The sequence below is a fragment of the Sceloporus undulatus genome, chromosome 1, assembly GCF_019175285.1.
Source record: "Sceloporus undulatus isolate JIND9_A2432 ecotype Alabama chromosome 1, SceUnd_v1.1, whole genome shotgun sequence".
Classification (NCBI taxonomy): Eukaryota; Metazoa; Chordata; class Lepidosauria; order Squamata; family Phrynosomatidae; genus Sceloporus; species Sceloporus undulatus.
The window spans coordinates 331819050-331891138 of record NC_056522.1 but is presented as its reverse complement, the minus strand read 5'-3'; the positions used below and the strand labels follow the sequence as shown (position 1 = coordinate 331891138).

Here is a 72089-nt window from a genome sequence, read left to right as displayed (position 1 = left end):
AAAAACAGTTTTGCAAGGGACTGCTAGCGTTGCTTCCTCTTCGATTTTTTCCAATGGCAGCCACTATTGGATTGAAAGCCCTTTTTGTAAATGGAAGATGTCCTTCCTGTTTGTAGAAGGGCAGTTTTGGAAGCAGTTCACTGTTGTTGTTGTTGTTGTTGTTTTTTTAAAGAACTTTATTAACTTCATTATAAAATATTTTTGAAAAGGGATTTTTAATGAGAATATTTTAAAAATAAATAATTACAGAGACTAATATGATTTAACAGAAAGATGGTTTAGGGATTAGCGTATTGTGATGTGCAATGGTAGATGCTGTAATTTTCAGACGTTGGACCACAACTCCCATCAACTGTCATCTTTGGCTCTCCTGTCAAGGGTTAATGGGAAATGCAGTCCAACAACATCTGGAGCTACATACTTCAGACATTTTTAATTCCAAACTTTCACTGAACACTAGAATTCAGGGGAAAAGAAAATTGACTATGGAGGATCATTAAGAACAGAAAACTTTACTTGAGCACAGGAAATCTTCTGAGTTATTTCTTATGACAGAAGCATACCTGCTGGAGCCCTGGTGGTGCAGTGGTTAAATGCTGGTACTGCAGCCACAACTTTGTGAGTTCAATCCCAGGGTTCCAAGGTTAACTCAGCCTTCCATCTTTTCGTAGGTCAGTAAAATGAGTACCCAGCTTGTTGGGGGCAATTGGCTTACAGATTGTAAACTGCTTAGAGAGTGTTGAGTTCATTATTAAGCAGTACAGAAATGTAAATACTAAATGTTAAAATACTTGGCATACATTCTCCAAAATTTTCATTGCATTTCATATCCTTAGAAGAAGAAAAAAGAAAAGAAAAAAAATATTGTACTTTGTATCAGTTACATACTAGTAATGAGCCAAAGGGGGAAAGCATATAGTGCTGTGTTTCTCTTACTTATTTTTAACATTATACACTCTTTATTTTAGTTGCCAGCCAATAAAGATGCCTTTCGGAAAACATGGAATCCTAAATATACGCTACGCAGCCATTTTGATGGAGTGCGGGCATTAGCTTTTCATCCTGTAGAGCCTGTGCTGGTTACAGCCTCTGAGGACCATACTTTAAAACTTTGGAACTTGCAGAAAACAGTTCCTGCCAAAAAGCAAGTATATGCTTACATACTTTTAAAGTCCCTCATATTATGAAATCTCCAGCATTTAATGCTTAGGAAGATTGGGCTCAAACATTGCTTTTGGTGTCTTTCTTTCAGGAGTGCCTCTTTAGATGTGGAACCTATCTACACATTTAGAGCCCATATGTAAGTATTTTAATATATTTTAGTATTTCCCCACATACTTGCTCAAGGAGAGTCATGATACTGCAGAATGTTTCAGTTTAATACTTTCAGCTCTGATTTAGGAAACAGTCCTGTAAATCAGTAATGTAGTGGGAGTCAGCCATGCCAACTTGTTTAGAGGAGGCCTGGGTTTATCTAAATAGTATGTGGATTGCTCCTCCATGCTACCAAAGAATGAGGAGTTGTTGCATACCATGAAGTTTCTTCTTGGATGACCCAGTCAAACAATTCACTCCATTCCGATTGTGACTGTATAAAAAATGAGATAAATAAAGTGAAATAAAAATGCAGAAAGGAAAAGAAATAGCATTGTAAACAGGGCCACAAATAGATCTAGTTGTCTAAGGCAGATTTTATAATGACACTGATGCAAGGGGAGAAGGAGCCAATGATTAAAACAGAAAAGAATTTTGGACTACAGGGAACAACCCAATAGCATGTGGATTGTTTCTCTGGGCCAACCGAGAATGAGCCTTCATGATAAGTATCAACTCTTCAATCTGTCATGTTCCAAAAATTTTTACACTATTTCAACACTATTGTGTAAAAATTGTATCATATTTTCTATACAGAAAACCTAATGCCTGTCTGAAAGTTGGACCAACTGTAGCAAAATCCTTATATGTAGGGATAAACATGGTAGGGACTTTTAAAAAATGGTTTACATCAAAAATATTAAATGCTGCATAAGTCCCATTTTCATGTTAGACTAATTGTAAAACAGTAAACAGGTTCACCAGTTCAAAAGTATTCTTTATGTTTTTAAGAAAGATATATAGCAATTTTGATAATTTATCCTGACGTTAACTTGTAATTTTTGATTTCTTTCTCTAAATTTTAATGTGTTGCTTTTGTGTTTCAAAACAGTGGACCTGTTTTGTCCTTGGCAATTAGTTCTAATGGAGAACATTGTTTTAGTGGTGGTATTGATGCAACTATACAGTGGTGGAACATGCCTAGTCCTAATGTGGATCCTTATGATACATATGGTAAGCATTGTCTTGGCTTGTTGTAATGTTCTTCCATCTAGACAGTTCACCTGTGGATGGGGAGGAAATAATTTTACTATGGCCCCATTCCCACTGAGCAATAAAGCGACAAATCTTGCTGCAGGTCAGACTCGGAACGAGTTCCCGAGTCGTATTTGAATCATGTCCATCGTTCCCATTAAAAAAAGGGAGAAAACAGACTCAGTTTTTCTTGACCCGTGTTCTCGTTCCCATTGATATTTCTCAGTTGTATTTTGAAGCAGACTTTTTTGTTCCCCGTTCCCATTGCCTTTCTGGAACTGTTTTTTTTTAAGTTGTCAATCAAGCACTTAGGCGATTAGACGTTACGGTGACATCTAATCCCCCCTTCTTCAAACCATCCCAATATGCAGCAGCCAGCCACCCCTTTTCTGTCTGAAAAAAGGAAGCAAGGCTGGATGCAGGAGCTACATTCAAGGTTTTGGGGTTTTTCTCTCTCTCTTTTTTCCCTTTCCGCTAACAAAAAGTTTTTGCCAGCCTCCCTTTCTCCATATCCCTTCTCCTCTTTCCTTTCTTTTTTCCTCCCTCTCCAAAAAACCCAGTTTAACTTTCTTCTTTAAAAAAAAAGTTTTACACACCACTGAGGAAAGGCTATGCGAACAAGGGAAAATGGCGCTGGGAATGCCAGGAAAGAGAACAAAGCTGGTGACACCCCTGGGACAGCCCCTTGAACATTGCTCCTCCCCTGATTCGGACACTGTTGTAGTTCCCGTTAATTTGCCGCGCATCCAACATGGCAGCTGCAAAAAAAATTGCTAGAAAAGTGGTGTCAGTTATCCACCACTGATTCGGGTTTTAGCTAGAGAAATCGATCAAAGTTGGATCAACCGCGGATTCAAATGGGAACGATTTTCCTTAAACAAGGATTGAACGCGAGTTCAAATGGGAATGATGTTCCTATAATCCAATTCTTGATTTGATTTATAGACCAGTGGGAATGGGGCCTATGCCTCCTGGCCTGTTTTAGTCTCAGAAGAAATATTTATTTACTCAAAAGATGAACTGGAACACTACTGCTATTTTGCTTCCGTATTATTTAAAGGCATCTCCTGATTTAAAACATCTGGAGGGGGTGGAGTATCAAAACAGCCTCTTATACAGCAAAGTGGAGATTTTTTTCAGTGAAAAAAATAGAAAAATAATTTAGGGGGAGTAATGGGATGGATCTATGAGCTGCACTTTTAATCTCCTGGTTTAATCTTAGTCAGGTAAAATGTTTGTCACACTACAAACTGAATGATAGTTTATTGAAAATAATGGAAGCATTTTTGCCAGTAGCTAAGTTTATACTAATTATTATGAGCAATAATAAGCTTAAGACTGACTGACTTTTCACATTATTTTTCTTTGTAGAGCCAAACGTTCTAGCTGGCACATTAATTGCTCACACAGATGCTGTCTGGGGTCTTGCTTACAGTGGGATCAAGAATCACTTACTATCTTGCTCAGCAGATGGCAGTGTTAGATTGTGGAGTCCGCCTGAAAAAGTGCCCTGCATTTGCACATACAACGGAAATAGGGGTGAGTTACAAAATAAAAGTTAAGGAAGTGATTTTAGAAAGATTTATTCAAAGGACAGGTATTACCCAATAAAAACAGTTTTAAAAATAGACAGATAAGCTGAGGTAAATAATCAACTTAAGAGATCAAATGATTGCCAGAATGAAATCATTTCAGTGATGTGTTTAAAAAACAACAGTAAGTGAGAGGATTCCATGATATTCACAAGGAAAGGAAGATGTTTTACAGGCCAAGGCACAGCCACAGAGGGAATGCACTCCATCCAACTATATCTTGGCTACAGGTGGCACATGAGGAGGAGTCTCCCCAGTTGATAAAGGACTTTGTTCTGGTCATCACTCTCCAAACATTGGCCAATATCAGGGAGGAGTACTTGTTCACTAAGCCTTTTAGTGCTTTGTTGGTCAACATTAGAATCTTGAAACAGACTCAGAAGCACATGGGCGGCCAGTATAGTTCAAATAATAGGTGCAGTATCTATCTACTGGCTCTACAACTCCAAACCTTCTCCAAAAACCACCCACAGAAGATGCATTACATACTCCAGGTGTGAGGTTATTGTGGTGTTTGTCATTTCCACCAGCCTGTTCCAGATTATTTCTGCAAATAAATTTTTGTTATTTAAAGGTTTGATGAAATAATGAATGCTCTGAACACAACACATGTTATTTCTTTCCTGTCTACTCCAGAATATGGAATACCTACATCCGTTGACTTTATAGGTTGTGATCCAGCACATATGGTGACAACATTTAGCACTGGCAACACTGTCATTTATGATTTGGAAACATCCCAGTCACTGGTAATGCTTTCCTCACAGACTGATTCTGGTAAGATTAAGTTATTCTTTACAGCTTTTGATCCACCTTTGAGCTGGAACATGATCTTACAAAGAGTTTCCAACAACTTGTAAAGTTACCAAATTGTAGTCTAAGTAAAAGAATTTATTTATCTTTAAATGGCTTTTTAAAAATCTTTGAATTATGAGATATAAATATTTCACAGTACTATGTAGTGTTTCAGCTGAGAGTATTGAATTTAGTTTTTGCTCAGATATGAACTCACTGTGAGTTCTTGACAATATCTCTGTCTCAGCTTGAATTCCTTGTGCTAAAGCTGAAATATTAAAACAAACCATTAAAAAATTACAGTGAGATGAATCATGATAAAGGATACACTATACATAAAATCAATTATGTGTTTTTGTAGACAGGTTCACACTGTTGTACTTTGTTATACCACCTGCGTGAAACATTTCCTCCCCCACCTCCCACTTGCAGTTATTGATGTTAGCTGAAAACCAGCTCTGGAGAGTTTTCCAGTTTTTCAGAGCATGTTTGGGGCAATTAGTGGACTTCAGTGGAATGAGAAGATGACCCCTTACTGAATTCCTCTGTTCTGCTAGTGGAAATCCTGCATTGGATCCTATCCCAATTTTCATCAAGTGAAGAGATGTAGAATTTGGCTTCAAGGGGGGCTTTCATTTCTTCAAGCTGTTAGACATGACAGTGTTGTTTCTCTTAAGATGCCAGCCACAGATGCTGACGAAATGTCAGGAATAAACTCTTCTAGAACATAGCCACATAGCCTGAAAACCCCACAAAAAACTATGGATGCCGGCCATGAAAGCTTTCGACTTCTCAATGTTGTTCTTTCCTTGACCACATGTACGTCACTGGCTTATACGTATCTAAAATATTCTTGGAACAAAGCAATATTTAACGATAATAAATCAAAGGAGTTATTTGCCTGTATGCTTCAATTGAAGATCTGTGTTCGTGTAATAATGATTTAAAACAATGGTACACCATGTTTTATTCCTGGGCTCATTGATCTTCCTCATATTTTGCTCTTGAGGGGAAAAGATGGAAAGCTTCTATTTCAGTTTACATCAAAGCATCATTTGCCACAATCTAAATTACGTGTCCCCCTGGAAACTAGAATTGGAAGATTCCTTTCTCTTCCCCTTGTGCTCAAAGAAAGGGAAGTATGAGAACCCAAGAACCTGCTGTGAAGTATGCTAATGCTCATTTTCATAAGAGTGAGTTACATTTGTCTATTATCCCTGAAATGAGCCAGTTTGTTTTGGGCTGAAAGTTAGTTCAGACCTTGGCCAAGCTCCTGTATGTAGTTATAATACAGATATTCCATATTGTACTAGTAGTTCAGTAATCATTCTGTCATTTTTCAGCGTTAAAGATGAAACTTGTTATTAGTGGTATGAGTGCATCCTTAGCTCATTGTTGCATTTATTTTATTTTCAGGTTTACAGGTAAATAATCACATCAACAGGGTAGTAAGTCATCCAACTCTTCCTGTAACAATAACAGCTCATGAAGATAGACACATCAAGTTTTTCGACAATAAAACGGGTAAGAAAATGAACATGGGCTTTCTTGGTTTCCCACATTTCCTTCCCTTTTCTTGAATTTTCCCTTATTCCTTTGCTTTTTTCATAGCTCCTATTTCAGGTCTCTTCCCCTTCTGTCTTTTACAAACATTGTGTTTTCTTTTTTGTGAATGATATTCAAATCTCACTTCTGCCTTCCCCCTCCCCTACTTCTCAGTTTCTGTATGCTTCCATCTATTTCACTGGCCTAGTATTTTATTAGCGCCATGCATATCAGGAAGCGTATTGACCGAGGAATAATGGTCAGCCTATGTTTATTTTCCAATCCTCCTCTAAAGGATGGTTACCATGTGAGGAATTTTTCAAAGCCATAATAAGAATTAGTTGGGAGTCATGGTTGGCACTAAAGCTAGGAGCAGTCTGTTACCTACATAATCTTTTACTGTCATCTTGCTCCCCACTCCCCAATTTCCCACTCATCCTTCATGGATGGTCTGGAAATTTGTTTTCAAGGAGTTACTGACATAGTTACTGTTTTTCATACTTGTGTTCTGCAAATGCCATGTTTAGAACTCCTAGCTGTCAACTTGGTAGGTGTCTCAACAAGGCATCCAAAAAAAACATGAGAGAACAACAACAACAACAAAAAAGACAACCCAAAAGCCATATAATGAGCTAGGTCTTTACAGTACTCTTTAAATGCTGTTGATTTAAGGACAAATGGACAAAGCAAGACATTTTTGCTCTGCTTGTAGGCTTCATGGAACTTATGGCAAGCTATTGTGGAAAACAGAAAGCTAGAGTAGACAGTCCTTAGAGTGACCCATCAAGGAAGTTTATTTGGTTTTTACAGTATACCCATCAAATATTGCTTTGAATCCCTCCCATCTGTAAAAAATATGAATTGTTGATACATTTTCTGCATTTGTTGTTAGGTAAAATGATCCATTCTATGGTTGCTCACTTGGATGCTGTCACAAGTTTAGCTGTGGACCCTAATGGAATCTACTTGATGTCTGGAAGTAAGTTAACAACTACTTTTATTAACAACAGAATTTGTTGTAATGTGTTTTTGTTAAGTCTGCAAGTCTAACTGTGTTTTTCACTTCATTCAGGCCATGACTGTTCTATTAGATTATGGAATTTGGACAGCAAAACGTGTGTGCAAGAAATAACAGCCCATAGGAAAAAGTTGGATGAATCAATTTATGATGTAGCTTTTCATCCATCGAAAGCATATATCGCCAGTGCAGGAGCCGATGCCCTTGCCAAAGTATTTGTGTGACATAACAAAGCAAACCTGTGTCCTGTGTAGCAGGCTTGCCTGGACAAGGAGAGGGAAAGTGTCACTGCCATTATGGAAAAGGTTACTGATGAGACACTACATGTGGCCAGCCTCAACCGAGACTGTATGTGGGTCAGTGTAAATTGGTCAAATCACGATCTCATGAATAACATTGGGCTGATTCATTTAACTGTAATTACTGTATTTTTTGGGGGGGAAGCAAACCAGTATTTGTAGCCTTGACTGGATATGAACTGAGCGTTTGTCTGTTCTTTAGATGTGTCTTTAAACGAACGTGGAGTCAGATCTTATTAAAGACTTTTATTTTGGACTCTGTGTGCTGCCTTAGGGTTAGGAATGTGGTGCTCTTGTGGGGGGGGGGGGGTAAGTGAGCTCCAAGAGTAGGTTTCTTTGCATCTCTTAGTATCTTCTTGTCTATCAGTTAAATGCCACAGATTCCCCTTTTCAGCTTTTATTTTGCTTTAAAGAAAAAGGAATTAACTTAAAATATTTAGCATTAGTTGCACAAAATATTTGGATAAAATTCTAGTTTTTATATGTCTTTTATATATTTAGCCTGTCACAGCAGTGCTCAAGATTGTATGGATGATGTTTTTTCTGCATTATAGTACCCTAACCACAAAGATCTCGCTGCCCTGTAATCACACAGTTCCTTTTGTTGCCTAACAAAGTTCAGTTTAGTCCTTTTTTCAGGATGATAATTCATCACCTTTGAATTACTGGCGTCCTAAAGGACTGTAGAGAAGTGCAAAAAAGAAATGCAAAGGAACTAACCACCCCCAGCCTTCCCAATGAACTTTTAAAATTAATCTTGGCATCCTATCACTATGTGATATTTTGTACATCTTACTGTATTTACGAGATTATTTATCAAGGATTACCCATCTGGCTAATGGCCTATTATTTATTTCACTTTTTGTTGGACTTTATATTCTTTTTATGTAGCGTGTTAAGGGGCCCTTGTATATCTATCTATTATAGCACTCTTTGAACAGTCTAAAATAGACTAAAAATGGGACATGGAATAGTTTTTAAAGTTACAGACAGACTTTTTTCCAGTTACATGTCTGGAGTTAAGTTGATTCCAGAAAGTCATTTCAGAACTTAAGGAGTGAAAATGTTTTTTATTTGCGGTTCAAATAGAATGAGAAAGTAGTTGAATCAAGAGTCAGAAATTGGCTGTGTTTGGAATAGTTATTCCCTGCTTTGATTTGTTTTTTTTTCAGATGTGCTTCAGTTTATGGTGTAACTAAAAGGTTTCGTTTATGTAACTGCATGATTAAGACAATAAAAGTATTTTTTCTAGTCTTCCACAAAACTTTCTGATCAGTTTGCGAGTTTTGATGAGTTTTGTAAGTTTTCTGTTTTACAAACTATGAATCAGCAAATTTTTAAGATTGTACAACATAGCAAAAGTACAGTTCTTTAAAAAAATGTATATAAAATGCATATAATAAATACTAAATGGTGTACCTGTATGTTACTGTTGGTTATATTTTGTGTTGCAAAGTTTTAAAAGTGTCATTTCATTCTCAGACAACTCCATTAGGAAATGAAGGTTTAATTCAGCAAAACAGTTTTATACATTTGAAATAAACTGTTGCTTGTAATATCAAAAATTTCTGACAGGACCACTCTATTATAAGAACTTGTTTCAAGAAAACACTACATTACTCCCCTTTTATTGATGATAAGTATTTTTGAAACAGGAAACACTGTGGCAAGCCAGTTTTTTTTCCAAATAAATAATTATCCAGTGCTTTCAAATTAGAATCAAGCCTGATTGTTTTTGATGAAATTCACTTGCAGGTAAGTTTTTATAGGATAGCAGCCTAAATGGTATTTGATTGTTTAGCCTTAAGAAAATGGAACTCATTATCATTTAGTATACCTTTTGCACTGAAAGCTGGATTAAGTAAGTTATACTTTTAAGTATAAGGTTTGCTAATTAATGATTAAAAAATGCTGGCTTCTGACTAGTTTTGGCACAGAGTTTATGGAATCCACGCATATCATATACTTCATGTTCTGGAATTTTTATTCCATGAATAATCCTACAAATGCCCCCATTATTTCTGGAGATAATCAGCACAGTACAAAGTAAGAATGGATTTTTCTTGAAACAATAGCACAGTGACTGACTGAGCACATTACTGGATCTTGGAAGACGTTCTTATAAAGGGTGGCAACTGTTTCCATGTTTTAAATCTAGATTAGCAAAGAGAATGTATCTCAGAACAAACAGGAAGAAAACAACAAGGTAGTAATGTATCCTTGACAGAATAATGTAACCATATATTGCATATAACTTTGTTTTTTAAAAGCAGCATCATTGTTTGCAGTGGGATGCATTAAATTTATATTGTAAATAAAAGGGAATATGCCACAGTTGACTACTGAGATCAAAGTGAGGCTTTTAAGAGGTGTATCTGCGTAAGATTTTTTAAAAGCTTCTACTGATTCTTGAGTTTGTCCCTGTTTAAAAGCATTCAGTAACTAAAAGGCAGAGTGGTTTGTTTGTTTTTAAATTTTATTGGAAGTAATTTCATAATAGCCTTTTCTTAAGTCAAACTTTGTTTTTGGCAGCTTTTTCAGACTGCTGCGATCTAATGCTTAATGAAATGTGACTCTTTAATAAATATTGCCAAACATAAACTTTGTTTTTCTTTTAAATTGTATTAAAGTGGATAAAGAGGCATACATGTATGTTTTTTAAAAGATCTTATTTATTTCTAGTTTCTGAACCATTGTATCCCTTCTACTGAAGGTACCTGAATAAATGTGTAAAACCTATTAGATTGAATCTAAATGTGCCATTCCATTGGTAAAAGACTTTTGATCCATCAGAAGATCTTATTAAAGACAGGAATTGATTTTCCCAGTTCCCACCATATCTGTCCAGCTCACCACCATGTCTGCTGCTTGGAGATATACCAGAGCAATCTGGAAGGTGTGGAGAAAGAAGGGAATCATGAAAATGCCCTCATCGCCTGTTAGTGGAGGGATCTGCTATGTCAAAGATTCTTCCACAAATCGCAAAGGAACCATTGCATAAAACTCGGTTTAAGGTTTGTGTAGTAAAATAATTTCATTCTTGTCTCCTGCCAAATAATGCTAGAATAAGGAAAAAATGTGCCCATTTCTTTAACTATGTATTTTATTCTTTTGATTGTAATGCTTTCTGTCCACTAGTGGAATGGAAACTGATGGAAAAGAGGAGTCAACTCTGGTGCTAGCTTTAAAAATAAAATGCTTAAAAGTAATGTATTTCCTATGCAATATTGTGTAATGGAAGTATCTAAAACTGGTAGATAAAGTGCAAGGCCGTCTTGAACTCCCCCAAGAAAATTATTGCCACAAAATAGCCAGCTGTTTTGTCTGCAGTGATTTTCCCCTCACTTCAGACTTGTTTTTAGGATCATGGGTTCTTTTTTCAAACTAGATGTGACCTTCTAGTTTCCTTAAATTGGTCATGGCAAAGATAGCGAGCCCCGGTAGTGCAGTGGTTAAATATCAGTACTATAGTCAATCACAGCCACAAGGTTGTGAGTTTGATCCTGCAGGGCTCCTGGGTCCACTCACCCTTGCAGCCATCCATAGGTCACTGAAATGAGCTTGTTGGGGCAATTAGCATACACATTGTAAACTGCTTAGGGAGTGCTAGATAAGCGGTATAGAAATGTACTTGCCGTTGTTATTGCTATGGAGGACACTGCCATTTTGAGCAAAAATTCTTGGAGAGATTAAGTGTCCATCCCTCCACCCCCTCAACTTTTTGAAAAGGGTATAAATAGAATTGGTAATACCCACCTCTTAAGGGCTGAAGTTGAGATGTGAAGTTGAAGGCTTTCATGGCCGGCATCCATATTTTTTTGTGGGTTTTTCAGGCTCTACAGTACTTTAGACTTCAGTAAAGGGCGAAGGGACCAGCTGCAGAAGATACGGGTAAAGTGTTCCTTTGTGCAGTATTGATGCCTATATTGCTGTACACCAGATCATACAGTCAACAATAATTTCCTCTGTTATAGAGAGTTTAAAGTAAGAAATGGCTTTTAAGCAGTAGATGAATTTGTCTTGATGGCAGGAAGAGATGACCTGTAATAGTTTGGGGAATGATCAAAATAGTACAGGTATACCTTAGTTTAAAAAGTAGTTGAGAAAGACTTTGGTACAAGAAGGAAGAATTAAAAAAGAAAAAGTAGCTTAACAAGTTTCAGCAAACTGACATGCACACGTAAAATGAAACAATCAAGTCAGGTAAGCCTTGTGGAAGTAAACAAAAACATTTTGAAACTTCTAAAGTCCATTTAAAAGCTTGTTGGAAAATGCCTCCTGAAGTGACTCTCATTTCAGTGGCTAAACTTTTCAGCATGCCACAGTGTGGGTTGCACCCCTAACAGGTCATCAAGTGATACAGCCAACTAACCCTGTATAGCTCTGCCTTTCTCCACGCACCCAAAGTATATTAAAACTGTTACACTGGTGACATAATTCCAATAAAACAGCAACAATGGCTTTCGGGCATAAAAAGGGATCCATATTGCCCCCCCCCCAAAAAAAAAGCCTGAAAAGATTTTTAGATGCCATATTGACCATGATTTCCAGCACTCACACAGGAAGCTGTGAGCCTCAAAATAGCTCTCACCTCTACAAAGCCTCTAAAGGAAACAGAACAGAAGTGGGTAGCCCTAACTGAAAACTGCTGTGAAACGGTGCTACAGCAAAGGTGGGCAAAATTTCAAGAAGATTTAAATACTTCACTGGCTAAGCACCACTAGAGCTGAAACTGCAGTACCATCTAAACTAAATGCAGTTGCTACCACAGCACATGAAGCTCTTGATGCAAGCCTCCAAAATAAACAGGATCTCATGGACATGCACACTATAATAGTCTCAATACAGCTCATGGTTGAAAACTTTCAAAATAGATCCCAATGGGATAACTTGACATCTCAGGAATGGTCCTGAGTCCCTGGAAGGCAATGACATGATTTAATCAGTCTTATGGTTTTCTCAACTGCTCCACTGTACAGGGCAAAAAGATTGCTCATAACACTATTTTCTACTGAACTTACTGTACTTATTGATCCACCTTTATTGAGGAGGTATTTAGATATAAGGCTCATCCGAGGGCAGGGAATCGTCTAACTAAAAAGATTGTATGTACAGAGCTGTGTAAATTTACAGCGCTTCATAAATAAAGGTTAATAATAATAATAATAATAAGTGGTTTCTTATTTTACTTTTTTTTTCTTTTATGTTAAATCAATTGTAGCTTTCTACTGTAATGTGAGTCTTATAAATACCTCCTCAATTAAGGTACGTGCCAAGGTAGCTGGTGAGTTGCTTTTCTCTTTTTTTCTGTTTTGCTTATCATGCATTCTCATTAAGTGATTTGGTAAATTTCCAGATACCTCTTTCCCATCACTGACCTCCCAATTGATTTACACTTCAAAGAATGCATCTCTGTGTCTACGTGCTTGCAATGCTCCCTGGCTAAATCCTCCAGATCTCTGTGAGAGCCTACTGTCTTGCCTGGGAAGCATCTTGAAGCTATATGACAGGCTTGCCTTTCAATATGGAGGTTTGATATTAAGGTCAATTGGGGGCTAGACAGGGGCAGTACAACTCAACACTGGGAGTTTTGTCCCCAGGCTCTCACCTGGCCAGAAGAAGATTCAGGTGGTTCTTCTGCTACTGATGTTTCATCACATTCACTACAGCTTTTAGTGTGTTTGGCTTCTGGCTTATGATCCAGTTGTGGGGTAGCAGGAGGTAATACTGTAATGTTTTGTTCCAGTATGACTAATTCCACTATCTGCTTAGCTGTCCATACCATTAGCTTTAATCACTGATACCTATGTCCCCTGACTTGCTGCCTGAAACTTTGAGGATGTATTCTAGCCCCATATGTCACTGCTCAAAGGTGATGGATGGTGGATTCTTCAGTTGTACCTACTATTCCCAGAATAGCAGCTTTCCTTTTATAATATTGCTGCAGTTTGGGCTGGGCCAATGAAACAGGGTGTCAAGATCAAGGCCCAGTGGGCTTCAGGCCATCCAGCTGCTGTAGCTACCTGTCCAAAGGTATGAAAAAAAGGCTTCAGGATCTCCTTGATGACCCATCTTGAATATGTGAATGGGGGCTTCTTTGTGCTCCATCCAGCTGTATACATATGTATTTCCGCCATATCAAGGCAGCAATCTCATGAAAACATTTAATTTATGAAATCATGTATTCTATATTGCTTAAGAGCCCTGACCTGTCCCCAGATATTTGTACAATGCAAAACTGTTCAGGCTTAAATGGATACTAGGAGCTTTTTTACCCTCTTGAAAGGATGTGACCTTCCCAAATTTTTTCTCCCTTGCTGCATAAAAGAGAAATATTTGGCTAATTTTTATAATTTAAGCAGACTGTTTATTGCACATTTCCTTACCAAATGTCTTCTTAATTTGTAAGCATGAGTTTGTTTTATTTGTAGCTACATATTAATGGTTTCACAAACTGAAGCTAAGAACAGAGTGCTTTAGTACCAATATATGTGCAAGGGGAGATTCCTCATAGGGCCTTAAGATTTATTTTCTCTATAGAATGCAGCGAGATGGTTGATCTCTAGTTTGCAAACATTGGACTATTTCCAAAATTCCTAAAACAGCATTACCAAAAAAAGTAACTCCTCAAAGTAACTTCTCCAAGCTCTGGACAAAATGAAGATATTTGATCATACAGCCTATAATTTGTGCTAACAAAAACTGAAACTTTTGAGCTACTCCAGATTTAAAACAATTTCTCTTTGTACCGCTTCAGTGTTGCTAAATATAAGGGAGGAGCTATTGTGGTGTACTAGTTTGAGCTTTGGAGAACAGGATTTGAATCCCCGCTTAGCAATGGAAACCCACTGGTTGACTGCCTCTGAACAAATCTTGCCAAGAAATCCCCACGATAGATTAACCTTAGGGTTGCTATAAATTGGAAATTACTTGAAGGCATACAACAGCAAGGGTTACCATAAATCAGAGTCAACTTGATGGCATGTAACAACAAAAATGTAAAGGAGGGTGATGAGTCACAGAGAACTACTAACTATTCATGTTCAACAACCTATGGCTTCTGAGATTCATAGTCAATGGCCTCCATACTTTCAAATATATGTTCAGAGGCATGACATCTCAAAATTTTTATTTAAAAAAACACCTTGAGAAATGCAGTTCAGTTTCAATCAGAAATATCAATTCTGCATCTAGTGCCAGCATTTGCATTTCTCAGTTGGAGTATACATGCAATTCTGATTTTTGTTGCCCTGTCCTATTCCTACTTTTTCTTCCAGATAAAACAAATGTTAAGTGGGGAAAGCAAGAGAAAACCTGGTAACCAGCATATTCTTCCAGAATAGCCCTTTGCTATAAAATATAAATGTGTTTACCAAGGCAGTGTAGCTGAGAAGTAACAATATGCATTTTGCCTTATGTTAAACCTCTTTCTACAAATCAGTTTATTTTCTTTGAGACGTTTTGTCAGATAATGTTTGACATTTCGAAAACAACAGTCCGAATGCACATGTGTGCTAATGAAAAACTCAGAAGCAACATGATCCTTCATGTTATGTGGTTGAGCTGGGCACCATCTCCTTCAGTGAACATTTTAAAAAAACCTGATAAGCCCAACCAAGGCGCCTAAAGTATCACTGGCATTTATTATGGAATAAGTTTTTTTGGCTTAGGATATCACTATGTGTGGTTTTTAAACATAGATTACACAGAAAATAAAGCGGCTTTGGCGATACTCATCACATAACAATGCTTTCAACCTGTAGCTGTCTTGTTCTCTTTCGGCCTGTGAGGGAGAGAACAGGCTGGCCCAGCGTCATCAGGGGCTAGCCTGAAGATAGAGCGCCCTCCCTCCATAACTGTCATCTTTCAGCCGGTGAGGGAGAGAACAGGCTGGCTCAGTGTCATGAGGAGCTAGCCTGAAGAAAGAGGCTCCTCCCTCCATAACTGTCATCTTTTGGCATGTGAGGGAGAGAATAGGCTGGCCCAGTTCCATCAGGGCTAGCCTGAAGAAGAAGAGCCCTCCCTCCGGTCCATCTGCCTTGGTCCAGGCCTCAGAGGGAGAGAAGAATGCTGGACCTGATCCCCTCCCGCCCTCACCATTCCCTTCTCCTTTTGTGTCGTGTCTTTTAGATTGTAAGCCTGAGGGCAGGGAACCGTCTATTGTCCCCTCTGTTGTAAACTGCTCGGATTCCCAGCCATTGGGTGGTATATAAATAAAACCTATTATTATTGTTATTATTGTTCTCAACCTGTCCCTTTTAACTGATAGTGGAAACCTGTTAATGACATGGAAACTATGCAGGTCTCCAAGTGTGAAATGTCATTCCCAGGATAGTTGCACAATTGCCATCATATGGTGTCAGTGTCTGCATTTCTCCCTGTCCCCCCCCCCCCACTACTCCGAACCACCCTTGTTTACCTTTAATTTTTTTCTATTCTCTTTCTATTTTTCTTTAAGACTTCAATCGTGGCAACAGAACTCCAGAATTGCATGAAAAAAGTGACACCCCCCAACCCCCTCCCAAAGGCATGCTGGGTAGGGCATAAGGGAGGTGGCGTTAAGGGAGAGGTCAGAAAAAGTAGCAGCCCCGGTCATGCGACTTGAAAGTGGTATGTTCGGCTATGAGAACGAGGCTTGTGCAGAAGAGTCCTTAGTATGTAAACAAGAGGCCAAGTTTCTGTGGCCTCTACAGCGCCTCTCTCCATGGTTATATATTTCACCTTAAAGCAAGGAGAATCCTCAACCTTTTTGAGCATATTTTGAAGGGTATACTGTACTTAGTGCCCTAACAGAGAAAGGGAAGCAGTGCTCTCAGCAGAAAAAAATTGGTTAATTTCAACTGATCCATAGTAATTGGACTGTGCATCAAAGAAATCTTTAGAATAATTAGATTCATGACTAGAACAACTTCTGAATATATGAATGAAATAGCTAATACATTTATTAATTTTACAATTAATTGTACAAATTATAAACTGCAGATATTATTACATGGTAGAATTACAGTTACTAGTTTGGGTAACATGAGACATTTTATAAAGCATGCAAAGAACTATAGAATCATTTTTCTTTGCTTGTTCTGAGGACTTAGCAATTAATGATATTGTTGCCTCTTTATTATTGCTTTATGGAGTGACACAGTTATGGAGTCCCTTTTAAAAACACTCATAATATAAAAAGAGTTGTTAATAAATGTGTATTTTCCGTATCAAGGAAACTAAATTCTGAATAAAGTTTTCTTAGAATACTTCATTGAAACATGATAAATAAAAATCTGGAAAATTAGCAGAGTAAATACACCAAAGTAAAATATCAGGCATTTTTGCCATGCATATTTAGATTAATATATCAACAATAATAAATTACTATCAAAAACACTATTAAAAGGCAAAATAGTCTTAATCCCTTTTGTACCTTTCATAACTGTTTGGAATTTTACAACCAATGTAAATTGGGTGTGTGTGTCCAGTTTTGTAACTGATTTTGGTGTTAACTTTGTTTTATAGCCCAGTTAATAGGTCATTTAATTTTGTCGCCATGGACTTGACTTGTCCCTGTCCTATTAAAGTCAGTTGAACAAGTGCAATGTCAAATGACAGAACCCCCTCCCAAATATTTTCCTCTAATATTTTCAAAAGTTTGAAGGCATCATTGGACTAAACCCAATTGTTAGTTCCAGCTAGGATAGACTCCCTGAGTCAATGTACTACAAGAATTGACTTAACAAGTCTCATTCATTGAATGGACCCACATTAGTTGGACCCACATTAGTTGAGGCTAACTATTGGATTCAGTCCAGTGTACGCAATAAGGAAGTTAAAATTCAGGGTTGTTGTTTTTAAAAATCCTCTAAAATTATTTAAACAGTATGAGTCAGTTCCAACATGACTATGGACCAACATCCCTAAAATTCTGTTGTAACCAGATCAATGAGCTCTTGGCATAAAATAGGCATAGCATAGTTGCTGAACAGCCTTTCTGCGCACTTTTAACTAAAATATTTGAAAAGCATTTTTGAAACTAAGAACCATAGGTTACCTGACTGTCAGGCTGTGAACAATAACTTTGCTACACTATATGCAATGTAATGTTGATCATATCTGTTAACCATACACATACCCAAATACTCTTTTCAACACAGATGACAGCATTCTATGGCACTTTTCCACTTGGCAAAACTATTTGATATCATTTTTCATCTTAATGTGTGATGAGACTCGGAACAGCATTTAATGTCAAGAGCAGCTCTATATTTTCTCTATATACATAAAATACATACAGTATTGAATAATCTTAACAATTGGATCTGAATCACTTTAACTGAGGAATATTAAATATATGTAGATCTTGGTAATTTGGGGCCAATACATTTTTAATTATTTATTCATGCAAAAACTTTTGCTGACTTCAACAGAAGCTTTGCCTAAATAAAATAGAAGAGCAGTCCTTTTAAAGCAACCTCAGACACTTCCAACTTTGTGCTAAAATAACAGGATGTCTCATACTCTAGAGCAGTGCTTCTCAATTATTTTCTGTCATGCCCCCCCTAGGAAGAAGAAAACATTTCGCGCCCCCTGCGTGACTGTAAATAGTATCATTTGTCTATAAAAATGTTTGCCGAGGTCAAACGAGCCCCCCTTTACGGAGCCTCATGCCCCCCCCCCGGGGGGGCCCGCCCCACTATTTGAGAAGTACTGCTCTAGAGACACCTCTTTGGCTTTCCTGGACATATTTAGAGTCATCTACTGCAACCTGTTTCATTCACTGTTTGGAGTCCATGAAGTCTCTGCAAATGGCTCGAACAACATCAGGGGCAATCTGCTCCAGTCCTGTAAATTCTCTTGTGAAGAAGGTGTGTGTCTCCCTAGGTTCAGATGCCATGTCTTTTAAATCATCCAGTGGAGCCCAAGCAATTCCAATAGAGAAGACGGTGATACCTACAACACATTTGTCAAGAAGGTACACTGTTAAAATTCAGGTAGAAGACTTTCTAAATTACTGTCATTATTAAAATAAGATTTTTTTTTAAAAAAAGAGGTAACCTATTGCTATTATTCATTAACTTATTGCTACTGTGTTAGTTACCTTTCCATTTTTTAATATAAAGCCACTTTGAAAATACAAGAATTGCCAACTTGCCACCAACAACTGACTCCAAAAGCAACATTTTAAGAACAAATAAACACTTATTAATTACAATAAAAATGGTACCAGTTACTTTTTAAAAGTAATATTATGTACTGTCATTACCCTCCCTGAAGTACCATGGTTAATTATATAAATTTGAAGGTCTATATCCACAATTTGTTCTACATAGTGCATCAGTAGTTATTAGACTGCTGCTTATTTATGAGATTATGTTACTACTACTTCCACTTACAGTAGATTCTGTAAAATAGTTGAATTTTAAATTAAAAATGATGATGATAATGATGGTAATAATAATAATAATAATAATTATTATTATTATTATTATTATTATTATTATTATTTCCTAAATGTATAGGCAAGTTGGCCTAAAATATAGTGAAAATCTTTGTAAAGCACAGAATCAGTATTTCAAAATAATGTGTTCTAATAGCTGATAAATATGGCAAGGAACAACTATGAAATTTCTTCTTCCATTCATATCTGTTTACATCACACAGAATTTGCAGATGTTATAGAAGAAATGATCAACAGCGACCCTCCAAATTTTTTTGTACTGCAGTTTCCATAATCCTTCACCATCCCACTAGAGCTCATAGGAACTATAGGCCAAAACAGCTTCTGGAAGACCCCAGCTGACCATCCCTGTTTTACTGTTTCTTCACAGTAGCTCTCTGGGATTATTTGGGATAGAAAGGGAGGGAGTAAATCGGGTGGGCATTTTTGGCTCCCCCAGATGTTTGAATACTTTACTATCCCAACATTTGGGAAGATTGTAGAATGATAGAATCATAGAATAATAGAGTTGGAAGAGCCACAAGGGCCATCCAGTCCAACCCCCTGCCATGCAGGAACTCTCAATCAAAGCATCCCCGACAGATGGCCATCCAGCCTCTGTTTAAAGACCTTTAATGAAGGAGACTCCACTACACTCCGGGGGAGTGTGTTCCGTGTTGGACAGCCCTTACTGTCAGGAAGTTCCTCCTAATGTTGAGGTGGAATCTCTTTTCCTGGAGCTTGCATCCATTGTTCCGGGTCCTAGTCTCCGGAGCAGCAGAAAACAAGCTTGCTCTCTTCTCAATATGACATCCTTTCAAATATTCCTCTTAACCTTCTCTTCTCTAGGCTAAACATCCCCAGCTCCCTAAGTTGTTCCTCAAAGGACATGGTTTCCAGACCCTTCACCATTTTTGTCGCCCTCCTTTGGACAGGCTCTAGTTTATTTTTACTCTCAGTAGCTTTCTAGGAGCATTTAGGTCTTTTCTTGCTATTCTGGAGTGAAGTGGTGGCCCCAAAGCAGATTTTTACAATGGATTACACCCCTGAGTATTTCTCAGCCCCCAAAATGTGAAGGCTGATGAGGCTCCAGGAACCCAAAGGCTGCATGTGAGCAGTAGTCCGTATATTTCTGACTCCTGGTAAAAAAAATGAACAACATTTCTTTCTTTCTATAGACAGAAACTGTGTCTCTTATATACCTGCTTTATGAGCAGCAGCAGCAGGCCCCCTGACATCATCATAAGACTGGCCATCAGTCAAAATCACCAGGAAATTTTTGTTGGCTCCATCTCTCACAGGTCCAAACACATTTCTGGTTGTATAAGTAATGGCCTCTCCAGTAGCAGTACCACCACTCATGTAACGGATTCCACGAAGAGCAGCAAGAACTCTTTCTTTTGTGCTGTAGTCTGTAAAACTGAACTCAGTGCGCTGATCATAAGTAAATTGAATAGCTGCAATTTTAGCTCCAATGTCTGTGATCTCAAATGATTTAGCAACATTACTGATGAATTCAACCATAAGACGAAAGTTGCTGTCTCCAACACTGCTAGAACCATCTATCAGGAAGGCTATGTTAACCGAGTTGTAGCAAGTCTTGCTGCATAGCATTTGTTCATGAGCACAAAGTTTTTGAACCAGTGGTTTCACATATTTTGTAGTACCAAACCAAGTTGGTATGTTGTAGGAAAAGAAGCCATTATTTCGACAAACAGCCTGTTTTTAAAAACAAAACAGAAAATTTTTGGCACCATTATTGAATGAAATTATTTTAACTTAACCTTTCTGTGAAAGCTACCATGGGAATGGTACCATAGGCGGTCATTTGTGATGCACAGTAGTCCTCCTTTGTATCTGAACACTCAAAAGCACAATATTCAGTACTTGGAAAAATATTTTCCCTTCCTTGGGCAGCTTATCTATGGCTATTGTGATTGCTGTATCAAATATTATAACAAGTACTTAGTGGAGATTCACTCACTAGTGACAACTTCTGTTGACTGCCATCACCATCTTGTGACCTTTTGCTAAGCCGTCAGTTCTTAAAATCTTTAACAGTATTTAATAATGTCAGCTTGGCAGTAACAAGAATTTCAGTATTGTGTTAAGTTCCACCTACAGATAAATGTTACTAAATCAAAGGTTTTGGTATTTTCAAAAGGATTCACTCCAAGGAAATGGAAGGTGAATAATCAAATTATAGAGCAGGTAAAAATGTACACATATTTGGGCGTTCTTTTCCATTATAATGGTCTTTGGGTAAAGCAGAGAGAAAAGGTTGTTCAATCTGGAAAAAGATCTCTGGCGACTCTACAATCCTTTTGTTATAAGAAGGGAAACCAAGATTTCCTTGCAGCTATGAAAATTTATAAAACCAAAATAAGACCTCAAATACTATATAGTACAGTATATCTGTTTGGGTAACAGCTTTTAACAAGGAGGTTGAAAGTTTACAAACACAATTCTGCAGGAAATTGTTATCTATCCCACCATGTGTTCATCACCTAACATTATATGCTGAGCTTGGTCTGGATACACTCGAGACCACAGCTTGGTTGATGGCGTACAAATCTTGGCTTAAAATCCATTATAGACCAAATAGATTTGGTTTCTTTTATCTGATAATTATTATACTAACTGGTCAAAAATCTATGAAGATAAATTAAAATTAAAGGGCCTAAGTCTGGATTCTCTACTCCTTCTAACTGAGGAGGAGTGTTTCAAGACAATTAAGGATTGTTTATTGAGTTGGGACTACAAGATGACCTATTCCACTCCTCCCAGAGTGTGTTCCCCTTCTGTATTTGGCGTTCCCCCCTATTGTGGTGAGATGCCAAAGTACTTTCAATCATTGTCCCTTCAGGCTTCGAGGAAAGCTTTCCTCTTCGCAAGGTTGAATATTCACCCTTCCTGTGTCACCAGGGGTAGATATTTGAGGATTCCTTTTGCAAATCGAATATGTATATGTGAACTATCCCCAGATACTCTCCAACATATTATATTTCTTTGCCCGCTATATCAAAAACCGAGAGCGAAATTGTTAAAGAAACTAATGGAAATGAATTACTGCTTAACGGATATAACTCTAGTACATCTATTGGAGGATTGTAATGTACAGATTACACGATTGATGGCCAATTTTCTAATGGAGGCAACAAAAATCTGGCACAAACTAAATAATTGTTAGAGTTTAGTGTTAGATGATTTTAAGGATGAAATTTTTTTAAAGTAGTTTAATTTTGTTTTGTATTGTTTGTTGTGTATTGTCTATTGAGATGCCTAATAAAGGTTGATGGATGGATGGAATTTCAGAGGTTTCTGAACTTTCAACTGTGAACCTTATTCTAACTGCAAAACCATCTGCATATTAAACTGGGAATTTTCAGAAATTACCTTTTCAATAAAGCCAACATCTTGAACCATTCCAAGTTCTTCAGGTGTAGGTTTTGCAATTGAAACAATGAATACATTAATGCCAAATTCTCGGGCCACTATACCAGCTTCTTCCAGATCATCTGATGGCCAGCCATCTATGAAAACTACGATGATTTTAGGAATGCCTTTCCGTACCCCGTTTTCAGGAGAAAAGAATTTTTGGGCTGTTTGTTTCAAGGCTTTTCCTGATGTGGAAGAAAAATTTAAAATATTTTTGTTAATCAGCATTCATTGTTAAAAACACAGCTTGCTCTGAGACTTCACAGACTAGGACCTTAAGAATAGTTAATGGGAAAATGAATGATTCAGCAGAATGAATGGCAGTGCATTAATCAGAGCTTTCACAGCTGCTACACAGGGCCAGAATCCTGATGGTGACATATGCAAGTGTAAGTTACACCTGCCTATGTACAATATTGTTATGGCCAGTATGGATAGTAGAATTCAGCTCCAACATTTGTGTTGATCCTCTCTCCTGGTGCTTGAGAACTCTTGGGACGACCATTCAGCAGCAAGGGACAACTTATGATAGTCAGGCAGTAGCTGGATGTGCTTCAGCAGCAACCTGCAAGACAACAAAACATCCTTCCTAATTCCCTAAGGGTCAGGACTCCAGGAAGATATAATTTTCCTGAGGTCAGTTGCTGAAGCATAGCCAGCCATTCCCCTGTTACCAAGTAGTCCTGGGGTAAAGCACCACAAGGGTAAGTAAACGGCAAGAGAGAGGAGCAGGTACTTTATTACATCTGGTGGAGATTTATGCCTTGCCAGTACAATCCAGAAACTTGGTCCAGATTTGTCTAATTTATTTCAAACAGGGATATAGGGATAAAGCTGTCCTAAATATAGGTCCAAACTTTGTATTAGAATAATACATTTATTACCCAACCCAAAGGGTAGAAAATGTATTCAAAGTCAAGTTTTCAAGTTCTCTAGAGCCATATTCAGACCTTAGTCACCTCACTTTCTTCAACATGTAAGTTGGAAAGGACCTAATCCCCCCCACCTCCAAGTCATCACTTTCCTCAGGTCAAAAGCAATGCATCTGAAAAGGAGAGATTCTTGTTTGTTTGGAGGCTTTCAGTGCCAGCACAATCCCTAATTCTGTAGAGTTCTTGCTCACACAGGACATCTCCACACGAACATGAATCCCTTCTTCTTCAGACATGTCAATTTTATGTGAGGAAGGTGAAGCCAGAGGTAGATACTATGATTTTAATCTCTTAATCAGGAAAAAAACCTACAGAGAAGAGCAGAGAGGAAGTGGAAAATGTTTTTAAAAGAAACATTCTTAAACTCATGCTGTCTGTGATACCTTGAAATGTAACAGAAGAGGAAAGGTTTGCAGATATTCAAATAATATTTGGTCTAGTGATGGAATGGTAAGAGGTTTCAACTGAAGTAGTCAGTTGGTGTAATGACAGAAGGAAAGGCAGAAAAATGTGTTCCCCGTATTCTGTAAATTTAAACTCATGGCTTCCCCCCTTCTTGCTTTTTCTAACATCTTGCTTGAAGATAATTCTTTACATCTTGAGGTGCACATATGCTGTAGAAATAATGCAGTATGACACCACTTAAACTGCCATGGTGTCACCCTGTAATTTACAGTTTTGCGAGGCACCAGCAGTCTTAGGCAGAGAAGGCTAAAGACCTTGTAAAACTACAGATCCCAGTACTTCACGGGATAGAGCTAAAGCACTTAAAGTGGTGTCAAAGTGCATTATTTCTACAGTGTAGATGAACCCTGTCAAGGCTATACATATTAGTTGGAATCATATTAATTCCAGCATATGTACTTTGAAAAGTGTTGATACAAGGAGATATCCAATAAGTGGCCAGTGGGAGAAGCAGCACCTGGTTTCTTTGGCACATCTGGAGAGGAAGGAGCAGCTGTCATTCCACCCACCCTTCAAGCACCAGCATAGATACATTGGAGAAATTTATATTCTATCCAGTAGACCAACAGGATCATGGCCATTTGCTAGCCTTAAAAAGTTATTATCCCAATATGGCTTTCCGAAGCAGTTTTGGGGCCAACATGGATTACTCTGCTTTTAAGTATTGTTATGTCCAAAGTTTGTGCTTCTACTTCTGCTTAATCCTCTAGTATTTAGCTTTTCTCAGGGCTCAGACGCAAACTTCGGTACTGGGGGCAGAGGTCTAGCAGTCACAGTAATCAGAGGCATAGCACGTGAAGCATGATTCTGTGTGCAAATGGCCTTCTGCAGTGTAGACAATAGCTGAGATCCAAGACTGGGAGATGTAAAGTTTCATAGAAGAACTATAACACATTTCTATTTCATCTCTTAAACCACCACCACCCCGTTGCAAAAAAAAAAAAAAAAAAGGCCATTAACTGGCCAGTGGAGAGTGGGTGGGATGTGGTGGCATGGCAGAACAACATCTAGCAATGATCTTGGAAACATAGCAGCAGGCATCCTCAGAGTCATCTCAAAAGTCCTTCAGAGCTCCCAGAGGATGATGCTCTGTGTCCGGATACAGGAAAATAGACAGATATTGAGGCTTATCGCATGGCACTTGGAGAACGGGAACAAAAAGGAAGGGAATGGAGGGGAGTGTATAATCGCAAGAGAGAATGCCGCCGATGTTGCTGGGAGTCCTCAATCCATTCCCCAGCCATTCCACAGCTAGGATGATTTTGAACCGTCCTTCAAAATCAGCTGCCATGGAATGTCTGGGGAATGAACTGGGGACTCCCAGTGGCATTCTCCTGTTCAATAACACACATTTTCCCCTGTTCCCTTCCATTCCATTCTGGTTCCTCAGAATGCCGTGTGATAAGCTTAATTGTTCCACTGCCCCTCTGCTCTCCACTAGCCTGTAAAAGGCAATTTTGGGAGGGAGGTGCAGCAGCTTAAAAATCTGAGGGAGCAAACAGATCATTGCATAGTATTGGTAGAGAATTCTGACCTTCGCAATGACCTAAAAAGTGAATGATATAGGTGTAAGTAGGACTTAACATCTTCATAAGTCACCAGCAGGATGCCAAGTGATATTTCTATTATAAAGAGCTTTATAAAGTAAAAATGCTTCTTAATTTTTGTTGTGGAGCTATTTTTAGAAAACCAGCTGAACTATCAATTTAATTTAATGCTGGGTATTTCTGAAGGCAGGAGTAACATGTCTATGTGTAAATGGGTAAATAAAAAAGTGAAGTCCTTAGTCTAAAGACAGAAAATGAAAAGAGCTGTATTCTATCAATTCCTCCCGACAATGCAATGGTTTCAATCAGAGGGCTAAGTGGAAGGATGATCCCCTTTTCCCCCTGCAATAAAATCTCTGGAGCAGATTTGGCAATGGAGTTGTAAGGCACAGAAAACGAGAGCTGTCCCTTTTTAAGAACAAACATCCATTTATGCAATGTTTGATTTTGCTCTTCACTAATCTATATTTTTATCTTTTCTTTGATTACTCATATACTTACCTATATTTGAATTGCCTCCCTTGAAACCAATCTCTCTTACGGCAAATAAGACATCTTTTGCAGCAGTGAAGTTTTTCAGGTAAAATTCAGTTTTGGGATGCTCACTATTTTTTTAAAAAAGCAACAAAAAAACAAAGTAATGTTATAACAGATAATGCTGAGATTAATACTTTGGAGAGAGAGAGAGAGAGAGAGAGAAAATATGAAGAAGAAAAAGTAATATATCAGGAGCAATGGTAACTAGAAAGCAGGAAGGAACCATATCAAGGGAAAAATTAGAAGACTTAGATAATTCATCGGGCAAAACAGAAGAAAAAGCAGAGAATGTAGATGATACAAATATTTGATATGTTGGTACAACGGAGGGATCAGGAACTTCAAGATTGGAGTGGATAGTTTCAATTTTGGGGTTAAAGAAGTGTGCAAAGTCATTGGGAGAGAACAAAGAAGGAAGAGGTGGAGAAGAAGGTTTTAACAAAGAGTTAAAATTCAAAAAGAGACATTGTGGACACCGTTCATTAGCATTAATCAACGAAACACAGTATTTCTGTTTGGCTAATGAAATAGCATGAGAAAAAGAAGAAAGATGGTCTTCTTCCATAAACACTTGGCTGCACGAGAGCAGGAACGGAGATACTGAACAGAAGGAGTAGGCCAGGGCTGAGGTTTAGTAGAGAGAGTCACACGTGTTGCCAAAGGGGCAAAAGTAGCGTTGATACCTGGGCTATCAATATAGCAGAGGTTCAAAGAGCTAAACTAGGGTCTATGCTAAATTAAAGGGTAGTTACACAATATAAAGAATTATATTGTTGGTTGCAATAGTTCTGAGACATAGGGTGTGCAACTCCAATCTGTAAACCAAAATTGTAACCTATTACCTTGTTTGAATAAGGATGAATGTGCCTCATTACTGAGATACAAGGATTTTTTGAAAGTATGATCTCAGCTGCCCATTCTGCCCCCAGCCTCTGCTTTTGGAAACATCAAGGCAACAACAACAACAAAAAAAAAGCAACTACTTTACAGGCTAACTTCCAAGATGTCTGGCACTACCACAGAAAACTGAAGATTCAGCTTGTTGTTAATTGTTGTTAATGACCAGGTTACTATTTTTCTGCAGCAGTTTCTTTCCACAAAGTCAAGGAAATGTATCACTCACAAGCACAATAGAGGAAATATTGATGGGTGGTACCCAGTGGCGGCTTCCTTGTCAGTGGGGTATTTTAGGCAGAACTTTAAAAGAGCTATCTGATGGGCTTTGAGAATAGAGTTGAGCACCTTGGACAGTTCCTTTAAAACTCTGACTAAATTGACATGGGAGCTACCTTCTGACACTGGGACTAAAATATGGGGACCATAAGAATAGTCCTTAGGTTCTTTCTAGAAACTGTTTTAGAAATCTGCTTATTGAAATAAGAGGATGTTTACACACAAATGTGTAAAACTTGAAGACCATTATTTTTAAAGTGCCAAATGTAAAAGTAGTTACAAAATTTCACATGAATGTGATTATAAAATATATTATGATAGAAAGCATCATGTTTTATTTCCACTGAATGTATTTTTAACTTTTTGATTGTGAGAATGTATTGCTTCTATGGAATCTCTTGCCTTAAAGAATGACTTACACTTAAAATACACTGGGCTCACTCTAATAAACTGTTTCCAAACACCTGTTGAGGTCTCCGCCTCTGTTTTTCCTTCCAGTACTATCAGTAGCAGAATGACTCTATTCATTGGCCATCTGTCAGAGACACAACATAACTAATTCCAGAACTGTTATTTTCAGTTTAAGTTTTGTCCTGCCTTAATCTCTTTTAAGTGTTTTTCCACCACTGTCAGCCCTTCAACACAAAAGCTTTCCTTGGCTCTGCAAAAGTTTTCACAAGAATCACTCATTTATGGAGCCCAGATGACACTAATACCCTTGGATGAAACACTTGTGGCACAAGTGTAGTCAACAAATATAATTGGAATAATCCTTTGGTGGCTGAATGTTTATGGGGTAGCTCATCATCAACTTGGTAACAGGCAGTATAAATTCTTCCAGATGTTTTGGTTTTTTACATGTATTTTAAGATCTGCTTTTTCTTTCATTTCATTCACATAGTAACCACCATTGTTTTGTTGACAAGTACTAGATATAGAAGAATTCATAATTTAGTAAAAAACCTTCTGAGGAAAGTGGCAAAGTGGGGGGGAGGGCTTTCCACTGCTGAATCTCACAGATGGCTAAACTTTTAGAAGAGGAAAAGAAAAAGATTTATAGACCTTCTCTCTTTCTTTTGTCCAATGCCAGAGAAGTTACAGCACTGCCATCACGCAAGACCAGATGGAGGGATCTGAGTGAAAATCCACAATAGACTGAAATATGATTTTCAGACTGATGTTCAGTTATTTTTTTTTTTTAATTTTGTAAGGTTTTTTTTGGATGCACAGAAATGTTCACATATGTATGACTAACATCACAGAAAGGTCAAGTACAACAAGACAGGGTATGCACTGATAAAGAATAGGATTGCAAATGCCTCTGTACTTTCTTGATCAGTTACTGTTCCCTGGTCAATCATGTATTTATAACCTAACCACAGAACTGGGAAAGCTATTTTTCTGGGCTACCAAAATCCACCAACCTGCACTACCACTGGCTAGTTTGAGACAGGTATAGTCCAAAAAGTATTTACTCCCAAGCTCTATCCAATACCACATACTCCATGCTGGTCTTTCCCAAAAACCACCCTCTGATAATAAAACTCTGAGGGATTAGAACTATTTGTCATTACAAAATATGTGACAATCAAGAATATGACAAGCATCTTCACTGGGTATATGATGCTGGTTACCAAATTTGGGGGATTAATAACAGTAGTTGGTTACCACTATCATCTCTGGGTCATCTCTATCATCTCTAGGTGGTTATCACTATCATCAGCAATCATACTATTGCATTGCATAGAGTCCAGGAGCCCTTTTTTATGTTGTTGCTCTTTCTTTTTCCATTTCAGTGTAGTCCTAACATATATCTGGCTGTTACTTAATTTCAAAAAGGGAGGGAGGGAGATATATGACACAATTACACAGTCTGAACAAGATTCAATCTATAACAATAAATATGAACACTACAGTAAGATCTTAATTATATCAGACCTATTGTCAAAACAATGTTTCATAAATGCACCCAAGAAGGAGGGATGTACCAAATAGGACATATTTCTAGTACCTGGCTTGCACAACTCCCACATGTGGTCCTTCAGTTCCAATTCCCAGCATCATCGCTACTTTCCCAACAAAGTTCTTCTGCAAATTAAATCTACGCTGCCCAATATTGTAGCTTCCATCAATCAGAAAAGCAATATCCGCTTTACAGTCTGTGAACACCCAAGATAATTAGGTTAAATTAAAGGGCAAATTAACATTAGAGATCTGTTTCATGTGGCATGGCTTTGCAGTCTCCTACCTTTGTTCCCAGACTTTTTCTCAAGTGTCTTCTTGGGTCTTTTACCTAAAAATTGGGAAACATACTGTAATAAATTAAATAATCTGGATAATCATGTGGCTTGAAATGAAAGTATATGAAGGAGTCTTGGGCTGGCTTGTTATGACATTTGCATCTTGTCTTCTTCGTATGGTGTTTCATGATACAGGGAGCATTTCTTACTATGGCCTCACACTGACCATATGAAGTATGTTGTGCTGAAAGGTTTTGGGATTAGTCCAAGGTCACAGAGTTGAGCTACAACTCCCATTGTAAGGTATCAACTAACAGTTTTTTGTGGGTTTTTCAGGCTATGTGGCCATGTCCTAGAAGAGTTTATTCCTGATGTTTCGCCTACATCTGTGGCTAGCATCTTCAGAGAATGCCAGCCACAGACACAGGCAAAACATCAGGAATAAACTCTTCTAGAACATGGCCACATAGCCCGAAAAACCCATAAAAAACTATGGATGCCAGCCATGAAAGCCTTCAACTTCATATCAACTAACAGTTTTGTACATTTCTGACCTAATACTCTATTCCATCGTTTCTCCAGCATGATACCATTCAGCTGTGTTGGACTACAACTCCCTTCTCTAGCCAGCATTGCCAAGAGAATATATGCAATGGGAATTGTAGCTCAACCCACCTGAAGACAACTAGATTCCCAGTTTTCTAGTCTAGCACTCAAACCACTACACTATTTTGGCTATCAGCAATTTCAATTACAAAATTGTAAATCTGACTTGCTGACATTGTAATTACACTAATTAACTTTTATAGTCATTTCACCATTGCTAAAGAATGAGGTGGTAAATGGTGATGTGTCCAGCCTTCTTCCAGTAATGCACCTGACCTCAGTATACCTCAGAGTGATGGTCCAAAAACTAGTACCAGTTTGTGAATATTGGCTAACAATGTACAGTGAGTTTATGGGAAAGAAAGAAACAGTTGTGGTCAGTGGAAACAAATACAGTAAGTCTCCATGGCACATTAGGGAAAAAGTGCCAGTCTCCCACTTGCAGCATAATCTGCAATCCCTGAAATGTTTCCCAGGACTATAAGACATTGTGGGTTTCCTTAGTTTGCAGGGAAATCTTCCCATGAAGGTTTTATGATAAGTTCCAACTGCCATGGCTGCTTCTCTGGTTGTGCTCCACTGGTGGGTAAGGACAGAAAGAAGATGTTCTGGATAGGTATGCTGGGACAGATCTACACCCACCAGTTCCAAATTCCCCAGATATGCTCCTAGTATGTATATATATGTGTGTGTGTGTGTGTGTGTGTGTGTGTGTGAGAGTGAGAGAGAGAGTGAGATGGAACTGGTGTAATGAATTCCCCTCTATTGGAGGCAAAGGGAGGGAAATGTTAAAACAATAGGGTTTTTTTATACTATAGTTATGGCACTTCGATTCCACTTTAATTGTTGCACCTGAATCCTCTGGACCCCTGACTCTGTAATTTGGTGAGGTACCAGAGAGCCTTGGCTGAAAATTTTAAATACTCCTCCGTAAACTGCAAATTCCAGAATTCCATAGGATGTCGCCATGGCAGGCATCATAGTGCTACCATCACAAACTGTGAAAGGGCCAACCAAACAACAACAGCAACAACCAACAAGGAGAGAAAGAATGTTGTAGGGAAGCTTCTCATTTTCTCTTTCTGTCCTGGCTGACATGAACTCAGCACAGATGTGGGGATTTTTCCACCATGGATTATTTCTCTCCCATCTCCATAAGATTCTTCTGCCAGTTAGGAAAAGGGGGTTAGTTAGAGGAGGGTGTGAGAGAAAATGAGAATATAAATAGATTCTATGTTTATAGTCTCTCTGTTTAACTGTTATATTAATCAGTACTGTATGAATGATTGATAATATAATGATTGTGTTGCTTAATATTTCAGCAATTATTTACAAATTATTTGAGAACAACCTTGTCTGCCTTTTTCAAGTGCTTGGAATAAAATTATGCACCCTACACTTGTTTCAGGTTTTGACCACTGTAGAGTCCACCTGCTTACATAGCTCTCTCTCCTCCAGACTCGCAGTATATAAGATATAACTAAAATGTATAACAATGAGACATTAACATTAACTCAATTTATTTCTAGAGAACTCTTGTGTGGAAAGAATGGATTTTGAAATAAATTTCTTACTTGCAGATGGGCGTGCTGTTGAAATGGGTCGTGCAGCTGCTTCAAGTGCTCCACTTGTGATACCTGTCACCATATTGAAAAATAAACAAAATTTATTATATTGCTGTGATAAAATGCACTGAATTTGCTCACTTTTACTTAGTAAAATTCCAGGTAGGCTAAAATCTCCCAACCTACCTTTAAAGCTCCTTCAGCCTCTCAATACAACATGGGCTGCTGCTGGTGGAACAGTGTCTAGTTATTTTCTTGTAGCAGATGCACAACAATAATGGCTTCTGGGTCCTCCAAAGGAACCCACTGTGAGGATCCAGAGGATGCCTGTCACTGTGTGTCCAGCAATAGGAACATATCTCTGCCACTCCACCTTCACCAAATAGCACACAGCAATGTTGGAAGGGCTACAAAAGCTTGAAAGGTGACTTTTGAGGGAATGGGGGAGATGTGTTGTAGTTCCATACAATACGTCACCAGATCTTGGTGGGGTTTGCAGGTCACACTGATAACAGAATTTCATTATTGTAGCTAAGCTACCCAACTTCTGAAATAAGGATCTGGAACTTAAATTTTATGAATACATTCATGTAAATCTCTCATGGGCTAGAATGCTTATTATACTGGTGATTCTCAAGTGAATATTCAAACTATTTGTAACATAACTGCGCAGAAATAATATGTATGTGTTGCTTCTGACATCTGTTTTTTTCTAAAAACAAAGCAACAGCTTATGCTTTGACAGTTGCACGTTCTCCTGCCTGTATTTCTCACCACTGCTTAAAAAGGGAAACCCATGCTTTGACACAGCATCATTTGATTAATGCTTGTTTTCTGTACTAAATTTGTCTGAAATTGCCATCAATTAACACAAATGTTGCTACTAAGAAAATAGGAAATAAACCCATGAGAAAAAGAAATATAAAACAAATCTAGTTATTTCTATATTCATTTCAAAGTAATTTGATTAAATAATAATAATTTGTCATTTTCTTACTAGATACTATGAATGATGATGACCATCTAGAAAGCACTTGGGACTGGATTCCATTGGCATATATTGCTGAGTAGTCCTCTCGCCCAGGTAACATTTGCACTCTTACAGCCCCACCTGAATTGGTAATGATGCCTCTGTGGAAGATAAGATTTTCAAACAAAAGTATGTCTGAATGCATGAAATTAAAATTATTCACATTGTGGAAAAAGATAATCTAAACCCAAGCCTGAATGTTTTGCAAAAGACCTTTAAGACCTTGCTTGAGCTAGTTTATAATTGCTAGGGCTCATTGAAGAATGCATATGCAGGAAGGGAGGCAAGCAGACAATATATGAAGTTCAGCCCTACATATATACACTAAGAAGCAAATCGAAATAAATTCAATGCAACTGGCTGCATAAGCATTGTTAGGACTGATACCTTTTTTGGATTTATTAGTTTTTTTGCTTTAGGTTTTGATTCTGTATGCACTTACTTGGAGTAAGTTTCATAGCAGTTAGCTGGATTGTTTTTCCAGTTGCAGAATACAATGTGGACATGTGCAGAACATAGAATTTTGGTTTTAAAACCTGCTAATTTTTCTTAGAGTAATGGTCTTCATTGTTATCAACACTTTGAGTTTGGAACCAGATTGGTGAATTGCTGGTGCAACTATGAGAGGGGCTGAAGCTCAGCAATAGAATGCATGTTTTGCAGATAGAAGTTCCTATGTTCAACCCTGGATATCTCCAGGTAGAGCTAGGAAAGAATTCTGACTGAATAGCTGGAGAGTGAATGCTTCAACAGGTCTGACCTGGATGGACTCATAATTTGATTTAGTTTAAGGCAGTTTTGTTCCTGTGCCATAATACATGCAATATGAGCTGACCACTTTGGCCCTACCAAAATCCTGGTGGCTGAATTTTGATCCAGTGGCAACTTATATCCTGTTTTTAAATGCACTACTACTTGAAAGCATTGCTATAAGCCATTATGGGTGTGATCAATGCATTAGTACCTAGCTCCACCTTATTAGATATGACCACAGTGAGGAAACCACTCAAAACCTGGTAGAAGGTGCTTCATATCAGTAATGCCACTAGGTATCCAGTGACAGCACCTCTTCAGAAGACCCCCCCCCAAATAATCTAGACCTGATACAGACGGCCAAAAGCGCTGTCGTGGGGCTGATTTTAGGGCTCCAAAGGGCTGGGTATTCATACATGCCCAGCCCTTCTAGTGGAGCCTGTGCACCATCTTGCCGGTGCCCCGCTCAGACAGGTTCGTGACGATTACACACAGGCCTCTGCACACCTAAATGGAAGCAGTGGCATCAATTCATGTGAGCACCATTATGGCACTTCTAAAAAGAAGCCGCTCTAGGCAGCTTTATAGGGCTGAAATCCAACAAAGATACCTGATGTACCTTTGGGTGGTAAAAAAAAATCCCTTGGAACTGCTCCAATTACAGAGAAAAATTTGGAACGGATAATTGTAAAGCAGCAGAAAGGAGATAAATCAAGAGTTTTTATTTCATATGTAAGACTGATAGAATGAGATTTTCTTTACTATCATCTCCATAAAAATAGAAGTAATTTAGAATTTGATACAAATCAAGGATGTTGCTGCATTCAGGCCACATATTCTGATACACCCCGGGGAGGGGTGTCTCTGAAATGTATCTGTAAACCTCTTTCACGCGTTTTAACCATGACCTTCTCTATGGTAATTTAACCATGGCCATATTAGATTGGGGAGAAAAACAGTACATGGTAAATTCAGCCTACAAAGCCAAGCCATTAACTTCACAGGAAGTGAAGGATTATGTATAATTCCATTTCTATAAAGCACAATTATCTTTATTCAGAAAACAAGCAAAGTTGATGTTTTGATGCCCCAGAAAAACTCTAGAATTTTGCATTGATTTTTCTTATCAGAGTATTGCCTGGCCTAATTACATTTTATTGCATATGTAATCTTGAAAAATAAAAAAAGTAAAACAGCAGGTGTAGTTTAGAGGTTAAAAAACCAAGGTATGTATCAGGAGGTCTATGGTTCAAATTTGCACTATATGAATCATTAGGTTGGAGTCAGTGTATAAATGAGGTTTATTTCTGAGGAGTGTTTTACTGTAGTAGAATAGGCAAGCTACAGTCTGAACTCTCTCTGACAGGGTGTGTAACAGCACACACACATCCCAAAGCTGCTGGATGTCAGTTTCCATGATCTTTCACCATTATATGTGTCATCCAGAGCTACTGGGAGGTGCAGCCCAAAAAATATCTAAAGGCAACACTTTTCTCACCCATAAACAATTTTGACCTTTTCTAAAAGTTTACTGTAAAATTTCAGGAAGAGTAATTGTCCAGAATATTTCAGAATATTTTACATACTAGTGTTAACTTTCTCACTTAATATTATGAACATTTGAACATCTAATAGCCTTGAGTGTAACTTGTACTCAGGAACAAGAGGCTACTATTAAGACAGAAATAGGGAGAAACAAAATGGTTTCCAATTGGAATGGGATCAGGCAAGCTGTATTCTATCACCCATCTATTTAATTTGTATGCTGAGATCATCATACGAAAGGAGGATTGGACTCTGAGGAGGGAGGCATGAAAATCATAGGAAGGAACATTAACGATCTAAGATTCCCACGTATCCTGTTTTGTTCAGGACATCCCATATTTGGGCCTTAGTCTGGCCAAAATTGATGTGACACAGAATGCCCCAAATCCTCTATTTGAGAGTAGGTGCCAGATTTACTCCCATCAGCACTTAAGTCTACATAAGAATACGGGGAACATGGCCGTATGGCATGACTCTTTCTCCTATCTGTTCATCCAGACTGATACCAAGTCGCAAAGTGAAGTTCTCAATTTTTTTTATGTCTGATCTGCCATTGAGAGATTTGCATGGGTTTTGGGATTCCTGTAAACAAGAAATCCCAGTGAAGACGGAGCTCTCATGAGAGAAGTCCTCCATATACGTGGAAACTTAATAAGACTGTCTCATACATTCCCTACTACTCTACGGAGAACGGCAATCCTAGCCCAAAATAATAAAACAGTAAAATATATATATATAAAAATTCCCTTATAAACACAATGGTTTGTTTCACCTTGTCATTCTACTATTTGTATTCCAGGCTTCTTGCCATCTGCCATGTCAACATACCTTTGAATACCCGGATCATTTCCAACCGTTCCCTTCACAGTTAGCTAATGTTACCAACATTTCCCATTACTCACTGCACTATTTCTGACAGGAACAACTTGGAGTTGTCACCCTTTTTCTTTATGCTCTACTTCATGGCAAATAATACTCAAAATTAAACTGGTGTCAAATTCAACAAGTAGAATAACTGAGATCATGATAGAGAGAACAGAGAAACAGTATAGTGAACTTGTGGGCAGAGGGAGTAAGAGGGTGCTATCATAGAATCATAGAGCTGGAAGAGACCGCAAGGGCATCCATCCAACCCCCTGCCATCAGAAATCCAGATCAAAGCATCCCGACAGATGGCCATCCAGCCTCCATTTGAAGACCTCCAAGGAGGGAGACTCCATACACTCCTAGGAAGTGTGTTCCACCCTGTCGAACAGCCCTTACTGTCAGGAAATTCCTCCTAATGTTTAGGTGGAATCTCTTTCCTGCAGCTTGCATCCATGCTTCGGGTCCAGTCTCTGGAGCAGCGAAAAAGCTTGCTCCTTCCTCCCAATATGAACATCCTTTCAAATATTAAAACAGGGCTATCATATCACCTCTTAACCTTCTTTTCTCCAGGCTAAACATACCCAGCTCCCTAAGGCGTTCCTCATAGGGTAGGGTTTCCAGACCTTTCACCATTTATAGTCGCCCTCCTTTGGACACGCTCCGAGTTCTCAATGTCCTTTTTGAATTGTGGCGCCCAGAACTGGACACACATATTCCAGGTGGGCCCTGACCAGAGCAGAATATAGTGGCACTAACTTCCCCTGATCTAGACACTATACTCTATTGATGCAGCCAAAAATCGCATTGGCCTTGTAGCTGCTGCATCACACGTTGACTCATGTACACTTGTGGTCTACTTGGACTCCTAGATCCTTTCACATGTTGTCTCCTTAAGCCAGGTGTCCCCCATCCATATCTGTCATCATGTACATTTCATTTTTTCGCCCTAAGTGCAGTACCTTACATTTCTCCCGTTGAAGTTCATTCTGTTAGCGGTGGCCCAGCTTTCTCAGTCTATCAGGTCATTTTGAATTTGATCCTGTCTCTGGAGTAGACCTATCCCTAATTTGGTGCATCTGCAAATTTGATAAGTATTCCCCCAATTTTTGCTCCATCATTGATAAAGATTTTGAACAGATGGGCCGAGGACAGAGCTCTGTGGGACCCCACCCTGGTCACTTCCTCCAGGATGAAAAGGTGCCATTGTGAGCACCCTTTGGGTTCGTCTGGTCAACCAGTTACAATCCATCAGACACCACAGTATAATTTTCCATTCTTCCAATTAATAGAAATGCGGATATTCAAAGTCTATTCTTGTCTTTTAGCTAAGGGCACTTCACATCTTTTAGCAAATAGTCTCTTGTGGTGAAAGGATCAAATTTTGAGTTACACAGACCAGTACATCGACCTGTAGAAATAATGCAGTTTGATACCACTTTAATGGTTCTGGCTCTATCTTACAGAATCCAGGATTTGTAGGTTTGTGACACACCAGCATCTTTGTCAGAGAGGAGCAAAACCTTGTACAAAAAGCTACAAATCCCAGCACTGAAAATGATGCCAAACTGCAATTTCTATAATGTACATGCACCTCAGTAAAAATAAAACAAACACTTTTTTTTAATATTATGCATTTTTTCATTGCAAGTCACTAGTAGTGGAGTGGGTGGGGGGGGTACATTTAAAAATGAGAAGCTAGTGAAGGAATGAGGGATTGATGCCCTCTTGCCTACATTATTAGTTAGATAAAACTGACACCCCCTACACTTGCCTAATTGCATGCCATTTGGGTCTGGGCCTTATAGAGAAGGAAGGAACAATCCTGATAAATTTCTTATTAAACCAGAGGATTTTGAGGAATGATGAAGTCAGGTATGCCTGATCAGAATTGCCCCCGCTTTGAAACAAACTGGCCTGCTGTGATAGACACAAGATGTTGAGTTATTATTTTCAGTTACTAGCCATGAACTTGAAAGGAGCTATAGCTTCCTGGGTCAATCTTCATGGTTGGTGAAGTTGGGTGTTTCATAACATCAAAAATATCACAATTCTCATGGTTTGCAAAACACCAGAGAAAGTAAATATGGGAGAATCTCTATTTTCTATGGTCTCCCTGTTCCAGTTATGGTGGCTTACTGAATGGTTGTTGTCCAAAAGTCCAAAATCCTGAACCAATTCCTGTCAGAAGCAATTTTCAATAGGAAATAAAAAGTAATAATATGTAGTATATTTCTTCTTGCCAAGGAGTAGCCCACAGCTAACCTGAAATTAGAGGAGAAAAACGTTTTCTACCAAAACTATAATAGGCACACATACTAAAACTCTTGACAACTCTCACACACTCAACATGTAAAGAGTCTTGTGGTATCTTAAAAACTTACTAATTATTAGGGCATATATCAAGTCAACTTCATTGGATTCATGAGGAATACTTGTTGCATAAGATAAAGTAACTAGCATCACAAAAGATATGTTGGAATAAATGTGTTAGTCTGCAATGGTCTTCAACAGACTAACATGGCTACCCTGGAAACTAGAAAATGAAGAGCAGGTGTATTTAAGTTATGCACCTTAAAGATCTATTGATTTTACTGGTATGTTAAAGTCAAAATTGTAGGGAAAGTACAGTGGTGCCTCGGGTTACGAACTTAATTCGTTCCCCCATTCCTTTCGACCCGAAAATTTTTCGTAACCCACCAAACACTTTTCCGTTAGCACTGGAAAGCCTGTAGCTGCACTTTGCAGCTTTTGAATTTCGCGCCAAAATGAATTTCGTAACCCGAAAAATATTTCGTAACCCGAAACAGTTTGCAAATCCAACTTTTCGTATCCCGGAAATTTCGTAACCCATCATTTCGTATCCCGAGGCACCACTGTATTGAGAATTCCTATTCTCAGCAGAGCTCCCTACTCACCTTCACAAACACAATCCCCGGATTTCCAGAAGGCGCACCCATGGAAATGTTAGTACAAAAGTGCTATAATTTAACGTAGTGTGAAAAGTCCGTACTTCTAATCAGCTTACTTGCTGTTCACCAGCTTAGAGCTTGGAATAGCGGTATATAACATAAACAAATTATGATCTAGTATTAGTTATTTATGACCATAGTAGTAACAAAAAAACAAATGAAAACAAAACAAAAAAATTTAGCAGTGCTTCATAGCCTCAAGACTTTCCTGGGAAAACCAGGTTCAATGACTAAATCACACAAGGCGTTTTACAGACCGCCCAAAAAGGGCGGTCTGCACAACTACCCTTGTTTGCTGGCGCAGAGGGAGCCGCAGTGGACAAAACCACATGGCTCCCACCGCAGCAAAAAATGGCTTCTTTTTCTCGCAACCGTTAACGCTGCAAGGACGCAAATGGCAGGCACTTGCACGGCGTGATCAAAGACGCCACGATGCTTCAGCATGCCTAGGCTCCATCATGTCAAAAATGGGCCCATGTATAGGCACCACCATTTTTAACAACACCCCCCATTACATGTGTGAGGGGAAAGGGCGCATACAGGAACACCACCCCTCATGCGTAACAACGGCGGCCAAAAGGCCCCGTCTCATAACCGTGCCTAAGTTACACTTTTGTCAGCTTGACTTGTAGATATACAGGCATACTGTTCAATGTAAGCATACGATACATGGATGAAACGGAGTGCAACCAAGTTCCGGTTTTTTGGAATGGGCCTAGTCATCCAAAGAAATGGAATGATCAGCTCCAGTACAATATCCATAGGAGCACAAAAGGATGCAAAACATGTCCACAGGACACAAATGTGCACAAAACGTGATGTTACCCAACCATGACCCCCCAACACAAGACAGAACAACCATAGTCAAAAAGCAAACATTGTTCAAAATGCCTTAACTGCAGAGACCAATGTTCCACTATGATGAACAGAATAAAAATACCACAGAGAAAAGAGCGATGTTAGTCCTAACAAGAACAGTGCAACAGTATTCCAATCCCAACACGACAAGGACAAGACGGGTCTCCATCTGAGATCCAAATGGCACAAACACATGATGCATGTTGCTCTAACGTTGCGATACAGAGGCAAAACCACATGTGGCATAAGGGTGAAAAGCAAAACACAGACCGCCTGGAGCCTAATTCAAGCACACAACTCAAAAGAGGACAATTATTTCAAGCAAAATGTTTTCCAATCTTTTCAAAACAATGATGGCCTACCTACTCGTTGTGTACTAGAAGAATGTCAACAATGGAGCACATCATTATACAATTCCCCATTTTATGTGTACAACACCTCCCCTCTTCCTTCATAAACCTGAATCTAATCAAAACCACCTCACTCCTCTTTTTTGTTCACTTACTGTTTTCGGACACAGTGGCTTTTTTAAAGCCAACTACATTCCCCCCCCCGCCCACACCTTTTGTACAAACACAACTGGCCTGAAGCCAGAGATTATAATATGAATACATGCAAGAAATAGCAATCTATGCAACAAAGGTTTTGCTGCCATTTCCTGGCCTCAAGCCTCATGCTATATTTCCAAATAGATTTTTGGATTTAAAGAGTTTTGTATAGAAAGCTATAGGAAGAAAAAAAATCCTTAATACACATACACAGAGTACCTGGGCATGACAAAAAGAGCATGCTTGGATTGCAGATATTGTTCAGTGCTAGCCCTCATGACTAGCTAGAGGTGGAATGGGAACCATTATGAACCATCTTGTTGAAATACACCCTTGCGGTTGGCTAAACAGAAGCCACGCTAGTACTTGGGGGTGCATGATGCCTATTATTATCTATTTTGAAACCAGTAGTCATAGGGAAGGACTTGCCCTACAGTTACACAGAATAAGGCTGCTGTCTCATTTGGGAGTTCCTGTGGGGGCAGGTTGCCCAAAGCAATGCTAAGGTGTTGGAGAATAGAGTGCTGTGCCACATACCCTGTCTCTTTCCTCCATGGTAGCCTCTAGTCCTCAGCTGCAGTGGCACCGTATGTGTCATCACCAGTACTAACGTAAAATTCATATACCATACTAGTGAATTTTTATTTATGTATGGGGGGGACTAACTTGCCCCTCACCTCATTCAACAAAATCCTTTGGGTCAGCCCTGGAAGGGGCAACAGGGATTTGGAATGTGAACTGGATTTAGCTAGTGTTCAAAGATGTAAGCCTCTTCAGACTGATTTGGATACTTCCCCATGTAAGGTACATCTGCCTTTGAACACAACAGACTCTGGACTCTGATGAAGCTTTAGTAAAATTTGGGCTTTTGGAATAGTAGACATCTTGGTGTCAAGAGTAGTCTCTTTAATATGGAAAACATCCAGGAGAATGGAGCGAAGGATGAGTAACTGACATGTCCATCCTCTAACCCTTGGGCATACTTTATGAGGAAGGGAGTGCACTTAAGCAGGAAAAATTAGATGCACAAATATAAATAACAATACCTAGCTTAAGAACAGTATAAGAACTGGCTTTTTCCGTATACTACAAGGTTAGCATGAGTCAATAATGTGATGCAGCAGGGGGGAGGTCCAATGCAATTCTAGGCTGCATCAACAGAACTGTAGTGTCTGGCTCAAGGGAAATAATAGTACCACTCTGTTCTGCTTTGGTAAGGTCTCACCTAGAACACTGCATCCAGTCTTCAGGACATTTTAAGAACACTGACAAGATCGAATAAGTCCATAGGAAAGCCATCAAGGTCTTAAAATCAAATTATATGAGGAATGGTTGAGGGAGATGGGTATGTGTACATTGGAAAAGAGAAGACTGAAAAGTGATATGATATCCATCTTTAAATAAATGAAGGGATGTCACAATGAAGATAAAATGAATTTGGGGACAGAACCTGAGTCAATGGATTCAAATTACAAGGAAGGAGATTCTGACTAAACATTAGGAAGCACTTCCTGGCAGTAAGAGCTGTTCTACAGATGAACAAACTACCTCAGAAAATGATGGATTCTCCTTCACTGGAGATTTTTGAAAAGTGCCTGGATTCCCACCTCTCAAAGAGCTTTTAGCAATGGTAGGGTATTGGACAAGATGACCCATTGAATTCCTTCAAACTCTTATGATTTTTTTATTGTGATTTTTAATGATCCCATAGGGTGCATCTACACTGTAAAAATAATGCAGTTTGACACCACTTTAAGTGCTGTCGCTCCATCCTATGGGATCTGTAGTTTTACAAGGTCTTTAGCCTACTTTGTCAAAGAGTGCTGGTGCCTCACAAAACTACAAGTCCAAGGATTCTGTGGGATGCAACCAGGGCAATTAAAGTGGTGTCAAACCACATTATTTCTACAGTGTAGATCCACCCATAGTTTCCTTAAAACCATCACAAGCCAACCTTAAACTAATTTTCAGGTATCACCCCCACCAGCCTTTGCATCTATCCTTCTGAAACTTTGCAGTCTTCTGGCCAGGGAATGATATGTGCCATTTGTACACAAATTGCCCCAACAACATTGATATGAGGAACAAAAACCTTCCAAAATTGTTTATTAGTTCAATTGTACATGAATCATTGCATCTATCTTTCTAAATATTTGTTCATTTCTTACTTAGAAGGCCACTCCTATATTTTCTATCGTTTTGATAGCAAATGTACATGGCATTCAAACCTCCACATCTATCTGCAGGTTGGCAGGAATAATCTCCTCCTAAGGGGATAGTAATCCTACACATTTTGTCCAATGTTGACAAAAATAACAAAGATTTTTATAGCCATGTTTGTATTTCATTTTTACATAGAAATGTAGTCTTGGAAGGGCAGGCAATGACAAGGTTGAAACTTTAGATTTCAGAATTTCAGATCGATTATGGGCATACATACACTGAACTGAAGTGGTTAGGTTTCAAATCAGTCCACAAAGAAATGGTCCCCCATGTTTGTAGTTGGAGCACCAAGCCAAGAATCATTATCCCATTCCCCTATGTTATTTCCAAATGCAGTCCCCTCTTTAAAGATGCTATTAGCAGTGGAAGAAAAAAAAGGACACATACAATATAGGAACCTTGACTTCTTCTACAACTTGCCAGAGGGTCTAATGTATTAGTTTCAAACAGTAATATGGGCTAAGACAATAAAGTTATGTTTTGGCCCGAAACAGATGAGCCAAAAGCTCTGGCTTCGGGCTGATCTGGGAAAATAATAATAATAATAATAATAATAATACATTTTATTTATATTGTCCCGCCTCTCCCGACGGATCGAGGCGGGATTACAGTCAGATTATCTGAACAACAATAATACATGGTGCTCAGATGATACATGTCCCTAGATTGGACCAAAGCCATGCTATGGCAATTCAAACATGGCCGCCAAGGCTTCAAAGAGGCGGGGAGAAGCCTCTGGCTGCCCCTTTTGCCCCAGCTGCTCGACCTCTTTATTATCTGCATTGCCTTTTACCTTAAGGACATTCATTTGAATAAACTTATATGATATATATATATATATATATATATGAAATTGAATAATAATAACCTGCTTTACACTGCTGAGCCATCTAACCTTGGGCTATCTACCCTGCCTGGGAACAAACCTTGTAAAAAATTAGTGTTGGACTGTATGTCCCAGAATATCCTGGTCACTGTGACCATTATTATCCAGCCCCACTGCTTAGGATCCTTTTAACTGGAAATAGTAAGAACAGAACCTGAATATTCCTGTATGGCCTGTGCCATTGATCTATGGTCATATCACCATCCTCCTCTGCTGATGTACTGTATGAGAACACTAAAATGTTTCATATATAAAATACACAACAACTCACCTTGAAGGGGAGAGAAATTAAGTAAAATATTTCTGCACCCATAAAAATATAAAGAAACAAATTAAACTCAGTTGCTCTAAAGAGAAACAAAACCACAAATCTGTTGGTGATATGCCCAACATCATACATTCCTAGGAAAGAATGTAAGATGATGTAGTGAGTATTTGAGTCTTTTTGGAAAGTTTGAAATATTTGGAATTTATTGCTGTGAGGTGTATTGTTAGAAATGATTTATCTCTATTGGACTAAGAGAGAAATGGATTCCTCTCTGCTTAAGCGTTGTCCCGTATGTGGCTTTACAGGCCACATAAGGATACCATCAGTGGTGAAACTTGCATTGTTAGTTGTTTTTTTCTACAGCAAGACTGCATGTATCTTTGTGTGTAAATATTCTTCAAGAAATGAGGAACCCAAGGACCAAATTCCAGTTGCTAGTCAAAATTACGGTAGACTTATTACTGAATTAACTATTGAATGGCAAGTAAGCACTTGAACAAATCCCATAAATTCAATGGATCTACTTTAGTTAGGTCAAGTAGTTGGATTTCTGTTGCCTTTTATAGAAGCCAGGAAGAGAAAGATCCTGTAAATCAACAAATCAGCATAATAATGGAGAAGGGAACTCTGTACTCATATGAACATGTCAGATTAGCCAAGAAACCTATCAAGATAAAGCTATGTTTTATTGCAACTTTGAACATTAGCAAACATGAGAAGAGCCAGTGTCATGTAGTGGTTTGAGTGCTGGACTAGGACTCTGGGAAACCAAGGTTTAAATCTCTGTTCAGCCATGGAAACCCATTGATTGATCTTGTACACTCTCTCAGCCTCAGAGGAAGGCAAAAACAATCTTCTAAAGAAATCGTGCCAAAAAAACCCTCTGTAATAGGTTTGTCTTCAGGTGGCGTAAGTCAGAAATGACTTGAGGGCACATAACAACAGCAAACAACATATGAGGTGGCCGTGGACTAATGGCTGGTGACAGAACTTTCCTCTGAGAAAAAGAACTACCAGAAAACTTGAAAAAAGATAGTCAAGGCCTTTCCAGTGGGAATGGAAGCAAGTTTGTTCTTAGGATCTCTTACCCTTAATAAGCAGAAGTGCTAGTGACTAAAGAGATGTGAGCTGCTCACATGGTACCTGCAGAAGAATTCTCACAATCATGTTGTGGATATTATCTGAAAGTTGACTATGAGGCATGAGAGAGAAGGCTGCTTACACAGAATGGAACATACAAAGGGAAGTGGGACAGGAATTCATTCAGGGAAGCTGCATATCTCTTGTTTTTTGGTTCTTTCTTGTACACACAAAAATGTACCTGGGTCAAGAACAAAAGCTGGTTGTTTATGTATTACATTTATATCCAGCTTCTCTCTCAATATGGGACTCATGGCAGCTTACTAGTTTTTGCTGCTCCTGTAGGAGCAGGTAGTTTGCTAACTACCTGCTGGTAATAGCTTCTATCAGCAGAACAGAGGGGAGCCAATATTCCCTCTCTCCCACTGCAGCCACTGATATGCACTCAAAATCTGCTCCAGAAAGATGGTGCTTTCAGAAGAAATCTGAGAGGCATGGGTAGGGGCTGCAGGAAGGGAATCTGGGGAACATTCTGTGCTTCTGCAATATTGGATGCATCCAATTCAGGGCCATTTTCTACTTTGAAAACAACTTGTTATGGAGCTGGTGATAGTGAAGAAGTGGTTTCATGGCAAACCACTGACTAGGTGCATAGTTCTACTTTAACAGTGTGCATAGTTCTACTTTAACAGTGTGCATAGTTCTACTTTAAGAGGAGAGGAAGTTGCTTCTTGATTTGTGCACCAGTGCTGTATACATCAGGTTTCTGTCCCTGTCAAAATAAGAGGTTCCTTCTGAGCTCAACCTGACTGAAACAATGGAGTTTATCAGACAAGGGAAATTGGAAGTATAATCCAATGGCAATCTGAACGCAATCATGGGGTTTAACGTTTTTGCATGATAACCCACTACATGCAAATTCGGGCAATGGGAAGTCAGTCCGAACGCAATCATGTGGTTTCACGTTATTGTGTGAAAGACTGCCACATGCAAATTCAGGCACTGGCATGCTATTTTTGGGCAATGGGAAGCCAGTTCGAATGCAATACGCATTCACATAATTGCGCTAAACTAGCAACTTTAAGTGAATGCGTTCTGGCCCCACTTTCTTTTCATTCGAATTTAAGAGAAATTCCTCCTGTTTGATAAACTCCAATGAGATGTTCATAATTACTAGGATTACATCTAACTACTGGTTTCAGAAGGAGGGTGTGTGAAAATGTATATAGATCCTATGTCCTTGCCTTTGTGAAGCAAATTTGACTATTTGTTTTTTTTAATTAGAAAAAAAATCCCAATAATTGTAAGCTTTTCAGGGCAGGGGATTTATTTTCTTTTATTGCTAATGTGCTAAATCATACATGTGCCAAAGCACTACCCAATCAATGAAAACAAATCCTGGTACTGTGCTCTGGCTCAGAGTTGCTCTAGAAGGAACTAAGAATCTGAGATTTTCCCTGACAAACGTGTTTTGTTCTATTGAACTATTGCAAATTGTATTGATATATCTCTTAAGAATACCAATAGACACTCTAAGCCAGGAATGTTTTGTTACTGGCATCCATCCACTATTGGGGGCTATTCCATGGAGTGTTGTTCTATGTAACATTTTTACTTGGTTAGAAAGACCCTGTTATGTAAAACTTCAACTGAGATGTTTTCTTTCCCTTCATAGAAAATGTTGGTCAACATTTCCACACATAAAACAGAACAGATGTCACTACTTGGTCCAACTGTATTCAAACCAGAATGATGCTTCTAAGCAACTTTCACTGATGTTCCCATGCCTTAGGCCTCTTTTGATACCAAACTACTTTATTTCACATTTTCTCTTTTCCATACGGTAATCTGAAAGTTGAGGAATAGTGAAAAGACCAGATTCCTTACAGAAACCAAAATCTGAATAAGCACTTCAGTTTCCAGAGCAAATCCTGCTCAAGAAATCCAACAACCTTTCCCCTGTAAGAAGGAAATAGTATTGACTGATAAGATATCACTTCACAAAAGGCCAAATGTTTAAGTTACAACTTAAAGCCACCTCTTCAATAGTTAGAAATTATCATTTCAGTGGCAACTGACTAGATGAGCAGGATGATTCACACTACAGTATTACTAGTTCTAGAAAAGTCCCATCTCTTACATATGGGAAGTGATATAGCTTGGATAGAAAAAAAGCAGTCTAGAATTTCTTTTTAGACTTTGAGAACTCTCCATCAGGTTTTATTAATGGAATCCAGTATTAAAAGAGAATTCTATACTTGATAAAAAATGTGATTCCCAACAGTAATGAATCCTGAAACATGTGTGTAATGTACCTACTGGTGTTGGATGTGCCAGAAATCTTCCCTTTTACTGTTATCTGGATCATAGGGGCAGATTAGAGGGACGCACAACCTGTGCCTACATTTCTTATAAAAAATCCATCTTGAGTGGTGCCATTTCTAAAAGACTGCTGCCTGAAATATACTACAATGGGAATTCACCCTAATTCCCTTGCATTATTGATAATGAAATTTACCTGTGAATAGCTGCTCCACAGATGCTGGAAACGGAGGCATATATGATATTTCCATAGACTTGGAACTGATACATAGGACAGCCTGCTGGGCAGAGGACATCTGCTCTATCCTTTCTGAGATCAAGTCCTCTTGTAAAACATGTAATGGCACTGAGGACTGCAGAGAAAAAGAAAGAAATGGCATATAAAATGATGCCTCATAGAAAAATCAGCATGTCATCTGCAATAGAGTATGAAGAATTAAATATTAATAATATTTAAAATATTTTAATTTGAAGTTAGCTGCAATGTACATCCAGTGGACTTTTGGTCTCAGTACTATCATGCATAGCACTCAGAGTATTGACAGTAAAATACAATCCCTTTATTTGCACTGAAATGCCATATATATTTTTTGCTTTCCTGTATGTCTTAGCAATTGTATTGCATCATTCCTATAAAAAATAAAATAAAATGGTTTGCCTTTTTTATAACCATATGTTAAAGCTATTGAGGGAAACTTGCCTACTTCAAGGAATTGTTGTGAGGGCTAGTTTATGATTCAGAATATTCACAGTGAAATGCCATACACATGCCCAGCACTGTTCTTTGAAACTAGCCTGTCCTCACAATGAGAAAAAGGGTGTTCTTTTTGATGCTAATTTGTCATTTTAACCTCATAGCTGGGCATTAGTGAAATTTTGTATTCGTTTAATCTTCAAAAGCACATGGGTTCTTGGCACCATTTGCTGCCAGGATTCTCAAAGTTTGTGACAGGTCTTTGGCTGTATTTTTTTCAAAAACATTTTTTTTTGTCATGTGTTTGTAGTCTAGTGAAAATGCAGTGGGTCAGTTAATTTCCACTGACTCTCTGGAATTTATGTTAGCTTTAGATGCTATGATTATACCTTTGCACAAGTGAAACAAACTGCATGAGAAAACATCAAGGAATTCAGTAGCTCCTTTGAGACTAATTGGGAAGAAGAAATTTCTAGCATATGTTTTCATGGACTTAGACCAGTTCATGCTAGAAATTTCTTCTTCCCCATTATGTCTCAAAAGTGCTATTGCATTCTTTTATGCCTTCATATGCTGAAACAGAACAACACAGTTATCTCTTTGGTTAAAGCTACACAAGGAACAACTCCGTAGCTCCCAGGATTGTATTTGTCTGCAAGTGTGCAGATTATCTATACAGTATTAATGTTCTTGTGGGTTACTTTAATAAAAACTTCTTATACTTCCAGTGCAATGTCTTTTCAAAAATGTGTGACACGTTTTCAATTCTTTCATTGCTTTTGATATGTCTCATTAGTTACATCATGACACAGGCATTCATGGTTATGAATTATAAATTCATATATTGTATTATAGTTATCTTGCATTTAGTTCCCCTCACTTCTTCCAAGGTTTAGTTTTAATTCTTTTAATTAACTAACTTCAAATGTATGAGCCTATGTAAGTGTTAATATGTTTCCATTATAGAACCATTTCATATTTTTCAGTAATCTGATATTTTGCAATAATTTCTGATAGAATATGGAAAAATCAGTATTAAGTTTACAGGACAAATCAGAAAATTCAGATCTTAGGGATAAAGCCAGTTATTGGTCTCAGCTGGCACAGACCCTTTGAATTAAAGGAACTTCTATAATCTCTAGTTTAACAAGTTTCATTGATTGAACTGGCATAGTCTAGTTGTGATTTACAAGTTGATTTAGTCCATAGGAATTATATTATCAAAAGCAACTACTGGAATTTGAATATGCTTTTCACCTTTGTATACTCTACTTGCATGTATGGTCCTTTTTGTGCTTTAAAATGCCTATAGTATCTAGTTATGTTATGATAAATTATCAGTAGTCAATTAGTTACTATACTGGATTATTAAATTGATAAGAAAATAATCTTTTTCTTGAACTCTTCTACATCTTAACTAAGATGCGGTACAGACTGCCCAAAAAAGGCGACCTGCCGGCGCCTGTTTTTCCGCCAGCGGGAAGCCTCAGCCACCAAACCACAGGCTTCCCGCTGGCGGAAAAAGAACCTGCAAAAAGCAGGTTCTTCTGAAGCCACGGTGGCGGTGTAACAAGTGTGCCATGGTGCACTTGTTACGTAAATGCTACGCGGCGCTGTGCGGACGCCGCACGACACTTATGTAACAATGGCGGTGCCCGTGTATACAGGGCGCCGCCATTGTTACACCCTCATCACATGCAAAGGTTGCGAGCTGTGTGGGCGCTCTGCCCTCAGCCAATCCCTAGCACGTGACGAGGGCGTCTAAAATGCCCATCTGTACCAAGTACAATATAAGGGACAGAAAAAAAAGAAACATTATGAAGTTTACATTCTTCTATGCAACACAGAAACACACCACTTTAGATACTGTGTTTATATAAAAACACTTTTTTTTAAATAGATTTTCTAGATTTGGGCAAAGTCCTTGTAGAAGAGTAGAATGGCATTAATCTTCAACAGTGAACCTATAAAAGAAAAGAGAATAATAAAGCATCTATAATTTCCATGAATCTTTTCTTGTAAGAAACAAGTAAGTTATCACTTTAGCCTAGTGTGGTATCATATACACGGAGGGAGTGCAGAAGGATGCAGTTGAGGGTACTATATATGTGCACCTAGTTCTTAAAGCTGCATGCTCAGTTCTGATCAATGCTCAGAAAATGCCAACCAGTTGTTATAAACCTAGAGGTACAGAGATATTTATTGGGCAGTGTGTAGCAGGTCTGTTGTTTCCTAATCACAATTTGCTGAAAATTAAGACAATGCAATTTCCAATCCGCTGACTGAATGTCTCCATAATGGATACCATGGCATTCATCTGATATTTTTTTCCAGAAGATATCACAGCTCTGTTTGAACATTGCCTCACCACAAGCTACTTCCAGTGGGACAATGGATTCTATGAGCAGAGAAATGGGGTAGCAATGAGAAGCCCTCTGAGCCCCGTGATAGCAAACTTTTACATGGAACATTTCAAAATACAAACCCTGGAAACAGCACCAAAAAAGCCCACAACATGGTTCCGATATGTGGACGACATTTTCACCATCTGGAGCCATGCAGAAAAAGATCTGACCGTGTATTAGAACCATCTGAACAACATCCACCCAAACATCTAATTCATGATGGAAACAGAAAAGGAAGGAACATTGCCATTCTTGGATGTCCTGCTCATCTGCAAACCGAACCAACGATTGGGCAACACAGTATACAGAAAAGTTACACATACAGACAGATATCTACACAAGACCTCCAACCATCACCGAGGACAAAAAAGAAGCACAATAAAAACACTGGTAGACTGGGCAAAAAGGATCTGGGAACTCCACCTCTAGGAAGATGACTTGAAGCACCTAGACTGGACTCTACAGGCTAATGGTTACTCCAGCTCAGACATCAGAAGCTCTGCCAGACCCAGAAAAACCCATGGCAGTGAAGACAACCACCCAAAGGGAAGGTATTTTTTTTATCATACATCAAAGCAGTCACAGTCAGAATAGGGAAAGTGGTGAGGAAACGCAAACCCCAAATTGCCTTCAAACCAAACAAGAAAATCCAGCAAATGTTGCACTCAGCGAAGGACAGGAGAGACCCTCTCACGGCCACAGGAGTTTACTGCATACTGTGCAGCTGCGGACAAGTCTACATAGAGACCACCAAACGCAGTGTTCAAACACAAATCAAGGAACATGAGAGACACTGCACACACACACACACACAAAATCAGCAGTAGCAGAGCACGTTATAAATCATCCTGGGCATAAAATGCTGTACAAAAACACTGAAATTCTGGACCATGCCAACAACTATCAGGTCAAAATGCACAGGAAAGTCATTGAAATCTACAACACCTAGATAACTTCAACAGGAAAGAAGAAAATGAACAAAGTTTGGCTACCAGTCCTGAAAAACACCAAAATCAAGACCCAGCCCATGCAAATGGGAACCATTTTGTGCTTTAAAATGAGGTGAGCAGGGTGAGCAGACAATGGATCATTAATTAGAGAGACACCCTGAGGCCTTGCCATTCAACAACAGAACAATACACAGATTAGCATACAAATCACTTCCCCTCAACCAACAGTATATATACCCCACTCTCTTCCATGCCAGCATTCTCTGAAGATGCCAGCCACAGCTGCTGGTGAAACATCAGGAAAAAATCTCTTCTAGAACATGGCCTCATGGCCCAAAAAGAAGCCCCACAAAAAATTATGTATGTCTGTCTTGAAAGCCTTCGACTTCACACTGACTGAATTTCTTGCATGTGTAGAAGCAGGGCAGGTAATTTTTTCAATTTTTAAAAACAATTTTTACAATAGCAATATTTTAGATAATTTTGCGCATGAATTTTGCGCAAAGGAGTCACTATCTCATCCACCAAGGAAAAAAGTTGTGTGTGGTTTTTAAATATTTCAGATTTTGGAATTCCAAATAATAGAAAGTCAACCTGTATGAAAATTGTACTATGACCTTCCTGGATAGTCAAACCAAAAGATATTTGATTCCTATATCCAAGCTCAAGTTATTATGCTGCCAAATATCACATAAGCCAAACCACTGGTCCACCTACCACAGCAATGATAAATTCTGACTGGCAGCAGCTCTCCCTGACAGCAGGGAGGATTATTTCTTATCGCTGCATCTGAAGATCTCTAGTGAGAATCTACTGGTCTCCCATCCAAGTATTAGCCAGAACTGCACAGCTTCTGAAATCAGGTGAAATTCAATGTGTTCAGGGTGGTATACTGAGTGTAACATTTTCAAAACGTTCTTGGATCAATATTTTTCTTGATCCCACCACCATCACAGGCTTGCTTGGTGAGGACATGAGAGAGAGCCTTCTCAGTGGCTGCTCCCATCCTCCGGAATGTCCTTCCACAGGGGGCTAGGCTGGCCTGTTCCTTGCTGTCCTTTTGCTCACAGCCAAATGTATATTTTATATAAGCAGGCTTTTAATACATAATTGTGTAGGGAGGCTTTTATATGGGATGTGTACTTTAGATATGTTTTAAAACTTTTTTGTTTTATGTCATTTTATACTCCTTTTAGCTAGATGATTTTTACTTGGTTTAAATTTTTTATTGTAATTCTTAAAAAACAATTTTATCTGTGAGTTGCCTTGCGTCCCATTCTCGAAAGAAGGCAACACAGAAATGTTATAAATAATTATTGATTGATTGATTGATTTTAAGGACCATTTTGGAGGTCAAAGGACAGTCAGCAATGATGCTTTTATTGCTGTATTTTATATAAAAGAGTTGTGTTAATCAACACTGGGATAAAATCATCCTAAAAATGCAAATGTACAAGTATGCATCAGTTAATTAAGGGTATGTTTTCCAGAGCATACTTCTTTAACAGGAAATTTGGGTATCAGAAGCCAAAGTAACATAGAAAGAATAGGGATCAGTTCCTACACAACAAAAAAGACAATTTTCAGCTCTCCCTCTCCCCCCCAAAAAACCCTAACAATATGCATATGTGAAAATAAACAACTATGTGAAGTAAAGAAAAGCAAATAAAAACATTTTGAACCTTCCAGAGACCACTTAAAGGGTGCATTCAGGGGTGACCTTTTCTTTCAGCAGCCTCTACTATTCCTATGAATTTTACTTCAGTGGCCAAAACGGAGACATTTATAATTTAAAAAAAAAAAACATACTGGGGGGAGCTGGTGAGGCACACTTATTTGCTCTGTCCTTTTCTTTTTGTTTTGCTGAGCATGTATGCTAAATAAGCGATTCTGGAGAGGGCTGCTATTTACCTTGCCTGTTGTAGGCTAACACACACAACAGAATCACCAAGAATAAAATTCTGCTCTTTTCCAACTTAAGCTTTATTCCATTGTTTACTGTAGACACATTACCCAACCAAATCTCCCAAGCCAGCATTCAGCCAGCCCTGCGTAATCATCTTACCAATGACTGAGGTGATGAAAAACTTTGATAGACAAGGAAGAAAAGAGTGGCAATGAGTGTACATAAAAATACTTTCTATAAAGGAGCTTCTTTGAGGCTTACTGCAGGAAAAAAGAAAACTGAAATAGAGCAGGAGAGTAGCCGCTTTCTCTGTGCCTATCTGCATGCTGTTGTAGCACATGTGTTATTTTCTCGATGGAGACGGACGTAAAAGCATGCCTTTTGTTGACTGATTTCCCCAGCGTGACCAAAGATACACTTTTACTATTGTCTCCCTCGGGAAGAGAACAGAAGTGCTACAATGTCATGCAGAGTGGCACACAGAAATTGCTACTCTCTTCTTCTCCATTTCAGTTTTCTTTTCTCAATAAGCAATAAGGCTCTTTGTCAGAGCCTTTATTAACTGAGGTATGTCTGTAGTTAACTATGAACGATGTTCCTGATATAATTCTAGGGAAACCTGTATTTGTTGGTGAAATTTAGAATCCTCTTTATGTATTTCAAACTGTTATAGAATTAAGGAATAACTTAAGGTATCAGTGGCCCCATACAGACAGGCCAAAATAAAGCTGCTTTGGGTCACTTTGGAGGTATGCTGTTTAAATGTTGCATGCATCCTAAGAGTCCGGAAGCCGCACCAAAGCCACAATCTAGTCCTAAAGACTGGAGCGCCATAAAGTTTTGAAGTTACTCTGAAACTACAGTGCGCCCGCGCCATACGCGGCCTTGAGCATATGCGCTCAAGCCGCGGCACGCGCGCAGGGCGGAAGGGGCGGCGTGTCCCATTCAATTGAATGGGCGCGCGTGCCTGTTGCGCCCCGCGCACACCCACGCACGAGCCCCATTGTTTCCAATGGGGTTCGAGCATAGGCAGAATTCGCCTTATGCGGAGGGATCCGGAACGGATCCCCCGCGTAAGGCGAGGACGCACTGTAATTGCAAAATTTATCTATAAATTTACAGTACAATATTACACAGGTCTATTCATGTACAGTGTGATATTATACACATTTTCCAGGTGAAAGGTTATAAGAATGCAAACTACATAAATGGTCACATAAATATAATGGCCTCTAGAGAATAGGAGCATAACATGGGATAACACACTGGAACAAAAGCCTGTAATTTTTAATTTTAATATCCAAGGAAATCATGGCCTATGTAGTAAATGTAATAGATTTGACACATAATTTCCAGCTACACTTTGTAGGTTACTAGTATTACATAAAGGCTTGCTGTGGTTAGAATCATAGAGTTGGAAGAGACCACTAGGGCCATCCAGTCCAACCCCCTGCCATGCAGGAAATCCATCAAAGCATCCCTGACAGATGGCCATCCAGCCTCTGTTTAAAGACCTCCAAGGAAGGAGACTCTATCACCCTCCGAGGGAGTGCATTCCATTGTCGAACAGCCCTTACTGTCAGGAAGTTCCTCCTAATGTTCAGGTGGAATCTCTTTTCCTGTAGCTTGCATCCATTGTTCCGGGTCCTGTTCTCTGGAGCAGTAGAAAACAAGCTTGCTCCCTCTTCAATATGACATCCTTTCAAATATTTAAACAGGGCTATCATATCACCTGTGTGTGACTTCAATTCATTTCTGAATTATGGTGACCCTACAATGAACCTATCATGGGTTTTACCTTTTTTGGGTGAATTTGTTGTTTTTTGGGGGGGGATCCTCCCCTTCCTCTAAAGCTGAGAGAGTGTGACTTGTCTAAGTTCATCCAATGGGTTTCCACAGTTGAGTAAGGAATTGAATCCTGGTCTCCAAGTGCCCTAGTCCAATACTCAAACCACTATACCATATTGGTTCTTCATGAACAAATACAATGAAAGCCAGCAGAGAGGTAATATCTCAGGGATGGGGGAAGGTGATGGAACCAAGGAGTAAAACTATCCTAAAAAAATAAAGTATACACGTTTGATTTTTTTTGCCCCCCCCCCAAAGTTATTACCTCTTTGCTAGCATTCATTGTATTTGTTCATAAAAAAAAGAGAAAGCTCTCTCTAGTTTACACTACTGTTTCCCCCCCGGATTCCCACAGCACAAGGAGCCTTTGTGACAGTTATTTAGGGCCTTTAAGTGTTTGCCAACTCCTCCCACATCTGATGAATTTTCAATCCTCAACGGTGAAATTCACATATTTTACATTTAAAACCCCGATGTCCTCACTTACCATCTTGGAATGAGTTCCATATTCTCTTTCCTGCGCTGATAGAGTTTAGAAGTGCATACAGCTCTTTCTGTCTCCATTTTCCGCCAGAGAAATGTATTAAACTTTTAATGGGAATCATGACCCTATAGTCCAGTTGCTTCACTTTTGGTGGATTGCCTCCTTTTATTTTTCAAATGAAAGGGGGATTACAGTTTACTGGGTACTCCTATTACTCTAAACTGCAGAAATCCAATTCTTTGTGACACAATTATGTAACACATCCTTTTTTGGCATTCACTGCAATAATATTTGCATTAAGTTCTGAAGAATGGATGCCTGTGTTCTTTATTCATTGTTTCTTAAGAATAATAAATTGTTCACATATGATTAAATTTCAAGCTTTTGATTACGTCTCACTATCTCACAAAGTTTAGAGCTTTTGTGCAGATTCATTTGATGTTATTCAAATACATTAAAGCAGGCATCTATTTTCATAAGACAGGTTCCCAGATTTTTTTCTAGAGACAGAATTGTGTCGTAAAATTCATTCAATGAAGGGACACTTAACTGTTGAACAGTATCCCAAAATATTCAGGTTTATTTTACAGTATATACAACTTAACAAATGTATTTACCTTTTCCCATAAAAACATCAGAGGATTCTATTGCACCTTATTTATGCATACTTCTCTAAAGCAATGCTAGAATCTAACAGACAGAAGTGATATTGCAGTCTTAACTCTGATAAATCTGGTGTTTAGTTTAACTGTACAATAGAAATTCCTTGGTTCAAAAGTAGCAATAGCAATGGCAGCTTCATTTATATACTGCTTCATACTGCCTAAGCAGTCTCTAAGCGGTTTTACACCTGTAAGCTAATAAGACATCCACAAATAATACCACAAACAGTCATCTTTACAACCACAAACAAAATATTTTCAGCCTTAAAGGTAACTCCTGAGCAACAGTATAGGAAAGAAAATAATTTAGTTCTGCACTGAAGTTTCAAAAAGCAAAACAGCAAGTAGTCAAAAATGGCAAGGATTCAAGCTGCTACTCAAAAATGACAATAAAAGACATTTTAATCAATATTAAGCATGCATGCAAACACTGAGAACATTGGGATGGAACAGTAACTAAGTGAATGGCTGTAGCTTTAGTAACTGACAGAAGGTGTTGAAACACAATGAGCATATTCATTTTTCCATTCTGAGAGCCATTCACCCCCAATTAGGGCTTCACCCCTTCCTCTAGGATTTTTTTTCCTTTCATTTTTCAAGCACTGCAGCAACAGGAAAAATAATTTGCTTTATAACTCTAATCCCAAGATTTCCTCACACCAGGGTTCCTTTGGCCACTCAGCCTTCCAATAAAAGGTACTTTCAGAGGAAGAAGAAGAGGAAGAAAAATGAAGCTTACAGAAAGCAAGAGGAACACACCTGAGAGGAGAATGACTAACTAAACAGCACCTTTCTTAAAGATGTGGAAGTGCAAAAGTAAGGTCAACTAAGAAGACTTCCAAAAGTCAGAACTGTGGAATAATACACACACACACACACACTTTAAAAAACCCAATTTCTTGGAGATTTGGGGGGAGTAAATCTGTATTCCCTTTTACAGTGGAAATAGTAAGCCAGCTGGAAAACCCTGCAAACTTCTTTCTCTTGTCTATTCAAAACTATTCTCTTGTCTGCAAACATCTTACTCAACTTGGGTGGAGTGAAGACCCCCTCCCCCCCAAAAAAAAGATTTCAGCTAAAAAGCAAAAAGAAGAGAGATGTTTTAGCACTTACCTGGAGTCTGGCACATTCTCTCAGGAATGGCTAGAAAGAGGACACCTGCAACCCAAAAAGGAGGAAAGGAGGAATCGTCAGGAATGTTAAGGTAAGGAAAGGAAGCATTGCGAGGCCTCCCCTATTCCCTTTCCAAAAGGGCTAAGATCCCCCCCCCCCCAAAAAAACCCCTTCGTCCCCACTCCATGGTCGACGTGGCTGGAGTTTCATACCCACCAAGGAAGAGGAGGAGAGGCGCCATGGCAGCACCTGGGAAGAGAAGGAGATGGTGCTGTCAGGACTGGAGGGCCTTCTTCACCTGGAAGAGAAGAGATGGAGAGGAGAGCAGGGTGACCAGGAGGACAAGGCACTGCAAAAAGGGGGCAGGACTAGAGCCCTTATTCCCTCCTGGAGAGAAGGGAGGGCTTGGCCCTGTCCTGGCAAAGGAGGACCCTGAGGGAGAGGCAGTGCCTTTTCGGGGGGGGGGGCGTTGAGGAAGGGTCCCACCTGGAGCCTGAGGTCAAAGCTTTCCCCCTTTCTGTCGGGGAAGGAGAGGGAAACTCCCTCCTCCCCACAAGAAAGCGCCCCTTTTCTGTTGCTGCTGCTGCTGGGAGAGGAGAGCTGGAGGTGTGAAGGGCAGGAGGCCTTGGAGGCAGAGTCTGAGGATGCTGGGGGAGCTGGAGCAGGAGGAGAGAGCTTGCCCCCAAAGGTCTGCTCTTGTCTCTGTTCCTGGACCAAGGCTCCGCGCCCTGCCTTTAAACGCTGCCCAGCAGGCGCCTGAGGAGGAGCAGCACTCTTCCTGGGCAGGGCAAGGGCAAGGGCAAGGGCAGCCTGGGTGGCCTGGCAAGGAGGGGCCAAGGAGGCCTTCTGGGCAGCTGGCCCTTCGGAGGAGGAGGAGGAGGAGGACAAGAGGCAGCTGCCTTCAAAAGAGCACAGGCGACAGGTGCTCCCTTTTTCCCGCCCAGCTCTGGGTACCAGAAGCAGCCCTGTTTTTGGGGAAGCTCCTCTTTCTCTTCAGAACTGGCATGCAGAAGGGATCATAGTGTATGTCAGCCTCTAAAAGCAGTAAGCAAAGAGAGACTTCTTGGAGCCCCTTTGAGACAAACTGAAAGAAAGAAGTCATGCAGAGAGATCTTGGAGCCCCTTTGAGATGAACTGAAAGAAAGGACTTGACAGCATGAGCTTTCCTAGACTACCAAGGCAGATTGGAAAGAGAAACAGCAGAACTATGGAATTCATCCACAAACTACAATGGATTGAAGGAAGAGAATGGTTTCCTGACACACTACACACACTTCAACACTCTCTGACCTCGCCTCATAGGGGTGTCCTACATCCATCTATTCCCCTCACCACAGGCTAGCCCCATCGCCAGACTGGATCTGCCACTTTATCTCCATGCACAAAGACCAGGTTCTTATGTCTTTGTGCACTACTTTATTTCCATACCCAAAGGATTTGTAATTTGAATTGACATCCTCACATACCAAATGCATCTAAGGAAGTAGACTGAAGTCTACAAAACTCATGCTGCCAATTTCTTTCAGCTAGTCTCAAAGGGGAGGAAATTAGGAGTTTAAACAGTAATTGACCCATGAATTGACATTAAAACATGATTAAAATGAAATAAACACAAGAGCCATTATCCCATGAATAACCAGGCAACAAACAGCAAAAAGTCAGTCACAGGAAAATCCTGTGAATGATTTGCTGCTCTTTCTTACTTAGTTATTTACGAGACAATGGCACTTTAATCATGTTTCTTCTTGACACTGTGAAAATCGTTAGTGCAATTGCAGGTTTATCATGGGTTAATCACGGGATAATAGCACTTTGAACATGACATCATGTGATTTAGCACAATTGGGAAATTTCATGGGTTAGTTACAGTTTATAAATCCAATTGTCCCCTGTGTGATAAACTCCATAATGTTTTTTTATTTGTGGTTTTTCCACATTCACGGGGGTCCTGTGCCCCTAATCCCAGCGAATGTGGAGTGACAAGTGTATGTAAATCTTTTTACATGACTAAAACAGCTATGGAGTTTATTGTATGCTGTTTAAAGCAATTTACCCCATTCACATTTCATTTTGAAGCTGGATTTTATCACACATGTTGGGAGTCTGCTGTTTTTGAAAAGATGCCGGATAAATGTGGCTGGGACCTGGGCTGCAGCCGGGTTGCACTCATCCAGCCCCCGACGCATGTGATAAAATCTGGCTTCAAAATTAAACGCGAATGGGGTAAGTTGCTTTAAATGGCGTGAGATAAACTCTTATATCTTTGAAAGAAAGAAGCTAGCAGCATGAGCTTTCCAAGACTTTAGTCTACTTCCTCAGAGGCATTTGGAGGAGTGGAAAGCCAGGGACAGACCTTCATCTTCCATTAATGGGTGAGAGTGTCAGTTCAAATTCAAAATGGCGTGTAAGGTTCTATCCATGGCTTTCCACTTCACCAAATGCATTTGAGGAAGTAAGGTCTAAAACATATGGCAGAAATATTCGAGTTTGAGACCGCTTTAACTGCCCTGGTTCAGTGCTAGGGAAATCTGGCAATTGTAGTTTATTGTGGCACCAGAACTCTGAGAGAGAAGGCTAAATGTCTCACAAAGTACCATTCCCAGAATTCCATAGCATTGATCCAGGGCAATTAAAACAGTCTCAAACTGGATTGTTTCTGCAGTGTGTTTTGGACCTTGAGTCTAGGAAAGCTCATACTGCCAACTTCTTTCTTTCAGCTAGGGCCAAAACAGACAGCCCTAAAGGCAACGCACATTGTGGCCACAATTCGGCTATTTATCGTCTCAAAAAAGATAGCAAAATGCCGCTTCTTTTTGAGCCAGCAAAGGGGGGCCTTTCAGTTGCCACCACAGCTTTGCGGTGCTCCTGCAATGTGTGCCGTATAAATGTTGCACCGCCAGAATGCTGCAATGCTGCCTGCTGTCTGGGCGGGTATGCGGTGTGACACCGGCTTTGGGGAGGTGTCAGGGCATGGGTCATCTAAACCCCATGCCCCAACACCACCCTCAAGTTGGCGCTTACTGCTGATCTGTTTGGGACCTTAGTATCAAAGGTGCTGCAAGGATCTGTTTGCATACTTTCTCCTCAGGAGTTTCTCCTCTCTCTAAACTCTTGGTGCTTTGCTTTGCTTTGTTTTCTTGCCTGGCTGCCTTTCCTGTTTTTATACAATATATTTGAAGAGGTACTGGTAAATCAGTACAATCTTCATAGAACTTTTCTGCAGGCATAACTTGTTATGTCCCACTGGTTGCCTCACTTCTTGCCATCCCAACCTTTGCATTAGCAAGCAGTGGCCTCATTCCCACTACGGAAAGAAAAACGCAGCAGGATTTGAGGTAAATGACCCTAGTTCCCATTTGAAATCGATCCTGATCCTTATCAGATCAATTTCAAAGGGGAAAATGCAGGTCAAACCCAAAAATCCCAAGGTTTCCTGACGCCACTTCCAAAGTGGTGTTTTTTTGGGATGAATTAACATTATTATTCGATTTAATTGAAAAGCTATTAGTGTTTCCCCTTTTATATAATTAAATATTGGATAGGCAGCAGTATTGTTAGCAACTTAAATTTCTAAACAAGTTTATTATATAATTTCTTCCGCCACGGCTTTGACTTCCTGCCTGCTACAAGTATCCCAATAACAAAGATAAAGGTGTTTCTGTAATGCAGCTGTTGAACAGATTGTTATGTTTTGGTTTTGATGTGACAGTCAGAGGGCATACTAATTGAACAGATTTTAACAACAGAACAATGGAGCAGGAACATATAAGACATGATTAAAGTATTCATTAGTTTTCAAACAACCACAATTTGGATGATCATCTGAAAGTACAAAAATGCTGTTACAGCAGCCACATTTTCTGTCCTCTTTCGTACTTCTGATGAATCACTAAATGGGAAGTTAAGGAAGTAGAATGATAGGTGAATGTCTCCTTGCGGTGACCAATACAAGCCTGGATAGCTTGGTGAAGTAACACAACCATGTTTGCATTTTTGCATACTTTCAGTGCTTATCACATACTCTTCTAGTGAGTTAATGCCCTAAAATACACTTTTTCTTTTAAGCTTTTGAATATAAGATTTCATGTCAGTGCTGAGACTTGCCATTTCTGATCTTGTAAACAGAAAGTGTAATATGACACCAGGATTAATATCCACAAATTCTTGATTTGAAACGCAGTGTGCAAACAAGAATCAAGGAACATGAGAGACATTGCAGACTGGGCCATCCAGAAAAATCAGCAGTAGCAGAACATGCCAAAAACCATCCTGGGCATAAAATGCTGTTTGAAAACACTGAAATTCTGGACCATGCCAACCACTCCCATGTCAGGATGCACAGGGAAGCCATTGAAATCCACAAACATCTGGATAATTTCAACCAGAAAGAAGAAACCCTTAAAGTGAACAAAATTTAGCTGCCAGTCCTGAAGAATAGCAAAATGAGGGCTCAGCAAATGCAAATAGGAAACCACTCAAGAGTCAGTGGCTTTCCCAGCAGATAATGATCACCAACTACCAGACCCTAATCCTCTTTTGCATTAGCCTCCCAGCCTGAGGCTGGCCATCTGCACAGAACAATACACATGCAAATCACTCCTGCATTCCCAGGCTCACACAGTATACACACACAACTTTTTCCAGGCAAGCATTCTCTGAAGATGCTGGCGAAACGTCAGGAAGAAACTCTTCTAGAACATGGCCACATAGCCCAAAAAACCCACAAAAACCTTTAGTTTAGTTTTGTGAGACATTTAGCCTTCGCTGTCAGAGAGCTCTGGTGCCACAACAAACTACAGTTTCCAAGATTTCCTAGCACTGAGCCAGGTCAGTTAAAGCAGTCTCAAACTGGGTTATTTCTGCACTGTGTTTTGGACCTAATACAGGGTTTCTCAACCAGGGGGAGATCTCAAAATTATTTCAAGGGTTTCTCTGGTGGGGGGGGGGGACTTGAGAATAGCTCAGTTGTATACATATTTAACCACAAGTAAGTCCATCTGTGGTCTGTGGGCTTAGTCCCAGGTTCCTGGGTGCAACATTTCTTTGGAATCATCAGGGAGCAAAATTTCCTTTCAATATTCCATCCATATGTTAAAAATGAGCATGAGATATAACATTATGAGTTGCCTAGAATATGGGTTGCCATGTTATGGTGCTAGGGATTTGTCTCCCTTGCTTCTGAAGAGACCTGTATAATATAGAGTAAATTACATGTAAATAATGGGAAGATTTTATCAGCAGCACTGGGCCTAGATAGGAGGAACCTGCTTGTCCTCACTAGTGTCCTAGTTGAAGAGATGAATGGACAACTGAATACTCTGTTTTACTGATGAAAGATGAGATTATTTCCTTCCTTGTAGCACAGAACATTCAGTAACACTCCCAGGATAACATCAGAGAGGTATTCCCTTTTCTGTTCTCTTTCATACATTTTGTTGGCTAAATTCTTGCATGTCCATGATCCAATATTTGACACCAGTTGGCTTGTTTTGAAAGATGTACAGAGGTGCCAGTTAGTAAGTTGTTTACCAGATTTCACTTGAAGTATTTTGGTAGATTGCACTAGAAATATTTTGATATATTAGTGAATATATAAACACAAATGCAGCCACTTGTAAAATAACAAATATTGATGTAGAAAACATCATACAAGACATAAATATTTGTGAAGGCATGATCATTAGCTTTATTGTGTTATATGAGCTACTCATCTTTTGGTTAGTTTTCCATTTTGGATAAAGAGGACATCAATCAAATGACTCAAAATTTCATATTAAATCTGTAACAAATGTTCTAGCTAAAATGATATCTATTTATACCACATTTAGATTCTCAGATCTTTGAGTGGCATTTTAATAGGTTTATGTTACAGTAAATAGAACTGAATTAATATAAACCTATAATGATAAAAGAATGTGTGTGTATGTGTGCCAGACATAACTAATTTAGTCACCATGAATGATATGTGTTGTCCCTTCCTCTGCAAATGATATCTCAACATTTGGCAGTGTTTTTTGTTTTCACCCCTATTGTAGTGATCAGTTTCAAGTTGAAAAGCCAAACAGAGGGCTTCCCAGAAGTGAGGAGAAAGGGCTTTCCCCTTTTAATATATTTTCAAGAGCTAAATGTTGAAGGTGGACTTCCAACTAATCCCTGGATTTTTGGCATATTAATATATTATAGTACGGGATGCAGTGGCTTAGTGGTTAAGACTCCAGTTCTGATGATCTGAAGATCAGAAGGTTGGCAGTTTGAGGTCTGAGTGCTGCATGATGGGGTGGGCTCCCATCGCTAGTCCCAGCTTCTGCAACTTCGAGGTTCGAAAGCATGCAAATGCAAGTAGATAAATAGGTATCACTTTGGTGGGAAGGTAATAGCATTCAATGCAGTCATGCTGCCCACATAATCACTGGAGTCATCTATGGATAATGCTGGCTCTTTGGTTTAGCAACGGAGATGAGTACTGCCTCCTACAGTCGGTTATGACTAGACACTCATGTCAAGGGACTACCTTTACCTTTTTAATATATTATCAAAATAAGACACTGAATAATATAAGAATTAATAATATTATATATTGCTGGGTTGGTAGATAGATTATTTATGTGTGATTTAATAATGTATGTACATGGCTATATTAGATATATTGTTATAACTATATTGTTAATTTTTGAGAGAAAGGGGGGATGTCAGGTATTGCTGGTAAAATTCCTGGAGTTAGAAAATGGAGGGGGAGAAAAATTGGAGGTGCCTGGGATCTGTTTTTGGAATATTGGGTACTGACTCGGACAATACCAGGTATACTTGGGCTAACGTGTAAGTAAATGCTGCCATAGATTTATGTCACAGAAATGTGAAGCAAGATAATTCACAAATGGGTGAATAATAGATTTATTGTTACAGCTGTGTTCTTAACAAGTGTTAAGTGTTTGAAGAATTTAAAGCCATTGCAGATGGAAGCATCATTGGATCTGTCTGTAGGTCCTCTGAAGAAATTAGTGTCTTAGCCTTGACTGTAGCTTTGTCCCTAGGGAAGTCTAGGGAATTTTGCTACCTGGTGACTAAAGATGGTACTAAATTCACTAAAAGATTAATTCACTAAAAATGTTCATTAAAATGTCAGTCCATTAAAAAAAACCACCACAAAATAATCCCTAAGTACACGCTCTAATTCCTTAGTATCCATATCAACTTTCATGCATCTTGATTTTTTTTTAGCTTTTATTAATATAGATAGGTCTGTACTAGTCCTGTACAGCTTTGTAAGTAATTCCTAGATCTAGAGAATTTGAACATATTCCCAGTGTTTTTATCTGGCCAATAAATCTCATGTTTATGTTTTCCCTTGTACACATCATTAAATGCAATATTTAAATAGACATTTGCTTCTCTGATAATAGCTTCCATTAGGAATTCAGATGCAGAGTTGTACAAATATTTTTAGACATTAATTTAACACACACACACACACACACACACATATATTGCATCCAAAGTCATTTCATTCTTTTGTGGAAATAATTGAATTCATTATACAAAAGAACCCTGTTCCTAAATTAGTTGCCCATAGTCTGATAGTTAGCCTGCCCAGAACTAGAAATACAATCATTTTCGCGGACTTCGAATCCGCGTCCCTCTCCCATTCACGGGCAGTAAACGGAGGGGGACAAAATGGGGCACACACCCATGGGCATGCACTGCCATTCAAGCCAATTGGGCTTGAATACTGTTGATTTTCTGTCTTCACGGGAGAGGGCCTGGAACGGATCCCCCGCAAAAACAGAGGGGATATGGTATGAAATCACAGCTATGTTCCCTAAGAGCTCAGTAGAGTCTTAGTTATATACAACCGGAATCATATTGTGATTTGAATGTTGGACTAGGACACTGAGAGCCCAAGTTAGAATCCTTGGTCAGCCATGGAAACCCACTGGATGATGCTGGGAAAGTCACACTCTCTCAGCTTCAGAGGAAGGCAAAGACAACCCTCGTTGAATAAATTCTGCCATTAAAATCCCATGACATAGCCTTAGGATCGCCATAAGTCAGAAATGACTGGATGGGACACAACAACAACAACCTTAGTTAAGTGTATAGTTCCAGATGAGCAGCATGAATGATTTTTCTTACAATTGCTGCATTAGCCTGCTGTTCAGAACCAGAAGCATCCTGGCAAAGTCAGCTTCCCCTTATTTGCTTGTGTTGGATGTGAAAAGTATACCCCCCCCTTTTTTTTGTCTCTTATTCTGCTATTGATTAGACATGTTGTTTCTTCTTCTGCTAATGGTATTTTAATATTCTTAGGAATAAATATGGTTTAGAAAGGGTCTTCTTTGTGTTGGCACACTGACTTGGGAATCTACTCCCAAGGGAGATACAATAGGCACCAAAGCTGTATTCCTTTTCAGCCTCAAGTTAAAATATTTTTATTCACCCAGACATTTTAAACTTTGACAGTTTCAATTTTTTTTTTTTTTATTTTAGCTGAGGGAAACATCTTTATACTTCATCAAATCTGAGTTTATTTTTACAATTTTTATTATTTTATTTTATTCAGTGCCTAAATTTTCTTTCCACAGCCCTGAAAATCCTCTTTGGTATGAAGATATGGTTGATAAATATTTATGATAAAAGGCATTTGTTGAAAAACATTGGAGAAGTCATTTGTATTTCTAAATTCTTTTTTGTCTTGCTTTATACTTTATGTCTTTAAACTGATATTGTATTTCATGATTTTATTTTAATTATATTGTGTCCACTTGAGAGAACTGTATGACCCATGAGGGCTGTAATGCTCTCCTTTTGTTATTATTTATGTTGGTCTTCCTTCCTTCCTTCCTTCCTTGGTTGCTCTGAAAAAATACAGCACAGCCAAGATTTAGCAGATTATAGAAATGGCTTCAGAAGTTAACTTGGGAAGAGAGAGAGCTCATGCAATTTATGACAGTTAAAGTGTGCTACTGAGTAGATTTATTGTGACAAATGTTTTCTTGCACTAGGGCCAACTTCATCAGATGCATGAAATGTCTGAGGAGGGAAGAAAAGTGAGGTCGAAAAGGACAGTAATTCTGAGAAATACAATCTGTTTCTATAGAAAACTCAAATATATGTAAGATAAAAGCTAGCTTTTCTCAAGAGGACCTTTTTCATTGTCACACTAACAGATTTCTGCTTCTACCACAGGATTTCCTCTCCCGCCCTCCATTTTCATTCTCTCATCTTTAAGGTACAGTGGGCTCTTCGTATCCGCTTTGGTTTGGTTCCAGGACTCCCCATGGATACCAAAATCCTTGGATGCTTAGGTCCCATTAAATACAGTGATGAAGTAAAATGGTGTTCCTTACGAAAAATAGAAAAATCAAGATTTACTTTTTGGAATTTTTATATTTTAAAAATATTTTCAAGCTGTGGATGGTTGGATAAGGAAGTCATGAATACGGAGGGGTGACTGTACTGCAGGACTCTTTGTTCTTGTTCTGTTGTGTTTTCTGTAACAGATTCACATAGCTATCCCTCTGGAATTTGTCACTGGAAGAATGCTTCCAGTGCTACAAATTCAAATGAGAGCTTCATTGTTTTTGCTTGTGTCAGTGGGGAAGGGTGTGTGACTGTGAAGGAGCAGACTATAAAACTGATCAGTTTTATTTTTCTCTCTGTCCTAATTTGAGTTCCCGTGCTTTCAGTTGGTTTTCTGTTTTCTTCTTCTGACATGTTAGTTTGTTTTGGTAACCAAAACTCAGTCAGAACAGTAAATCAAGGCGCATATATATATATATATATATATATATATATATATATATATATTTACTCTGTGTGTGTGTGTGTGTGTGTGTGTGTGTATTCTTGCATTTTCCATAAAGAAATTTTGAAGGGAAAATTGGAACAGAACTTTTACATATATCTGTTTTTTAAGTGCTGTCTGTACTGTCATGTAGCATAATTCTATCTTGAAAAATATGTGTCACTCCATTTGGGAGGCCTTGGCCTAAACTAGGTCTGCAAGTGATGGCCATTTTAGGGTCCATTCAGACTACCTTTTACCCCGGTTCAGAAACCGGATTAAAAGCGGGAAGTTCATATTGGCCCTGATTCTTTAACACCTGAATTCGAGGTTTGCACACCCATTGAGGCCCAAATGCCCCTTGGTGCAGGTCTTTTGAAAGCGGAGTTTTTCCTGTATCTTTTGAGAAAAACTGGGTCCCGGCAAATGTGAACATGGCCCCGGTCATGTTTGGGTCAAGTTCAGGGGAGGGATTAGGTCAGAGGGAGGGACGAGGGCAGAATATGCCTCCCCTTTATCGGGGTGGAGGAGGAGGAAGGAGCAGGAGGAAGGGTGCCATGAAGGGCAGAATGGGGGTGGAGGAGGAGGAGGAGGAGGAAGAAGAGGAGGAGGAGGAAGGAGCAGGAGAAAGGGTCAAGTTCAAGGGAGGGATTAGGTCAGAAGGAGGGCAGAGAACGGAACATGCCTCCCCTCTTGCAGGCAGCTTTCTCTCTCTCTCTCTTGGAATTTTTATTTTTGACAGACTATGCGAATAGTTCTACAGGTTGATACATATACATATTACATATCGCGTCTGCAGAGTCTCGTCCAGCAGAGTTGTTTAGGGTGGTGAGGGAGCTGACGCAGGTATCCCCTGCACCAAATCCTTTACTTAACCCAACGACAGCCTGCTGCGACGCATTTAATAACTTCTTTGTAGATAAAATCTCTCAGATAAGAGCCGACCTAGACGCCAATATTTCAACAGAAACTATAGGCGAGGTGTCCAGCGACTCCGTTGATGAAGTTATTCTGGATCAGCTGCAATCTGTGAGTACTGATGATGTAGATAAGCTCCTTGGTAGGGTGAGGAAAACAACTTGCCCTCTCGACCCTTGCCCGTCATGGCTGGCCGTCCAGCAGGGGGATGCACTGAGGAAGTTCCTTATGGATATCATCAATGCATCCTTCAGGGAAGGACATATTCCATCTTGTTTGAAGGAAGCGGCTGTTAGGCCGCTTCTGAAAAAACCATCCCTTGACCCCCTGGATATGAATAATTACAGGCCAGTCTCTTTACTACCATTTTTGAGCAAGGTGATCGAGAGGGCGGTTGCTCTTCAACTCCAAGCTGTCTTGGATGAAACCAAGTCTGCAGGAGCATCTCTTTCTGTATCAGACTCTCCATGAACTTTGAGGCTGTTTTCCAAGGCTTTGAGTACATGATGCACCATTTCTATTCACCTCTGGAGTTTATCTATGCCAAATTTTGTCCGTATTTTAAGGAATTCGCTTGAAATGTTTTTTAATGTAGTTTATTGTTTAATCTCTTTTTATGTATTGTTTATGTTTTTAAGATTGGGGGGAGGGTTGGGATATGGGGTTGTTTCTTTGTTTGACTGTAATTTTAACTGTCATGTTTTATCTTTATACTGTTAAGAATCTGCTTTGATTCTTTGCAAAAAAGCGAAATATAAATAATTTGTATTGTTGTTGTTGTTGCTGTTAATGGCATTTAGCACACATTTTTCACCACAGCCATAGGGATTGCTGGTACCTACAAAGTACGGTACTGTTTTCCCTCGCCAGATTTATTAATGGCTGTCATCATTACATACATTTTGTCAATATCCATAATGCCATCACACCTCAGGAACAGTCAGTGCCTTGGTGTATCTTTACTGGATATCTCAGTGAGGCTATCTCCTTCACTTTCTGCAATGTACCACAATATGGTCAGACAAAATAAAGTGATGTTGAGCAGATCAAAAAGAAGTATCTTTTTCGCAGGAAAAAAAACCCTGAACCTAAAAAACAGTTAGCTGTTGCCTGACAAAAACTGTAACTCAGGGTGCAGCTACACTGTAGAAATAATGCAGTATGACACTGCTTTAAGTGCTGTAGCTCCATCCTAAGGAATCCTGGAATTTGTAGTTTACAAGGTCTTTAGCCTTCTCTTCAAAAGAGTGCTGATGCCTCACAAATCTACAAATCTCAGGATTCTGTATGATGAAGCCAGACCAGTTACAGTGGTGTCAAACTACATTATTGCTACAGTGTAGATGCACCCATAGAGTTCTCCCACACACATCTTTTTATGCCTTGACCTGTATGGTTTTTTTTACTTTTTAAAAGCAGTTCAAGCTAGGGGTGTCCATTTAACTTACATCTTTTCTCTAGCTATTTCACCTATCTTTCTGCATTCAGAAATTGTTATTCTCTGCACTGGATGAAAACCAATACTGCAGCTGAGCAGATGACCACTGAAGCAGGACTCACCTCTGGTCCTCCTCTCCCACTAGGAGTTCCATGCACACTTGATTATCTGGGGGGGGGGGGGCTGCAGGGGAGATGACAATTGATCTCCACCCCTCCCTCTCTGTTCCATGGATAGTAACAGTTCTATTCACTGAAGGAGTAAATCTGATTCTGCTGCAGTCTGCACATTGCTATAGTCCAGTAGCAGATTAATTGGTTGTCAAAACATGAATATTCTGAGCTGAAATTCATTTTTCATTTTGGCCTCAATAGAATATGGAAGTGCCTAGCTTATTAGAGAAAATAATTTCTGCCCTCTGGATGTTTATAAACATTCTTTACGTTGCTCCAGAAATTCATTCATCATGAGGTTTGAGTAAGTCACCATTTACATTGATTAGCCCTTGTTTTCATTTGTGTTTTGCCACTAATAAGATATCCATATTTCTTATAATGCAGATGCTTATGTAATAACTTTGTAACAACACTCACCCCTACTCCCTTCTGGCCATCTCTATGTATTCATATTGGCTGACTGAGCATAAAATTTCATGCATCTGACCAAGTCAGCTCTGACTTCCAGATGTTTTTGACAAAAAATGGACTAGTCTTTAAGATGTTACTGGTCCCTTTGTAGTTTGTCAGAGCATATTCATGCTTTGTTAATGTCATTATGTCATTGCTAATATTAATTACTGTGGAATGTTAAACCTAACCATTTTCTTTCTCTTGGCAAGAGGGAGTCATTAATTCAGGCACTGAAATACCTCTAATCTTCTGTTTTGCAGCTGGCTTGAAAAGTATGGCTACATTCTTCAACAACTGTTGAAAGGAAGTGGCTAAAATTTGAGTGCAATTATGCTTTTATATTATTGTTCAGTATTCATTTATAAGATTAATAATATCCAATTTGTTATACCTGGACTTCATACCCAGGATCAGATTACTGTAGTGTGAGAAAAAACAACAGACGAGACATATAAAAATAACTTTGCTAAACCATCTGCAATAGTCATTAGTTCTGTATCAGGTCAACAATTTAAGCAATATTAGACAAATCATAAAAGCCATTTCAGCTATTATGTAGTTGCTCTGTTCAAAGCGTTCAAAAAGGTGGCTCATATATTTATTTAATCCTTAGAGGCACTCCTTAGTTGGTGTGTGGGATTCAGTTAGATTGTTTGAGTACCCAATGTTTTGTTTTTCATGGTTACTATGTAGAGGTTTTTTCTTCTTCTTGTCCTCTGCTGAAGGTTTATGTGTTGACTGAGAACACATGATGTGACTTGGGTTATTGTCAGTTTGGTGCATGTCTGATGCGGGTGTTACAAAACTGTGATCTGTTTTGTTAGTGCAGGTTCTTATACCTGCTTAGCTCCACTGGGACCTTCAGCTGTTATCCCAGTGATGAGTCTGGTCAAAATGGAGTTAGTATAGCCCCACTGAAACAACATAAAATTATAGCAGTTAGTATTACAGAAACTGGTCCCACCTGTGTAAAAATCTATGCATTAATCATAGCTCCTAGACAAAACATAATATGCAGCCAGCAGACATGTGTGACCTGTGGACAGAACCAGTGCAAACATCCTTTGATGCACATGAGCTGTTGTGATCTGCAGCCTGACCAGTTGCCTTAAACGCCAAGGAGGACAAGGAACTGCAAAATGTAGGACATTCAAGAATGTAAATTCATGCTTCTTAGTCATTCTCAAAATGGAGGACATTTTGGAATTCCCACTGGAAAAAAAAGCTGAAATGTACAAGATGTGCTGGAAAAGGAGAACATCTAGTCACCCTGGTTGTGATGCATGGCCAGTCGGCATAATGCCAGTTCTCCCTCTACATGATCCTTGTTTATGAATATGCTCCCCAAATAGAACTACAGTGGATGATGGGCACACACTTTGTACCAACTTCATTTAGCATTCTGTTGATAAAATAACTGAATCAACCCAGTAGAATAATCATGATAAAAGGTACACATTTTAGTAAAGCATTTAGTCATAAGAGTTATTTTACAAAGCTGAATGGACTAAAGCTGCCAGCAAGATATACTGTATTTCAAAATAATAAAACAAAACAAACAAACAAACTGAGCAATTCAGTAGAATCTTTCAAAAGTACCTTGACAATATGAAAAGATAAACATACCAAATATTTAACAGGCAAATAGATACTGTAAAACTCCATTCAATTTCAAAGAGACAAATGCACATCTTAATAGGTTGCATAGAAATTACTTGCTCTAAGTGAATGCCAAATGTTTCTAATTTGTCCATAAATCAAGGTCCATGTAAAACTTGTGCTTTGACAAAGAGAATATGATGTTAATATCAATGTTAAATGACTTGAGAGAACGGCTTTTTAACAAGAAATACCAACTGAGGCCTAGAATCAGAGTGCAGAAAGAAGCAAGAGTCTTTTCAGACAGGCTAAGCTCTGATAAAACCATTCATATTCTTTTCTCTGATTGTTATGCATGTAAAAGTCAGCTATAACCGACATTATATAAGTGATAGTTTCCTGCCTTTCAGCACTTCATTGTAAGTGCACATTTTCACAACACAATGTTGATTCAGTTTGGAGTGCTTGTACTTTTTTAGTGGTTTTGACATTACCACTTTTTGTCTGTGCACCCCAGTGTGACTCCCTCCCCTTCTTTAGGTGTAAATGCACTGCTAAAGTCATTGCACTGGCATGTACAAAGCATATTTGGTGTCAGTACTGAGTAGGCATTTAAGTGGAAGAGTTTTCTCTAATGGTTTTACCAGAATGAGTAATATATGTGAACTCAGTTAAACCATTTTGGTTCAGATTCTGTTGGTAGTCTGAGGTAAAGCAGACCCATTGATGTAATGAGAATTACATAAGTGTTGAATGTTGAGCCAATATTTATGTAAATCCAATTGAT

The 72089-nt window shown here is 39.0% G+C and overlaps 2 protein-coding genes across 6 annotated transcripts in view; one reads left to right on the top strand and one right to left on the bottom strand.

Annotated features, from left to right (window-relative positions):
- STRN3 (striatin 3) overlaps positions 1–9022 on the top strand; it is a 61558-nt gene extending 52536 nt beyond the window's left edge. For all 5 annotated transcript variants that reach the window (XM_042461513.1, XM_042461503.1, XM_042461522.1 and 2 more), the window contains 8 exons: positions 969–1144; positions 1253–1300; positions 2207–2328; positions 3721–3888; positions 4578–4718; positions 6153–6260; positions 7174–7260; positions 7354–9022. In XM_042461513.1, coding sequence (XP_042317447.1) covers positions 969–1144; positions 1253–1300; positions 2207–2328; positions 3721–3888; positions 4578–4718; positions 6153–6260; positions 7174–7260; positions 7354–7523 — 1020 coding nt within the window. In that variant the 3' untranslated portion in view covers positions 7524–9022. The remainder of the gene's footprint in view (positions 1–968; positions 1145–1252; positions 1301–2206; positions 2329–3720; positions 3889–4577; positions 4719–6152; positions 6261–7173; positions 7261–7353) is intronic.
- Positions 9023–18304: 9282 nt separating this feature from the next.
- On the bottom strand, positions 18305–57168 carry COCH (cochlin). Its single transcript, XM_042441621.1, has 11 exons — positions 57154–57168; positions 56938–56982; positions 47072–47228; positions 32524–32657; positions 31536–31598; positions 29364–29408; positions 29127–29274; positions 25907–26010; positions 22420–22646; positions 20226–20742; positions 18305–18536 (listed from the first exon to the last, which is right to left on the bottom strand). Exons 2-11 carry the CDS (start codon positions 56951–56953, stop codon positions 18361–18363), a joined length of 1587 nt encoding a protein of 528 aa, XP_042297555.1. The 5' UTR covers positions 56954–56982; positions 57154–57168; the 3' UTR covers positions 18305–18360.
- Between the last annotated feature and the right edge of the window lie 14921 nt (positions 57169–72089).

Coding starts and splice junctions, on each gene's coding strand:
- COCH (XM_042441621.1), bottom strand. Junction 29,275..29,363: donor GAAAAAGTCTGGGAACAAAG/GTAGGAGACTGC, acceptor GGGTGTTCACAG/ACTGTAAAGCGGATATTGCT. Junction 18,537..20,225: donor TGCTGCTGCTCATAAAGCAG/GTATATAAGAGA, acceptor AATGTGTTGTAG/GTATCACCGTCTTCTCTATT.